The following is a 71,898-nucleotide window of genomic DNA, read 5'->3' as shown; positions in this document are numbered from 1 at the left end:
TGCCTCCCAACTGCCCTCTCCTGCTGGCCATCTGTGGTGGCCATCTTGTGTCCACATGGGGGCAGGATCTTTGACCACATGGGGGCAGCTATATTGTGTGTTGCAGTGATGATCAATCTGCATATTATTCTTTTATTAGGATAGAGGCCTGGTACAGGGGTGGGGGCCAGCTGGTTTGCCCTGAAGGGCGTCCCGGATCAGGTGGGGTTTCCCTTGGGGTGTGGGGCGGCCTGAGCGAGGGGCCTGTGGTGGTTTGCAGGCGGGCCACGCCCCCTGGCAACCCAAGCGGAGGCCCTGGTATCTGGAATTTATTTTCCTTCTACAATTGAAACTTTGTAGCCTGGAGCGGAGCCAAGCCAAGCCTGGGGCTCCCTCCGAGGCTGCAGCCATTGTGTTGGGGTTATAATTGAAACTATGTTGCCTTAAGCGGGTGAGCCCGGCCAGGGTGTGCGGAAAGCTTTGCTTCCCCTGTTGCCGGCGGCAACCCTGGCCTGCTCTCTCAAGCTCCATTCTGCCGCCATTTGTTTGAATTTGTTTACCTTCTATAATTGAAACTTTGTAGCTTGAGTGGAGGCTTAGGCCTGGAAAGGGCAGGCGGAAAGCTTGGCTTCCTCTGTTACCTAGGAAACCTTGCTCTCTGTGGCTGTAGCCATCTTGGTTTTGGTTAATTTGCATACTCGCTCTGATTGGATGGTGGGCGTGGCTTGTGGGTGTGTCGGAGGTATGGTCAATTTGCATATTTGTCTATTATTAGATAGGATATCCTATATAATAAAGAGTTAATATGCTAATTAGACCAGATGGCGAACTGACCTTCCAGAACAACCAGTGGGCGGGGCCATGGGGCCACAAGGCAGCTGGGGCCACAAGGCAGCAGGGGCTGTGAGGGCCAAGCCCCTTGCACGAATTTCATGCATCGGGCCTCCAGTGTGTGTGTGTGTGTATATATATATATATATATATATATATATATATATATATATATGCATACATACACACACACACACACTAGAGGCCCATTTTATATATATATATGGGGAAATGAGGGTTAATGAATATTTGGCAGTCATTTGGGATCTAACCCAATATTAATTGAGTATATGCCAAGCAATTTCACATATATTCTCCCATTTAATCTTTAAAGTAACCCTGTGGCATCGACATTAATTATATCCACATTAAAAGAGAAAACTGAGGCTCTGAAGGAGTTAATCCACTCCAAGGATCCCACTGATAGTGAGTGCCACAGAATTTGAACCGAGGTCCTTTGACTCCTGGTTCAGAATCCTTTTCACTGCACCACTCTGTTGAAAAGATTAGTACATCCCATGGTTGAAAACTTGTCACCCATTATCTATGAATCACTTTTTAAAAATAATTCTTACTAAAATATATTTTATTTTAGTACAGTCCCAAAAGATTACTGTGTCTAGAGAAATGGAACTGAGAGGCTACCCCTATTCTTAGGATAGCCTCACTTGAGCAGGAACTGAAAAAGGTGGAATTTGTAGAGATTTCCTGGGCTCCTTTACAAACAGGAATAAACCCCTATCTAATGCAGACTACTCAATGCCCCCCTCCTTTTGGACTAAATGGGGCCCTTTTACAGAGGAAGCTGCTAATATGGCATCAAGCTATTAATGGGAAAAGCATTTACTTTAGATTAAGAACAGTGTAAAGTAGAGAGGGGGCTCTCTATGACTGGCTATTAGGGATGTTAATTAAATATTTATAATGTCTAAATTAGCATAGTGAAAGCTCAATTCATCAATTTGTTCTGGTCTGTTTGTGAGGGGGAAAAATAACTCCAAATGCCCCTGAAGAAAGATGCTTATGTGAGTCAATAGGAAAATGACTGAACAATTTATTATGATTGTGGTAAACTTTTTATTTTGATTTTATTTAAAGGTACTTGTTGCAGCACCTTACTTTAAAGATCATTTACCACAGTCAATATACTAGAGGTCTATGCATTATTCATTGTTATCCAATGAAAAATTTGCTAAGGTGCTTCAATTCTGAATGTCTGATTGATTCATTGATTTGATAGTTACTTCCAAAAAGTAGGGACTAGGTTTAACGTTGAGAACTGGGGCTGGAAGCCAGAAGCCCTGGGTCCTTCTATTACTCACTAGCCTGCTGAAGGACCTAGTTGTCCATGCCTTGAAACGATATCTTGCTTTCAAGCTTCATGGTTAATAATTGAGAGGAATAGTTGGATCTTCTACTGAAAACTGCTGTGTGACTGCTTCTCCCTCTGTCTAGCATAGGGAAGCCAAAACTACTACCAACTAAATGTCCACAGCCTGTGGATGCTCAATGAATGTATTTTATGAATTCCATTAGTTAAGAAAAATGTGTTACCTCATTTTATTATGGGAAAATCCCAGAAGGGAAAGACCAACTGTCCAACCGATCTTCAACTGCAGATGAGGCTGACTGCAACGGAGACTTTTCATCACCGACACGTTTAATGGAGTTGTCTGTGGCTGGATACTCATCACCTCTCATACACATTTGGGCAAATTTAATTATGGGAGGAAAATCTGGAATTTTTTACAAACCCACTCTTCCCACATTGGCCCATTAGTTCCATAATCATATTTAGTAATGTACTCTTCCCCAAAACTAAAAATGTTTTAAATAAAACTTTTGGTGGGTGGGAAGAGCTCAACCAAAGAACTTGTATGCATATATGCATAACCCACGGAAAGACATTAGGATGGTGAAGACCTAGGGGTGGGGATGGGCTAGAAGAGGTCATGGGGTGGGGGGAAAGAGGAACATGTTATACTTTCAACGATAAAGATTTTTTAAAATATAAAAATAAAACTTTTGCCCTGACCATGTTGCTCAGTGGTTGGAGCACCAGCCATCCACCGAAGGGTCGTGGGTTCAATATCTGGTCAAAGGCTGATACCTGGGTTGCAGGTTTGATCAAGCCTGGTCAGGCACCTATGGGAAGCAATCAATCAATGTGTCTCACATCAATCTCTCTCTCTCTCTCTCTCTCTCTTTCTCTCTCTCTCTCTCTTTCTATCTTTCTCTCTCCCCATCCCTTCCTTCCTTCCATTCTCTGTAAAAATCAATGGGAAAAATATCCTAGGCTGAGGTTTAACAAAAACAACAACAACAACAACAACAACAATAATAATAATAAAAACCTTTTAAAGACCTTTCTGTTTGGTCTGTAATTAACTGTTCTTCTCTTGTAAGTTTTCTCTTACGGAGAAGTGAACAGAAATATAGTTTTATCCCTCATTATATGGATACATCTGATCTCCCTTCTCTATCTTTCCTCCTTCCCTAGAGGGAGGGCTGGTATGAAAGGGTTAAAGGTTCTCTGGTCAAAATGACCCAACAGAAGGAGCCGGGCCCTGAGCTGAAATCTAAGTGCTAATGACCGCTGCCCTTCACCCCGCTGCTGTCCACCGGCCAGACCTGCGGCCGGGCGGGGGCCGGGACTGGGAGAGGGCACAATGTTCTGCATTTAACATTTGAACTTCTCCTATCCGAGGCAGCAGGCCGTTTTGTCCTGGGGTCGCTGACCCTGGCTCCCCCATCAGCTGCCCTGAAACCTTAATTGAATGACAGATGGTCATCTTCGGGGGGCGCCAGAAGCTGCTGGCTGCCCGCCGCGCGGGGGCTGCGGCCCCAGGCCCCAGCGGTCCTGCCCCGGCTCTGCCAGCGAGGGCCGGCGGCGGGGTCTGTGGGCCTCGGCCACGCGCGCAGCCCGCACTGCGAGAGGAAACCAGATCCCAGCGCCTCTGCCAGCCTCCCGGTCCCGCGGCCGACGCAGGCCTGTGGCTCCGTGTCCCCTGGGCATCCACGAGCCCAGACCGGCCTCGGGCCCTGGTAGGCGGCTGAAGACGGACAAAGCTTCTCGCCTTCTACCAGGGTCCAGCATCCTCGGCCCCCGAGCGTCGAGGTCTGAGGCCTGCACGGCCCCCATTTGCCCATCCCCGCCGCACGTCGCCTGCCCGGAGCAGCCCAGAGCGCCTTCGCGGGACCGCCGTTCCCCGTTCCCGGCGGGAAGCCTTGGGAGCCTCGTGGTCCCCAGGCTAATGCACGCGCTCTGTGGTCGCAAAAACACCCCACTGTGGGGAGACTTCTGGAGGGTAAAAGGCGCCCCAAAAGGCGCCCGGAGGCATCGCTGCCTCAGCCGCCCGCCAGCACTCTCGCGTCCTATTCTTTAAAATAAAAGCTGCGAGCCCTACAATTACTGGGATTACAGAGAGCGGGTATTGATCTGCAGCCCGCATTGTAGAATCATCAAGCAGGCGGGCGAAGGCAGACATCGCCGCCCCCGCCCTTCGCAGCAGCCTAGTCCTGCAAAGCGCTAAAAAAAAAAAAAAAAAAAAAAATACCGTTTCTAAATGTTTTATTTCAGACGCACCACCAACACCTGCTGCAAAGAATGACACACACCCCGCCCGAGCGGCCGTACCTCCTCCCCTCCGCCGTGGGCCTCAGGCCCGAGTCAGCTACGCCGCCACCTTCGACCTTTTGTGTGTGTGTGTGTATTGGTGGTGGTGTGTTTCTTTTTTCCGTTGTTTTTTTTTTTTAATTACTGAGGGAAAATATACACATAAGCAAAAGAAAAAAAGAAAAGCCTCCCGGGCAGGCGCGAGCAGGGGTGAGGAGGGAGGCGAAGGCGGTAATGCAACCCTAATGCACAGATAGCTGACATCAACTTCCGTCAGGCAGCTCCTAGAGATCGAACCTTTCGATTGTAACTGGGACAATTTGCATAGTGATTCCCTTTCAGAGCTTTCCCGGGTCCATAACGAGCCCAGGCAGCTATTCAAATGCAAGTTGCAACCCCAAATGCAAGGCTGGCCTGACCAAAAAGAGCCGTCCGGCGCCGGCGCCCGGGCAAGCGAGACCCACGCTCCGGCTCTCGTCTTTCCCTTTCTCCTTTCTTCTCTTTTTCTTCTCTCGTTCCTGATTTATCCGGGAGCTGTTTATTTATGGCTGCAAATGTGTGCGAGCAAGAGAGAGGGAGCATTGATCTTTGTTTGGACTTAAAGATGGAGCCGAAGGCGCTGAAGGGAATTTGGGTTTGCGCGTCTGGCTCAGACCCTGGGCGCCGAAGGGGGCTGCCTGGCACAGAGCCCGAGATCGCTCTTCCCTGCGCCCCTCACCTCGCGACCTTGCAGGAATCCGCGGGCCCCGGAGGGGCCTGGCTGACCCACCTGCCCCGGGCTGCCGAGAAGGGCTTCACGGAGGGGGCCATCCTGTCCCTGTCTTTAGAATGAGCGCAATAAAAGGTATCACCCGCGACGTGTGCGGATTACTTTCTCTTACTGTGCCTTGAGCGTGGGGGGTCGGGGGCTACAGGTTAGGGGGGTGAGGGGGCATTAGGGCTTTTCAAATTAGGGTCCCCGTTTGTGGTTTATTTCTCATTTGAAATTATGCAGATTGACTCTCCTTTTCCCTCCCTCCTAGGGGGCAAATCCTCAAACGGAAACCTGACCGCTTGTCACCGAAGCAACTTGCCATGAAATCCGCTAATGCGCGGCGACTCGCCCACTGGGGTAAGCCAGTCTCACAGGCGCAGGCCGGGAGTGGGGGAGGTGGTCAGCCAGGGCAGGGGCCCACCAGCCCGGCCACGCTGGCCCACGGCTGAGCTCGTTCCACGCAAACGGGGAGGGAGCAGAGGGCGGAGGGCAGCGGCGGCGTCACAGCCCGAGAGCCCAGCGGGGGCGCCACCCTCCCAGCCTGCATCCCAGCCAGGGCCACTAACAGATCCTCCTGTCGAGTTCCAAGTAGCAAATGAGGGCAGGGAGGAGGCCTCCCAAACAGGGTGTAAATATCCGGGTGCGCCCAGCGCAGCGGCCCTAACGAGAACGGGTCCGCGGTTTGCGCGCGGCTCTCCCGCTAAAGCAGCGTGCGGCGCCACACACACACCTGTGCTCGCGCGAGTTGTACAAGTGGAGCCGGCCACACTCCCTCACCCGGGAAATCCCCGCATTGGAACTTGTCTACACTTTCCTAGGCTGGTTCCCGCTCTCTAAATCTCCCAGGTTGCTGGCTGTCTCTCCGGATCCGCCCAAACATGCTAAAGATGACCACAGTCCACTGTCCGTGCAGCACTGACCGTTATCGGTGGCAGAACCAGATCCTCTGGTCAGACTGACAGAAAGCGGCGGGTGGATTAATGCGTGTCTTTTTTTTTTTTTTTTTTTTGAGTGGTGAGAAAATGTAGGCTTCTTAAGCCTACAGAAATACCCAAACATATTTCCCAATGTTCTTTGCTTATTTGATTCGGTGCCAGAAGCTATCTGGCTGTAAGCTATTTCGCTGCTCCTGTTTTATGCAGAGCACTCGGGATATTTTCTCATTTTTTAAAGTCTCAGTATCAAAAAATATATATATATATAAATATATATATGTATAGAATGCTTCTCCAGTGGTTTTACAATAGGTTTTTTAGGGACCAGATCTGTAGGGGAGGGTTTGGGAATTGAATGATGAGGAAAGCAGTACAAATAAACCCAATGCAAATTGGAAAAAAAAATTGAACCGACTAAATGATTTTGAAAGAAGATGAGAGAATTAACTAATCAGGAAAGAGCACGTTTAAGGTCTGAATTTTCTAATGTAATGGCCACACATAACAGATCAAAAGGAATTAAATCTATTTCTTTGCCTGTGTATGCATAACCAAAGAGCACAGGCCCTCCTGAGTGTCTCAGCCAAGTGTACATTTAGAGGCATTCAAAGGACAATTCAGCTTTAGGATGTTTCCCTACTTTTTTTTGTAAACGACAACCGACTAGATGACCTTTAGTTCTGATGAAAAACAATTTAAAATTTATTTATGGCTGTAGGGGAAAAAAAAAGAAAAAATTAAAAACCCTGATAGTTACATTATCACTGGTTTCTAATGGGTTAATGTTGATGTAAATAACCTACTTGCCTTTGAGCTGGGAGGGAGGCAGGTAGAGGCCTGGTGGCAAGAAGCTGCAGTCTGAGAGTGACAGAGCTTTGTGGGTTTGAGGGGGCAGGGGGAGGCTCTGAATCTAGCTTTGGGTTTGTTGCATCCCTCTTGCTCTTAAAACAGTAACTCAAGATGTAAGTAAAAGTGTTTTCATTTTTTATTGATCCTGCTAACATCTTTCATTATCCAGCATGTAGCCACAGCAAATTATTGCTCATTTGATACCGAGAGTTCTATTGACCATCACATTCATTCGAGAGAGAATTCTAACTACTTGGCTGCTCTGTAGTCTGTCAGAGCTGAGGCTGAGGATATTCTCAGCTAAAAACAAAACAAATTGAGCCCTCTGCCTCCAGGAATTGATGGAGATGTGTTCATTACATTGGGCCACGTGAACATGCATAGAAATCTGCTTTTTACTCTGCTGGCCTTGCCCCCATTCACGTGAAAGGTCGACCCCTTTGGAAGAGATCTGCCTACTTGGAGAGCTGGGCTTCGTTTGTCTCTTCTAGATTGCTTCTGGCAACTTCTTTCCAGCTCTGGCCTGGGTTTGGGCAACAGAAATGATAACTACACCAGTTTGATAACCACACCAGGTAATTTCTGTAATGATACTTACAGAAATCATTAGACACCACCCCCACCCCCATCTCAAATAACCACAAATGATTTTATACTCTCAACATAATTTCCTAAATTAACCTGCCCCCCACCCGAGTCCCCGGGTCATCAGAGAGGGCTACATAGAGGAGGAGGGAGCTCTGAGATCTGCTTCTGTTCTCTCTTGGGTGGGCAATGGGCGGTCAGCGGGAAAGGAGAGACTAGGGGCCTCAGGGACTCAGGACCGACCGAGCCAGCAGCAGTGCTGGGAAGAGGCCGGGCCTAGTGAAGCCCTGACCTTTGACCCTCGGACTGAGCTGCTTGGGGCGAAAGGCTAGAGAGGGAGGCCGGTAGGGGGAAGAGGCTGGAGAGAGGGACCGGAGAGGAAGGGAGAGGCCGGTTTGTTCCCCAGAAAGCTGGTGGCTGGATCTCCCTTTATGCAGAAAGGAGCCTGAGCTGCCCCCTCCCAGAAGCGGGGCCACCCAACGCCCCAGCCCACAGGCTGCCTTCCTCCACCCCAAGGCGACCTCCTCCAGCCTGCCTGTCCGGAACCGGGACCGCGCGCCCTCGCCGCCTCCCGTCGGCGTCCGGGCAGGTTGCTCCGACGCGAGGGTGCTCTGGCCCGGCACCAGCACCGGCACCGGCACCGCAAAGACGTGGAGCCGAACGTGGGCGGCTGAGCTGGCGGGGCTGGACCACTGGGCATCCACGTCCGCTTCTCCTGAAAGTCCTCGGCCCCAGAGAAGGCGTCGGAGGAGCCGTGCCCCAGGGACTCCGTGGAGGAGATGGTTTGTTTGGATTCATTTTCGCAACCACCAGGAGATAAGCCCCCTCAGGTCCAGAATAAAAGGAGGACCCATTCGCGTCTATAACAAGCGAGTCTGAGGCGCGTGAACCGAAGAGATGGCCCTGGTTCCAAACGGGAAGGCGCGCGTAGGGGTTCCGAGGGACCCGGCCCGCTAGTTGTTTCCCTAACGATGCGCGCGAAGCTGTTCGCGCTCGCTCGTGGGCCGCGCGCCGCGAACCCTCGGGCGTTTGGGAGCTACCGCGTTCTAGAACGAGGCGGTGAACGGAGGGGAGCGTGTCCTGCGTTCGCTGGGCTCTCACCGAAGAGCAGCAGTGGAGATGGGGGGTAGATTCTAACTCGGCTTTGGGGGGTGAGGGGGTGCGGGAGGGTAGTTTAAGATGAGATTCACACGGTGCCTGTTTTTTTTTGTTTGGTTTGGTTGGTTGGTTTTCCTTTTTGTTTTTAACATAGATAAATAACCCCTGCGTTGGTGTCACCAGCGCGTGCCCCTATACAGCCTTATCCACCGGCCGTCACATTTGGAGAATCCAGCCCACGGAGGTTTCGGAGCCCCTTGATCCCGGTCAAGCACCCCGACACGCGCTCAAACGAGGCAGTGCTTCGTAGGATCGAAGATCCAGGGTGGCTGAATGGGGGCCTCGGGGGCCACACCTGCGTGAGCCAGGAAGGCAACCACTAAAGCAGAGTCATCCTGAGAATTCCTTTTGAGAACAAGACCTGCGAGCTGGGAAAGTTAAAGAAGGGGCTCGGGACAGGCTGCCAGCATTTCTCTGGAACGCAGCAGAACCGAGAACCACCCAGCCGGACCGCGTGGCTGAAGACTGGGGATTAGGAAATGTATTCTGCAACACACAACAGCGCGCACCTCCTCCCACGGTGGGACGAACTGGGCGGGCAGTGGGGGCATGGAGTGGCCACTGCTTTCCAGCCGCCCTTTCGGCCTCCTCCAGGTTTTGCCAGGCAAATGAAACGAGCAGAACTCGATAGTAAATTATTTTGTTCAGCCTCCCGTCTTTTTATGAAAATAAAAGGCAACACTTTGTCATTTTTAATCATATAAACAGACAATAAACCTAATTTCGATATTGACTTTTTCCCCAGAATCAAGTGATTGTGTGCAGTGTCCGTTGTGTTTCCTCTCGGAGGAAGGGCCTCTGCTGGCACATTGTGTAGCTCTATGGCCGTGTCTACATCGGGGCTCCCCTGAAACACGCACTGTGGCTGACTGTAGACTTTAAAGCTGGGTAGCTGACAGGGGGCTCTTGCTGGGTGGCAGGAGATTTTATTTTTGCCTACTTGTCTAGATAATGGTTTCAACTGGGCCACCTCTGGTGCCCTAGAATAGATGTAAGGCTCGGCAGGTGCTTTTAGGAACTGTGGCCTCAGCGATTCACTTTAATTTTTTTTTTTCAGAATAAAGTCAAATAAAAATAAGCCAACTCAAAAATCTTGGTGATGTTGGGCGGGGGGGCTGATGGGGAGCCTCAGCAAGAGGAGGACACTCTCCCGGTTTCCCCCAAACCTGAGCCCCAGGCTCCAGAAAGGGGCCAGACCCTGAGTGGTGGGACGCCCACCGCGGCAAAGGCCCAACAGAGCAGTGTTGGTGACAGTGAAAGGGCCCAGAGGCACCCGTGCTCCCTCCACATTCTGGTGTTCATTTGCCTCTTTCCTTTTTCAAAAGTAAAATCATTTTATATCAGTGCCAAATGGAGTTTGCACTTTTTATATGATACGTCTCAAGGAGCAGAGAGGTCGGCCAGGCCTCCACCTACCTATAGAAGGAAGAGAAGGAGGGAGGGAATGGGGGAGGAGACGGTAGGGGGGAGGGGGAGAGAAGAAGTGGAGAGAAAGAACGGGAGGGAGGAGAAGAGGAAAGAGAAAATAAGAAATGAGAGGGGGGAAGAACAAATGGAAGGAGGAAAAGAAAAGGGAAAGGAGAAGTGAAAAGAATGATGAAAGAGATGAAGGAAAAAGAAGGAGGAAAAGCAGATTTTAATAAAGAAAATATGTAATATTACCCATCCTTTGGAGGAAAACTGTGATTGATTGCCCTGGTAGACTACCTGGGCCTTTTACTGCGGCTGCAGGCGCCTTCTCCTCCCCCTGAAATGCAGAACAAATGGCAGTCCTAAGCATAAATTAAAAGCCCCCCAACTTCCTACTCCAATCCAAAAGACTAGACTCGGTGACCTGACCTGGAAGTCCCGCGGGCACCCACCCGCTAACCTAGCATCACCTGGCCTCAACTCCCCGCCTGCCTCCTGGGGCCAAGGGTCCTGGCTGGGGGAGGGGATCAAGCTACTCAGCGCCTGGCGGTGACCCTGGGGCTCTGACCTTTCCCGCTGTCCTCTAGGGTCAGTATTTAACCTTTTGTTCCTCCACCCTACTCCCCCGCCACTCAGTGGCCCTCGGCAAGTGAGAAAAGGAGAGCGGGTCGATATTTGAGACCATCAGGGGAGGGGCGGCGCCTGGGCGGAATTGCACGTGGGTGCAGCCCAAACCAGCGCGCTCATTTTCTCCGCAGGCGGGGAAACTGAGTCTCAAGGATCCCACACTTGCCAGGCGCTGGCAGGCAAAGCCAAATTAAACCCTGGTAAAGTCCTAACTAAGGCACGAAGGAGAAAAGTGGGCATCTTTCCCAGTTTTTCTGTCCTGCTTAGAGCAGTTTTTCTTCACCCAAAACCCCACCTCCAAAAACCAGCTACCCGTTCACATTTTGGGGCTCCCGAGAGCCTGGGCCAGATGGGTGGGAGGCGACAGTGCAGAGCCAGATCTGTGTCCCGCTCAAGCCCCAAGCATTTGACTCCTCTCGGGAGCGGGTGCCAAGAGCATTAGTGAAGCGATGGAGCCAAAGGCTGCAGGGACCGCTGACGGACTCACTCCTCCGCGCAGCAAGGACTAGCCTCCAGCTGCCCCATTCCACCAACGTCCAAAAGCCCCACCGCGTCGCCCCCAGGGGCTCTCCCGCAGGGGACTGGGGAAGGCGGCAGCAAACCGGAGGCCGCCCGGGCTGGGGGGAGCGCCCCCCGCCCTGCCCCCCAGCTCCCAGCCGCTTGGGGTTTTCGCGGTCTCCCCAGCTGGAGCCAGGGCCGCCAGGAGCCGAGCGTTAGGTTCAAATGCATCAAGGCTCTGAAGTCATTTATCCGGTTTCATAAATAATTTTCTTATTACACTTAAGCCCGCGTCCTGCCCCCTTCCCGTTTTTATTGCGGGGTTTCAGCGGCAAAAAGTTCCTAAGTCGGGTGGGCCCTTGTTTTCCTTTCTCCATCATTAACATCATTAATATAAGCTATCAATAACCCTGTCGTTCGAAGCCGAGTTTCACGGTATTGATCCACGCGGCTATTCATCTCTGCCATGCAAGACACGGAATAATTTTCGCATTACAGTAGCTTGGATTTGCTTTTAATTCATATTTAAAGCTGCAACCGGCTCAGTGGAGCGCTCTGCGAAAGACTAGAGGCGCCTAATTAATAATAAGTTAGAAACGAAGGAAGGCACCAGCGAATAAATAATTAATACAGACATCTATGTCTCTTTGAATATTGCTCCTTTAAAAATTTAGACTTAGCCAGGACCATACTGTAAGTCTGCAATTTATATTGCGGGGGTGATTTAAGAAAGCTATTTTTTTCCTTGAAATACAATACTAAATTATTTACAGTGTTTTGCAAACCTAACTTCCTTCATTAGCCAGCCCCTCTGGTTTGTTTTTTCCAGGTGGAAAACACCAATTTAAAAAAAAAAAATAATAAGAAGAATCATAATAAATTCCCTACAAGAACCGAGGGCTGCAATTAGCTTCAGGCGGCGAAGGTGAGGAGGATTGGCAGGGAGGGTTCCCCAGCTCTGGGAGGGGCTGGGGGCTGCCATATAGGGGGTTTGTTGGAGAGGGAACACAAAATCCAAAGTCACTGAGCAGTGACTTTGGGTACCCACTGGTGCATAAAGGGACAGAATTTAAGGTAAATCCTTGGAGTCCTCAAAGGGCTTTGGGGAGAGAGGAGGCTTGGATTTTAAGGGTTCCAGGTTCCCCCCAATGGCAAAAAAAAAAAAAAAAATCAAGATTTTTAGAGAAGGCTATTGAAAGTCAGGACTGAATTCTAGGCGAGCCAGGAGCTCCAGTGGGCTAGGAGAAATAACAAAATTCAAGTGGGTAGAAGTGACTGAAAATCTGACGAGGTTTTTGTATGAGAGAGACTAGGATTTGTTTGCAATATTGTTAGCAATATTGATTTTTTTGTTACTTTGGATTAATGTATGTTAAACAGGAAAATACAGACGTTAGTCAAGTACATTGTAATCATCTATTGTTGAGAGCCAAGTCTCTCAGGTGAGTGCCTGAGCCCTGGCGCTGGGAGGCAGTTCCAGGGGCCTTTGAGACCCTCCAGGCTCAGGTTGGGGCCCCGGAGCACCCCATGCTGGCAGTGGTGAAGGGGGAGGGCTTCACCTCCAGCTCATTCTCTCTCCCCGCCTTTAGAGTTACAGCTGGTTTGCATCCAACCCACTACCCAGATGTGTCAGGCTCGGCCTCACTGCTGGGTTAAATGATGGAAGAAATTGAGGAGTGGAGGTGTTCTTGGCCAAAATTCTCACTGCGCCCACCCATCGTCCCCACAGCCTCCCAGCCCGGCTTCCAGGTCTCTTGGGTCTGAGGGCCATCCCTACAACCCTCATGGGGCTCCCACATCCCAGCCCTGGTGGCCTGAGACCCCGAGGGTGCACACACGTAGACGTGCACCCCGCAGCCTGAAAAAAGGCACGAGGTGGGGAGGGAGACACAGGAGCATCTACGCACGAGCTCCTGGGGCCCTCCCGACCCCTAGATCTTGGGCGCTGGCCCTGGCCCAGAGAAGTGTGCCTCAGAGGTAACACAATCCTCAAACACCTTCCGCCGTGGCGGCGCGGACTCCTCGCCCAGGCTTCAGGGGTTGGGGGCCAAGGCCACACTCAGCTTTTCATCTCAGCCCCAATCCGCGCCCCACGTCACCACACAAATGGGGCAAGACCCTGTGAGGCACGCAGCCCACCGCGCTGGTCAAGGTCTTTTCCCAGCGGAGCGGCACCGAGGCTAAAGGGCAGCACGGGCCACTTAGGTCTTGGATGGTTCAGGAGGGGGTGAGGGGGTGAGCATCAGACTTAGAGGGCGAGGGTCCCGGGGAAAAGGCTTCTGGGCGCTCGAGGATTCCATCGTCCTGCGACCTGCGCGGGGATGGCGCTGGGACCAAAGGGCAGGCAGGCGCGCTCGCCCAGAGCCCCAAGGGTCCCTCCGGGGCCGGGGGAAGGGGGTCCTGTCAGCCACGCAAGTGAAGGGATGAAGAGGCCGAGACAAGCACCGCGGACAGGGCAGGGTGGGCAAGGAAACAAGGGAAAGTGTACTAAGTGTAAAGAAGGAAAGACGGAAGGAAGGAAGGAGGAGGCGAGGCCCGAAGCAAACAAAAGGCCAGCGGGTCGCGCAGGCCTGGAGGGAGGCGCAGGCAAGGGGTGGGGAGCCCAGAACACCGGCGTTTCATTTTTAAATCATCTAGGTGTCCGCGTGTCAAATAAAGACAAGGGCGGTAACGATTATTCTGTTAAATCTATGGTACTTGACTGCGCAAACACTAATTGATTAGACACCAAAATGATTTGTTTAAAGAGTTTTCCTTCCCAAGTGCAGCTGCTCTCGTCATCCTGCGGGGCCGTGGAGGAGTTTGCCGAGTGGGCCGCGCCGCGGGGCCGCAGAGCCCCAGTGGGCCCCGGGGTGGGGTGGGTGGTGCAACTGGTCCAGTCCTCGGCCACCGGAGGTTCGGGGCTGGGCTGCAACCCGTGACTTGCGTCCTTCCTTCCTGTCCTACAAGGCCCAGGATGGTGCATCTGGAGACCATCACGAGCCCACTTTGGTCTCCCACCGCCCTCTTTGCTCGGAGTTTCCCCACCTCGGAGTAGACCTGCACCAGCAAGAGGGCCCCTTGCCCTGTCCTCCTAGCCCCGAACCCTGGCACTCGACCCTGGCACCTCCTAATCTACATTCTAGGCACCAGAAGAGGATCCTTAACCACCGCCTCAAACCTGGAAAATCCGTCACTTACCCCACCCCCGGGAGTCCCCACAGACCTCCTTTGCAATGTACTTCAACGATATAAAGATCAAAGAAAGAAAAATCCACTGAAAGTTTGACAAGAGAAAGGCCAACTCCCCGGGAATCCAACTGGCTGAGGAAAGCAGCGTGGGGTTCTGCAGCTGGAGCATCACCAGGGAGCCTTGGGCCCCTCCACAATATTAGGACACTCCTTCTCCCTTCAGCGCACTGGGCCTGAGGCCTTGAAAAGTCCGCATTGAAATTGGGACCACAAGATCAGATTTAAACCCAAGAGAGCTACTTCTAGTTTATCCGATGGCCCAAGAGGTAAAGTAGCTGGAGATGCTCACAGGGGGTCGGAGTTCCTGGCGGCGCGGTCCAAATCGCAGCGTCAACTGGAGATGGCACCAGCTGGGGAGAGCCCTTCACCAGAGCACCTTCTCTTTGGATTTGGAGAGGGTGTGTAGGCGATAAAACAAAGGAGAGTGCAAAAACACAGTATAAATTATACATATTGTCATGGGAAAAACCCTTAATTTAGGTTAAAGAAGGGAAAAAACTGAACCGATGAATTAAAAACTATATGCTAAATAGAAGATCAAAGATTGACGAAGAGGGCTAAAAATAATTGGTTACCCTTTCCTTGGCCTCCAGAGAGTACATAGAAGTCATTGATTAGTTTTTTAAATGGTTTTCAATGTGAATCACCAGACCACCCCCTTCTGAATTTCTCGGTGTTCTATTCTAAGCCAACAGCAATTTTCTGAATTAAATTTCTCCAGAGGTGGAAGGAAGACAAGAGAGCCTGGCAGAAAACACCACCAAATCCTTCACTCCGTAGTTATCAAGTTGTGGCCAGTATACTGTTGCCAGACACCAAAGACATAGTTCCTCGCCAGGAGTTTAATTCTAGACTTGCTTCAAGCATCAGAAACACTGGTGAGTTACCTTCTGAAACTCTGGCCGAGGAGTCAGCCTCTTCCTGGAACTTGGCTGGGGGGATCTTCCCTGACACCCAGGCTTGCTGTTTATGTGGTCAACACATGGGAAGTAAACATTTGATGTCTCAGAGGGGCTAGAAAACTGGGCCGGGGCCATCTGTTAGCTCTCTATTACTCACAAAGAAAGCTAAAGCAGGAGCTCGAAACTGAAGGGAGTTTTCAGAAAAGCTTGTGTGGCCAGCATTTGGAGGAATGGACTTATATTCATTCTCTTTTCTAAGTTTAATGGGGTCACCTGGCAAACTCTAGCCTCCACATGGGAAAGATTTTACCTGTCCAATCACCGTCATCACCACCACCCCAATATTTACAAAATAAGCAGTCTGAAATCCTTGTTTCCACACTGAAAATATTACCAGCAACAAGCATCTAGTCAATAGTCTTATTTCCCTTTTTCTTAAATATATTCATGCATGTAATTTTGTGATGATGATTGACACTATTTTTTTTTTTTTTTTAGTTCTCTGTAGCTACTCAAAATCTAACCAGTTGCCAATAAGCCCTCCTCTCAAACTTCTTGGGGCTGTCATAAAGAATCGTGCAGCATACTATACTACACTTGACCAACCAAGTAGTTTCAAGGAACTTCTCCTTGGGTTTTAATTGTTTCATTCCCCCACAGTGCACCTGATGGGTGCCAGGTATTCTGCTGAGCACTGGAAGGGGGAAGGGAGGAGAGAGACAAAATGACAAAAAGCTATCTCAGCAGTTGGCAATCTGTCTAGAGTCTCTCTCTCTCTCTCTCTCTCTCTCTCCCTCCCTCTCTCTCTCTCTCTCTCATCTTAATCTGGCCTAAGGGAATCCACCCCTTTCCTTAATAGAGGAAATTTTTCCAAGAAGTCAAGTAAGAATAAAATGTTTCTGAGAAATCACTGTAATTCAGTCAACTACAGGAAAACCATGGTTAAATATAATGGCATGAAAATAGCCAAGAAAGATTAGGGAGATTTTCAAACCAAAGTAAGTCCTGCACACATATTAGCTCAACATATATAATGCTTGTCTAAATCTTTCCTTTGACTTCTCCTCTAGGGACCAACACTGAACCGTCCCCCTTTTCACAAAGGGAGTAGGGCAGTTTTGCTCGCCTGATCCCAGCCCTCTTCAGGTAGCCTCTAGGGGCTCAGCCAGAAGCTTCCCGTGAAGGAGGGTTTCCAGGATCAAGTCCCTAATTAGATACACAAAGAGAAAACCATGAACAATTTGTGCACTTGGTGGTGTTTACTTCTTTCTTTTAACAAACTGCCTTTTGGGAAAAGACTTGTCATACAGTCAAGTCAATAATTTCCAATGGATTAAAATATGGGGGTATGGGGAGACAATAGTTTACTAGTAGCTCAAAAGCTGCCTGCTACTTTAACCCATTGTCTGCTCTCATATGAGACCCACACACTCTATGCTATGACAAAAAAAGGACAGAAGCAATAAGGAAATAAGAATGCAGCTTCCCACTAACATATTATGAGCCACTAGGCAGAAAATACACTTCATGCTTGTTTCTCTGAACAGATAAATCTAGGAAAAAGTTTAAATAGAGTAATTTTGTTTTCTGCGTTCCTTTATGTCAGTGTATTTTCCCCAAAGGTCTTTTTCTCTCTGGGACCTTAAATTCCTAAATGTTCACTGTGCAAGTGGATGCTAAATCCATTGAAGTAGATTCCCATTTCCAGGGCCTCCATAGGCATTGTTTGGACAAGATAGGAGTGTCTCTGGTGACCAAATCAGCCAGATTAACCAATTCCAGGACATGACCACTTTCAAGGAAGTCAGGTTGACTGACTGTACCCACCAGTCTTGACCTACCTGGATCATGATGTCCTGGTGGTGGCAGGAACTTAGGCAAACAGATGGGCCTGCTCATGCCTTAGCTGGTGGGAAGTTCCCCCAGGGGTGGTCCTGCCCAAGCTTTTGCCTAGGGGAACCAGTCACCTCTGCTACTTCCATCCCAGCCCTGATGTCTCCTGGGGTCTGGGAGCATTTTCAGTAGAAACACCCCTGGTGGGCTCTGACCGGGTATCCCAGTAAAGGGAAGTACAATCTGAGTTTGGACCAGTGCAGGCCACACACACTTTATTCCATATCCGGGCCCAGATACCCAGGCTTTGAGCGGCAGGCCCCCATTGTGACCACCTTTCGCCCCGGGCTGAGGCTTGGCGCTGACCCGGTCGTAACTGCCAAGAGCCTGACAATGGGCACATCTGTCCTTTCTCTGAGGGATGAAAGCACCTAAGCGGACACGGCTCTGCCTTTTGTTACAGATTTTTTTTTCCTTTCCTTTGTAAATGAAAGAAAGCCGCGGCATGTGGCGGCCGGGTGTACATCCCACACTGGGGGCCTCCCCACGCGTCCCCACCAGGCCCAAGGACCAAGTTCGTTTCCAGATCGGAGCGTGATTGTGAGGAGCGGACAATTACGCCTGAAGCTGAATTGATTTTCAAATCTGGAGGCTTCTCACGCGGACGGGAAGAGGGCGTCCCTACGGGCCAAGCAGAGACCGGAGCGCCTGGTGCACCCTGCGGGTGTCAGTCCTTCCCGCAAGCAGTGGCTTCTGGGTGCTTTCCCGGGAGGGCCTAAGCCTCGGCGGCCCACCAGCACCCAGAAGTTAACATGGGAACCCAGCAGGGCACTCCCCTCCCCCAACACACACACACACACACACACACACACACACACACACACACACACACACGTGTCTTCGGAAGCAGACGCGCCGGCTTAATTGTCCGCTGAGCCAGAGAAGGAACCGGCCGGCCGGAGACAGCCAGGTATGGCCCGGGCTGGGACCCTGGGCACCGAGCGCTCCTCTCCCACATCGTGGAAGAGGAGAGAGGGGTGGGCAGAGGATTACCAGGGAGGTCCGAGATTTCGGGGTCCACAGCCACAGAGCTGACCGAGGCCTTTAAGACATTTGTTCCCTGCGGATGGGGAAAACGTGGACTCCCAGAAGCCCTCCGGAAAGTACACCTTAGTGGGCCGGGGTGGAAGGTGACAGCCTCAGCATCCCGGGCGAACTGCGCCGGGAGGCAGCAGCTGGAGAGCGCGCCCGCGGCTCTTCAGCGCACCACCCGGTCGGAAAGCCCAGCAAGTGCAGCCGGGGGCGGGGAGGGGAGCCCACCGGAGCCTGGGAGCCGAGAGGGGCGCGAGTCTCCCAGGGTTATGGTGGCGGCCCAGGTCGCCCTGTATGCTGGGCCTTCCCACGTGCGCGCCGCCAATCCGGCCACTCGGCGCCACCGGTGAGGCGCAGGACCCCCTCCGACATTTGTAAGGGGACGTCACGGGCCGCGCGCGCCGGGGCCCAGGGGGCGGGGCCGAGCCGCGCGCCTGCGCGCTGCGCCCAGCGGGCGTGAGGGCGGGCCGCGGCGGTGGCGGCGGCGGCGGCGGCGGCACCGCGGCCACAGAGTCTGCAACAGTAACCCAGCCATGGCTCGAGCTGGCCAGCGGCGCGGGCAGGCAGCAGCCGCGGAAGGCGCGCGGGCTGCGTCAGGGGAGCCGGGGACCTCACAATTCTAAGAAAGAGAGGGGCGAGAGGGGGCCAGGGGCGAGGGGGCTGGGGACACAGCGCTCACCCAACGGTGAAGATCCTTTTTGAAAATTAATATTAAAAAAAGAGAGAGAGAGAGAGAGAGAACGCAGAGGAAAAGGTGGGGGCAAGAGGGAAGGCGATACATACAGAGAGGTAGACAGAGCCCCACAGCGAGAGGAAAAGGAAGGAAGCAAGGAAGGCAACAGTCGCCGGCAGCCGATGTGAAGACCGGACTCCGTGCGCCCTTCGCCGCCGCTGTCCGGCCTCATCGATGTTGTGTCCGCCGCCCGCTCGCCCGGATCACGATGAATGCGCAGCTGACCATGGAGGCGATCGGCGAGCTGCACGGGGTGAGCCATGAGCCAGTGCCCGCCCCTGCCGACCTGCTGGGTGGCAGTCCCCACGCGCGAAGCTCCGTGGCGCACCGCGGTAGCCACCTGCCCCCCGCGCACCCACGCTCCATGGGCATGGCGTCCCTGCTGGACGGCGGCGGCGGCGGCGGCGGCAGCGATTACCACCACCACCACCGGGCCCCTGAGCACAGCCTGGCCGGCCCCCTTCACCCCACGATGACCATGGCCTGCGAGACTCCCCCAGGTATGAGCATGCCCACCACCTACACCACCCTAACCCCTCTGCAGCCGCTGCCGCCCATCTCCACCGTCTCGGACAAGTTTCCCCACCATCACCACCACCACCACCACCATCACCACCACCACCCGCACCACCACCAGCGCCTGGCGGGCAACGTGAGCGGTAGCTTCACGCTCATGCGGGACGAGCGAGGGCTGGCCTCCATGAATAACCTCTATACCCCCTACCACAAGGACGTGGCTGGCATGGGCCAGAGCCTCTCGCCCCTCTCTGGTTCCGGTCTGGGCAGCATCCACAACTCCCAGCAAGGGCTCCCCCACTATGCTCACCCTGGCGCCGCCATGCCCACCGACAAGATGCTCACCCCCAACGGCTTCGAAGCCCACCACCCGGCCATGCTCGGCCGTCACGGGGAGCAGCACCTCACGCCCACCTCGGCCGGCATGGTCCCCATCAACGGCCTCCCTCCGCACCACCCCCACGCCCACCTGAACGCCCAGGGCCACGGGCAGCTCCTGGGCACCGCTCGGGAGCCCAACCCTTCCGTGACCGGTGCGCAGGTCAGCAATGGAAGTAATTCAGGACAAATGGAAGAGATCAATACCAAAGAGGTGGCACAGCGTATCACCACCGAGCTCAAGCGCTACAGCATCCCACAGGCCATCTTCGCTCAGAGGGTGCTCTGCCGCTCCCAGGGGACCCTCTCGGACCTGCTGCGCAACCCCAAACCTTGGAGCAAACTCAAGTCTGGCCGGGAGACATTCCGGAGGATGTGGAAGTGGCTGCAGGAGCCGGAGTTCCAACGCATGTCTGCGCTCCGCTTAGCAGGTGAGTGGGTCAAGGAGTTGGGCGAGCGGGGATCGAAGGAATGGGGACGCCTAGGGACCGAAGGAGGGTGGGAAGAAGAGAGGACTGGGCCTCTTCACCCCTCCTCCTCTTCCCGAGGTGGGGTCCTTGGGCCTGGAAGAGCCAGTACGGGGCTCCGGGCAGCAGACCGCCCCCTCCAGGACTCAGTGCGTTGGGCTGTGGAAGGCTCTGAGAGCTGAGTGGCGCGGTCTCTGCGACTGCGGGGCGCATTTGTGCTGGGAGACAGCGCGGGAAACCCGCACTGCCCGAGGCGGAGGAAAATCCCCACACCTGGGCAGACCCCGTCTGTGCGTCGCTTCTCGGTTGAACACATGGGCTGGGGCTGCCTGCCAATGTTGATCTGAACTCGCTGCGGTAACCCGCCTTCCCGCACTAACTCTATCGGGGCGGGAGGGGGCCGCAGTCAGAGTTAGGGCAAAAGGTTCCAACGCCGCGAGCCGGTGGGTGCATGGCGCGGAGTCAAGGGTTCGCGCGCGCTGGCCGCGGGCTGTGGAAGGAAGAGGGAGACCCACGGCGCGGGGGTCCTGGTCAGCCCAGAGACAGCTTCGCTGCTTACTCGCTTAGGGACTCCTCGTTTTCATTTGATTCCTTTGCATGATTTCTCGTCTAAATCCCAATGCAGGGAAGGGTGGGGGTGTGGAAATGGCCCCCCGAGTCTGCGAGCAAAGGTCTCCGGGACCCGAAACCCCGAAGCGTTTCGGAGTTGAGCGGGAAGGTCTCGGCGGCGCGGCACAGCCGCGGTGCCTAGCTGCCCTCGCCTCCGGCGGCCCAGGTGAGGACGCGGCTCTGGCGGGCGGACTAGCCGAGGGGACGGCTGAGCCCAGCCTGAATGGCACAGAGGGTTTCGTGCGGCTTCTGAGACCTCCGAGGGCGGAGGACCCGAGGGGAAGTGGAGCCAGGGGTAGCCTTGGGCGGACTCGGTTGGATGAGACCCGGGCTGAGCTGAGTAACTCCTGGGTTCATCTCCCCCAACCCCCCAATTTTAGCCCCGGCGCCATGGCCTGAGCCCTGGCGAAGAGAAAGGTAAAAGCCGATATGCGGGTTTGTTAATTAACTGATCGTTCTCCATTAATTCGTCCCTGGAGAACGAGAGACAGTCAATCCGCTCAAAGCCGAGGGCACTGAGCAGTTTCACGGACTAAAATCAAAGCCGGAGGCCAGAGCCCCCTCCCCCACCCCGTGCGGGCCAATGGGAAGCTCGAGGGAGGCAGGTGCTGGCGCGCCCGCGAGCCCGCGACTCCAGCCGGCAGGCGACCCGAGGCAATCTTCGCGTCTGGGCGCTTCTGGCCTCCCCTCCCGAGCGACGCGCTGGCCGAGCCTCAGCCCCGCGCTCGTATCTCCAAGCAAAGACCCCACGCAGGGAAGGCAGGGGTGGGGAGACAGGAAGGAAGAGGTTGAGTGGGTGCCCGCTAGGCTTCCGCGATTCCGCTCGCTAGCCTCGTGTCCTGCCCCCGTATCGCCCTCTCCCGCCCCTCCACTACCCCTGCGGGCTGACGGAGACCCGAGAGCCGCTGAAGTTCCAGAGAGGGTGGGAAACGGCTACTCCTCCCCCGGACTGCTCCACGAATGCGGGCGCCTAAGGTGATCAGAGCCTGTTCACACGCCTGCGCCAGACTCCAGCCGGGCTTCGAGACCTTTTACCCGGGCAGTACCCGCACAGGCCGGCGGGGGTGGGGGTGGAGGGTTGGTGGAAAAGGAGGGGTGCCCCCAGGGAACCCGTCCCCTGCCCGCCACCCCGTGTAGGCGCTTGCTCGGGGACTTCAATGACCCTTTCTCCCTCATTGCCTCCTGTTGCCGCCTGGAAGGACAGACTCTCGGGTTCTGTTCAGGGACGACCCCCCCAGCCCTGGAAACCCGGTCTTGGGCCCTGTCCTGCGTGAGCGCCCTCTGATCTCCATGCCTGAGCGCCCCAGTGCTGTTTAGGGGAAGCCCGAATACTGCGACCCGCACCTGGGAGGCGCGGGCAGCGCGCTGGCTGAGGCTCATGGAACCGAGGAGGCTATGGAGTGGGCGCCTGCCTGGTATCCAGCAGCCTGTGCCGCGTCATTCTCCGCGCCAGGCATATGGTCTTTTTTTTTGGGGGGGGGGGCGGGGGTGGAGACTCTGGTAGGACACGCGTTTGAACCCCTAATCCCAAACGGACTCGGCATCCTAAGACCCGCATGGAACGTTGACCCTTTCATTCCCCTTTCTTTAGCTTAATTAAAGGGGTGGGGAGGGCTGGGGTAAGGTCCGGTGCAGAGGGAACCGGGAGCAATACCATTTTGCTGCAAAAGCCGCGATCTACGTTTAAGTCACTGAAGAACTATGAGGCGTTCTGTTAGCGTTGTTATTTATAAGAAATAAAAGTGAGGCCGTTTCCCGAACCCTCTCCATGATTTCGACTGGGCTTTGCAGGAGACTTAAAACGGATTTCAAGGCATGTCCGTTGCAGCTGTGCAACATTGTTGCCTCCTCCCCACCACCAGGCACCCAGAAGCTCCTTGCAGCTGTGCTCGCTGTTGCACTCAAAGACCTGTCAACCTAGTCCCTACCCCACGGGAGGCTGGGGCCCACCGTGGTCGGTTCCAACCGTGGCAGGAGCGTGGTTTCTCTGTGCCCCTCCCTGCACCCTAGGCTCCGCTTAGTTGGTGAGAGTCAAGCCCTCCACACGTGGCAACGTGTTTGGGGAGGTGCCTTCTCCTTAGGAAATTACATCTGCTGGTGGAAGACGGGAGGCAGACAGGAGGAAATTCTCACCAAATTAACTACCTTTTAAAAATCAATATATGTTCCCTCAATGCAATACTTGCTGCTGCCCCATTAAAGTACAGCACAACCAGATTCGCGCCGCTCCTCGTCCCAGGTGGGGGTGGGAGGTCTTGGCTGCGCGGGTGGGTGGGTGCCCCGCCTCTGACGTGGGCGCCTATTAAGATGCGAGGAGATTAGTTTCCAATTAAAGATTCCAGAAGGCGTCCACCACACTAGGGAAGCTGCCAGCGCAGGAAGAGGCTGCAAAGCGCACCCGCCAGCTGGCGCAGCACCCGGGACTGGGAGGCGAGGCCTGCGGGCCCAGGATTCTGGCAGGGTTGTGTGCTGGGCCACTCGGACCCTTTGGTACCTGGAGGCAAGGAAACCTCCAAATGCCACGGAGCCGGCTGGGTCTCCGGAACCCGGACTGTGCCCCCTTCCTGTCCAGAATTTGTTCCAGAGTGACTTAGAAAAGGGCCTGGGGGTAGGGGGTGGAGGGGGGGGGCGGCGGTCAGGCCAGGAGGTGGCCATGAGAAAGTCTGGCCCGGGCCAACCTGGACTGTGTTTGCCGTAAGTGGCCTTGCGGCCTGGTTGATTGATAACAGGCCCCTGCGCAAGTTCATTTGCTTTTTGTTAATATTTATCCCGGTGGGTGACATTTCAACTGTCCTCATGCTTCCTGGGGCCACGGGAGCCAAGCAGGAGTGCGGTGCTGGCTCTGGGAACCCCACTTCCCCAATCCTCAAAGACTCCGGCCGGCCGGCCGGAGCCGGGAGAAAAGCCGGGACTGGGTGAACGGGAAGAGCGCCTGAGTCGTAGGGTGGGAAGAGAAGGCGCCAAGTGGATTGGCTCCCTCGCGCCCCAGGTCTCGCGCGCTCAGTGCAGCTGCTCCCAGCAAGCTGCTGCTCGAACAAAGGGCTGGCGGGGTGCGGCCGGTGGCGGCTGGGCTGGAATCCCGTGAGGAGTGCCTCTTCAGAAGACCTGGGAGGGCCTCCTCCCAGAGTGGCTGGGGACTGAGCCAGTAGTCAGACGGAGATTACCCCCACCCCACCCCACCCCCAGGCCCAATGGTGGCCGATCACCCCGGGAGAGTTGGCCTGAGACCCCACACATACCAGCTCAGCAGGAAACCAAAAGGCCTTGCTCTTGGGGACAGTTAGCGGAGGGTTCTAAGCGAGCCTTTCTTGCAGCCCATGTCTGAACCCTCGAGGATATGAGACAAGAGTTTCCTCTTGCTGTCCCCACCAGGGAGCACAAACACCCCAGTGAGGAGAGAAAGGAGCGCGTGGGGTTAGGAAGTGTGCATGTGGTTTGACTGAGGGAGGGGGGACCTGCTTTGGGGGCTTGAGGAGGCCTGACGGTTATTGTGTGGCCACTCAGGTGTCAGCTTATCGAGGATGGCCACCGGAGACAAGTAAACACCTCGGCCTGTTCAAAGGGTAGCCGGCTGTCCTGCCAGCGGTGCAGCCCCGAGCCCCTTGGAAGCACCGGGAGGGTGATTGAGGGGGGAGGGGTTGGCCTGGGCGACCCGCCTGGCTCAGGGCTGCTGTGGTCACTAGAGACCCAGCCCTGCCGTCGCTGCTTTTCAGTCGGCAATTGGGACGGACTGTGCCATCCCATCGCAGGTTGTGTTGTAGCCTCAGAGTGACTAAAAACCCAGGGCGCGACTTTATCTTCAAGCTCCCAGCCGTGGGCGCTCCCTTTGGGCTCACCTTCCCTGGGTAGCGGCCGGGCTGTGCTGCGATAGCGGCGCGCGCCCCCTGCGGGCGGCGGGCCTGGCGCCCAGCAATCCTCCGTGGTTCAACCTGCTACGGAGCTGTCCCAGGAATTTCAAAAACGGTAACTATTTTGAGAGGAAGAGGATGTGGAGGATGAAGAAAAGGATAGCTAGTGGATCTGTCTTGGTCCCCAACAATGCTTTACTATTACCCCAGTGATGACACAGAATTGCCACCCCATCCCCCAAAGTACACACCAACTCTAACCTATCCAAACGAGACGCGAGTTTGGATTTTCTAGCGGAATGATACTTTTGCTGGCATGTTTTTATCAGAGAAACTCAGGGTCAGAGTAGAGAAGGTGACTCTGGCTGTCGGAAGGAGGTTGGGGCTGAGGGCTGTAGGACCTGGAGGGCGGGTTAGCGGTTCCTTTGTTTTGTTGTTTCCCCTTCCAGCTAACTGATAGAAGTTGGGAGGCTGCTCGGAGGCCTTGAGCTTGAAGGTCTTTGTTTGGTCCCTTGTTGAGTGGGTGAAAGGGCGTCCGCAGGCCCACCGGCTTGGAGCCTTGGTGCAGCGTCAGGACCCTGGACAGGGCCCTGCTGGCGTGCTGCCTGGTGGATCCAGTTTCTCATCGCCCTGGAAGGTGGCTGGGATGTCTTTGAAGAGCTACAGTGAGAAAAGGAAAACTAACGGCTATTATTCAGACGTTTGTGAGAGATCGTAAGAGCCCGCCAGAAATATACACCATCACAATCAAGTAATCGAAAAGATCAAACCTATTCTCGTCGATCAGGTGGTTGATCTTTACCTCCCTCTCTGGCAGCTTTCTGTGTGCGTCTGAGTGCACACCTGCTTATAAAATCGGAATTCGAGTCCCTATGGGTGTGACAGGGGTTGGATCATTAGGCTAAAACGTTCAATTCAGTCCCTTTGATCCATGCTGGGGAAAATCTATAGTCATCTCTAATCTACGAGGTCTTTAAGGAGGTTGTTACACGGGCTGTTTTGATGTCATCATTTCCACATTTGTGGTGAGTTCAGCTAATCAAACAGACACTGCTACCCAAAGTTCTCAAAAGAAACAGTTCTTACAGAGTATATCGGTAAAATTTATTGTTGATTTCCTTGAAGGAAAGAAAATCCTGAAATCTGATGAAGGTAGGTAATTAGCAGGGAGGTTCTTGGTGTCTTGCTCCTCGGAATCCATAGTTAGAAGCCTTGCCCTTCAAGTAACAGTGCTCAGTGGTTTTTGTAAACTACACATATCAGAATAAACACCAACTTAATGTTTAAATTAACCAAGAAGCCTTGTTGGATTGGGTGAAAAATGACTAGTTTCATTGCAGACCCTGTTAAAACAGTAGAATTTCCACTCTTTTAGTAAAATTGAAAAATCCCCTAAGGTAGCAACAGAAAGAGGGTCTTAATGGAATCATGGTAGTTAGAAGGTAGATTTCGTGTAATTCTGGCTAAAAACATTCAACAAGTATTCATTAAATACTACTTCATTATGTATCTATTTGAATAAGATGAATAAGCACATGTGGGAGGAGAAAAGCTGTATTATTTCCACATGGAAAGAGTTCAGTAACAAGAAAAAGACTTATTTGTAATATCAATAAATTTAGTGAGCAATCATAAATTCCTGCCTTCTATCAATATATTTGTACAGGTTTTTACTTTCAACATGCACATGTTAATACTAATGAAGCTTTATTTCCTCCTGAAATGATAGGATTGGGTTAGATGAGCAATCACAAGACAATCTGATTATTTTGATATGAACAAAGATTTGTGTTTTATCACAGGGTCTTGCTATAAAGTGATCACATTATACTCCCCCCAGGAGATATTATATTATCATAAAGTTGGAACAAATTAGCTTCTAGACATTTTCTTCTCATTTAGGTGAGACAATTTGATAAGACAACAGCTGAACAGAACCAGACCCTGAAGTAAAACCCATCAGATTTTCATGGCAATTGATAAGGAAGGAGCTTATGTCTGCTGTGCACTTTCTGTTTGCCAGATATATATGCTAGGCACATAGATGTTCTCATTGAATATTCACTGTCTATTCCAGTGGCTCCCAAATTGTGCTAAGTATTGGAATCACTTAGTGATCTTTAAAAAAAATGATTCCTGGCTACAACCTTACATAGTCTGTTATAATTGCTATAGGGCATGATCTGGGCATTGGGATTTTTAAGAGTTTGAGGTGATTTCAATGTGCAGCAAAATCTGGGGACCACTAGTTTATGTGCTAATTACCACAGTCACTCTGTTTCTCTGTACAATGAGATTCAGTAACTTATCTGAGGTAGCACAGCTGGAAATCACTGATACATGGAACTCAGATTTCCCAGCCATGGCCCAGAACCCTCTTATCCTCCTCCTTGTGCCTCTATTACTAGTACAAGTCTTCCAGGTCAATAGGCCCAAATGCAGAAATGTCTGATTCTCTGTCATAAACACCCAATCTAGAAAGTCTCTGCACAATAAAGGTCTTGGAGTTAAAGGGTATGTCTTCTCTCTGGGACTCTCAAAGAGAGTTACTTATGGAAACTTATTTCCTTTTTACTCAAGACTTATCAGAGAGACTTTTTGTTGCTCTCTTTTGAAGAAGCAGCCAGAGGGAATGTAAGGCAGTAACAGAGCTAGATGTGGAACCCAAGTCTCCCTGTCCATTTGTTCACTTAAACAATTATTGATGGGCAAGACCCATCTCATTAGATGTGTTCTGTGGGTAGGACTGGCCCATTGGGACCCATGCCTGGAGGAGGGCCCAAATGCCCAAACCTCCCATACTTTCAGGCATTGGTCTTCGGATCTGCACTTGCACAGCAATTACATTTCTTGGCTTCACATCAACGCCAGCCTTGCTATTCCAAAGCTTGACTATTATTTGTATTTTAGGACTCTGCACTAAAAAATAATAAATTGACTAAAACTCTGTATATATGTTGGCAATCATCCAGAGGGCAACTTACAATTTGCATCAAATACTGTATGTTTCCAGTTATCCATGTGTTTCTCATCTCCTTTTGCATATGCCATAGGGCACTCAGAATCGAGTTGCTGAAATCACTGCTTTCGTTTTCACATCTGGTGATGAGCTCATAGTCCCAAAGAGGGATTATCAAAGAAACACAATAAACTATGTGCTTTTCTCTTTCTTTCCTGTTGTCTTCTAAAACAGATCAGTGGGGGGAAATCAAATAAATAAACCAGCGAAGCGCGCCACCTAGTGGCCCCCGTGCTCACTTCAGGTAAAGTGCGTGAGAGGAGTGGCTAACGCGATTCAAGTATTGATGGAGTCACAAAAATCGTTCATTAAGGCAATTTAATCTTTGCTATTAAATGTCCCTTCAATTCATTTGGGGTAATTAAGATGCAGTTAAAGTGATTACATTCTAATTACTTATGCTAGACAAAGACATATTTGTCACACTAATGCGGTTAACTAAGGACTCAGAAAGAAAGTTAACATTTACTTCAAATGATGCAACTGGAAAAATCAGTTCCTCTTTTCATCATTAATCTAGTGAGCTGGGTGATTATGTAATGGCACTACAAGCTCATTAAATAGGGGAAGTGCTGATTAAAATGACTGCTAGGAGGAAAACCTGAACCAGGAGTACCTCCGTACCGTTTGCTCAGCATTCCTCGCAAAGTTACTTGGTGCTCTTTCCCACCCCACAGCAATAAACAGCTCCTGAGTTTTTTCCTGATGCTAAAAGAGGGATGGGCTCACAGAAATCTTTTATTGCCAGCCTATAGACATTGTTAAACCAAAAGATATTTTAAAATGGTAAATAAATTCTTGGGGTAGAGATGAGTAAGGGAAGTGAGTCTGTCTGTCTGCATTGGTGGGTGTGTGGTTCCTGAGTTAAAATGCCCACTGCAGGCTTCCGAACCACATTCCTTCACGCAAACACCCTTGCTATTAAGCAGTCCTTCTCCCCCTCCCTAGTTCCACTACTGCCTTTGATGCCTGGAGACAGATTCCTTTGCACAGGATCATGCTCTGTTTAATTATTAGGTGCACTCAGCTGCAAACTGGTCCCTTTTCAGTGTTTTTCTACATTCACATGTAAAGCCATGTGAGATGAGACTAGAAGCCATAATGTGTACATAGTTCCCAGCTTCTTGCGATAGCTTAATTATGGGTGCTCATTAGAGTAGGATGAATTGAAACTTATTTAATTTGACGTTTGCCTTCCTTACAAAATGGCTTCTTAAGTCAGTGCCTAGCATTTCCCTGGGGTGGGGGTAGGGATGGGGGGAGATGATCCAGAAACAAAAATTGTCAGTCAGAAAATTGGGGATTCTTTTCCCCAGGAGATAGGTGTCTTTTAACACTGTTAAATTTGCATATTGAAAACCATAATTGTGGATCTTGCCTTTATCTCATTGAAATTCAGTATTACCCTGTTGACTTCATAAGCAAAGAAGCTAATGTTATCAAATGTATCAGTCAATTAAGTCAAACCACCACCTTTTAAAAATAAGTGGGAAGTTATTTGAATATTTAGAGTCATTATTAATTTAATAGAACATGTTATGCCACCTTAGATTGCTAAAACAAACATTTTTAAACCCTGGAGTAAAAATCAAGAGCCCTGAAGACAGGTTCTTGCACTAATTAGCTCTGAGAACTTGTCAAGTCCTTGAACCTTTCTGGGCCTCAGTCCCCTTAAATATAGAATGAAGGATTTGGCCTTAGGGTGCTTCCAGGTCTCACATTCTATGATCGATTGCCTTCTATGGTGACTGCACATCCACAGCAAAGTCTGTTTTCTCAGTTCAGTGCTCTGTCCCAAAGTCAGGATTCAACAGGATGTAAGGCCCAGGGCCCATCTCTTGGGCAGAGTCTCAGGACCAGGCTCTCCTGTCAGATGGCCAGGAGGAAACAGCCCATCCCGTCCGGAGAGCTGCCTTCTAGCACAGAAATGCTGCAGTTTGAGATTGCAGTTCCTGTATCCTAATAGTACAAGCTGTTGGCAAGGATATGGATCACCAGGAAGTCATACACTGCTGGTGGGAATGTAAGTTGGCACTGTTACTTCAAAAGATAGTTGTGACATTATCTTATAAACCTGAATCTACCCCTATCCAGAAATTCCAACTCTTTGGTATAGACTCAAAATAAATTTACAGATGTTCCTGGAACTGTGTGCAACACTGTTAGCAACATTGTTCATTAGAAGAAAAAAGGAAAAAAAAAAAAACAGCCCAAATGTTCACTGACAAGAAATGCATAAATAAATTGTGATGGCCCTGGCTAGGTGGCTCAGTTGGTTAGAGCATCATCCCATGCACCATTGTTAGTTCAATTCCTGATCAGGGCACATACCCAGGTTCAAACCTCCATCCAGGGGAGTACAGGAAGGCAACCGATTGATGTTTCTCTTGCACATCAATGTTTCTCTCCTCCTCTCTCTCTAAAATCAATAAACATATCCTCGGGTGAGGAAAATAAATAAACAAACAGACAAAAATGTCACAAGATATTTAAACAAATAAATAGATAGATAAAATCCTATCTAATAAAGAGGGAATATGCTAATTGACTGCCATGCCCTCACAAGATGGCAGCGCCCACAGCCACAAGATGGCGGCACCCAGTCCCCTCAGCCCCGCCTCATCCAGCCTCAGTCCCCAGTCCCCTCAGCCCCGCCTCATCCAGCCTCAATCCCCCAGTCCCCTCAGCCCCACCTCATCCAGCCGGACTCCCCCAGTCCCCTCGGCCCTGCCTCATCCAGCCTGAGTCCCCCAGTCCCCTCAACCCAGCAGGGGAGGGCAGATGGGGACAATCATGCCAGCAGGGGAGCAGTTAGGCATCAATCAGGCCAGCAGGGGAGTGGTTAGGGGGCTATCAGGCTGGCAGGCAAAGTGGTTAGGGGCAATCAGGCAGGCAGGCAGGTGAGCGGTTAGGAGCCAGCAGTCCCGGATTGTGAGAGGGATGTCTGACTGCCAGTTTAGGCCCGATCCGGCCTAAACAACTGTAAACCTACTTTTGCCCATCCCTGTATTTAAGCTATGGAACAATAGGTTATTTTAGAAAAAAGGGTAAAATAAATGATAAAGGGGAAAAAATAAAAGTAATTTTCTCTTAAATTCCCACAGGGATCAGGCCTAAACTGGCAGTCGGACATCCCCCAAGGGGTCCCAGATTGGAGAGGGTGCACCGGGCCTCTAGTAAAAAATAAATTGTGATGTATTTATATAATGTAGTAGTATCCTGTGATGAAAATGAATGAGCCACAGTTACACACAACAGCACAGTTGAGTCTTAAGAACAATGTTGCTTTAAAAAAAAAAAAAAGACAAGATGAAGAAGATCATACCAGAATAATACCATTTTTACAAACATCAAAAGCAAGCAATGCCAAATAAGTTATTGTTGGGAGATACATAAGTATTGTTTTTTAAAAAAAACACAAATGAATAATGAATACAAATTCAGGAGCGTGGTTACATCTGGTAGGAGAAAGCCAGGTGATCAGAGGAGAGAACACCCTTATAGGTTCACATGGCAGCTGATGTTCTAGTTCTTTTGTTGAGTGCCGCTGTCACAGATATTTATTTTGTTATTATGCTTCCTATCTTAAGTATATGATGCATATTGTTTTGTAGGCAATACAATAGGTTACTTAATTTTAACACTGGGGAGGAGAAAGATTATTTTTGTCTGGTTCCCCAACCCAAACAAACCCCACAATTATATTCGGCCTATTTTGTACAAATTGAAAGAGGAAATGTCATTAGATATGGAAAGAGGGGACATTCTTTATTCGTCTGAGCAGCTGTTATAGCAGCATTGTGCTTAGTCCTGGAGATGGTGTGTACAGTGGACTAGTCCCTTGCAACTCACAGTCTAGTAGGGAAGAGAGAGAAATCACAATTCATATCCTTCTTCTTGGTCGTTTCTCTGTGCTGAGAAGAGGTTCAGGGGATGACGAAGTGACATTTTTTGGAGATCTGGAAGATGAGTAGGACTTGGGTCAGAAACAAAGCAAGAGGCTTCCAGGCAGAGGGAACAATAGCATGTGTGGAAGCCCTGCCTGAAATCCCTTTGCAGAGTTCTTGGATCTGAATTATCACAGATCTGGAGGCCTGTTCCTTCCCTGGCACAGCTGAATGGCACAATCCCCTTCCGTCAATAGCAGAAGGCTTCTCCGAGTCTGTGGTTTTCAGTAGTGGTCAAGGGTGGGCAGAGGTATTCATATCCTTCTAGGGGAGCAAATCCGATTGGTGGAGGAGAGGTCAGGGAGAATACATGTTGGTTAAAAAGCCTCCCATATGATTCTAATATAACTCCAAGTTGAGAATTAGAATATTGACATTGGGAATTTAAGAGAAAATGACTTTTATTTTTGCCCCTTTATCATTTATTTTACCCTTTTTCTAAAATAACCTATTGTTCCATAGCTTAAATACAGGGATGGGCAAAAGTAGGTTTACAGTTGATCATAGGGAAAATAATACCATAATTAAATAATAAAACAAGAATAAACTCTTATTCTTTTTTTATTATTTATTAAACCTACTTTTGCCCCGCCCTGTATACCATATTACATAATATATAATGTTATATATCATTATATATAATGTTATATATCATTATATAATATATAATGTTATATATCTTCTCTAATAAAATGGTAATATGCAAATTAACCATCACTCCGCTACATAAACCACGCCCACCAACCAAGCCACGCCCACCAGCCAATCAGTGTGAGTATGCAAATTAACCCCAATCCAAGATGGCTACAGCCACAGACAGCAAGGTTTCCCAGGTAACAGAGCAAGCCAAGCTTTCCATAGCCGTTGCAGGCCTAAGCCTCCACTCAAGCTACAAAGTTTCAATTATAGAAGGTAAACAAATTCAAACAAGGCAGAATGGAGCTTGAGAGAGCAGGCCAGGGTTGCCGCCGGCAACAGGGGAAGCAAAGCTTTCCATACACCCTGGCCGGGCCCACCCGCTTAAGGCTACAAAGTTTCAATTGTAGAAGGTGAATTAACTGCCACAGAGATGGCTGCCGCCCCGGAGGGAACAGCAGGCTTGGCTCCGCTCCAGGCTACAAAGTTTCAATTGTAGAAGGAAAATAAATCCCAGATACCAGGGCCTCTGCTTGGGTTGCCAGGGGGCGTGGCCAGCCTGCAAACCACCACAGGCCCCTTGCTCAGGCCGCCCCACGCCCCAAGGGAACCCCACCCTGATCCAGGACACCCTTCAGGGCAAACCAGCTGGCCCCCACCCGTGCACCAGGCCTCTATCTTATCTAATAAAAGAGTAATATACAGATTGATCATCACTGCAACACACAATATAGCTGCCCCCATGTGGTCAAAGATCCTGCCCCCATGTGGACACAAGATGGCCACTACAAGATAGCCAGCAGGGGAGGGCAGTTAGGAGGCACCCGGCCTGCAAGGGAGGGCAGTTGAGAGGGACCAGGCTTGCAAGGGAGGGCAATTGGAGGTGATCAACCCTGCAGGAGAGGGCAGTTAGGGGTGACCAGGCCGGCAGAGGAGGGCAGTTGTAGGTGATCAACCCTGCAGGAGAGGGCAGTTAGGGGTGACCAGGCTGGCAGAGGAGGGAAGTTGGGGGCAAACAGGCTGGCAGGGGAGCAGTTAAGCATCAACCAGGCTGGCAGCGGAGTGGTTAGGGGGTGATCAGGCTGGCAGGCAGAAGCGGTTAGGGGCAATCAGGAAGGCAGGCAGGCAAGCAGTTGGGAGCCAGCAGTCCTGGATTGTGAGAGGGATGTCCGACTGCCTGTTTAGGCCCGATCCTAGTGGGATCGGGCCTAAACGGGCAGTCGGACATCCCTCCAGGAGTCCCAGATTGGAGAGGGTACAGGCTGGGTTGAGGGACAACCCCCCGCCATGCACGAATTTCGTGCACTGGGCTTCTAGTCATTATATAATATTTCACTTCTTTTTATCTCTTTTGAGATAAAAATTTACTCAAAAATTCAAGATTCCTGTAGGAATAATTGTTTCCATACTCTCCTCAATCTAAAAAATTATCACTGTTCTTTCGGTCCTCCCCACTGAAAGTGTGGTTCCCACACAGCAGCACTGGCCTTCTCAGGGAGCTTGCAGAGAAATGCAGACTCTCGGGTTCCATCCCAGACCTACTGAATCTGAATCTGCATCTTGACAAGATCCCCAGGAGATTCATGTGCAAATTCAAGTCTGAGATGCTCCATGGAGGGTCTTATCACATCATCCAAAAGTTCTATTTTCCTTCACTCACCAAAACATTGACTGGGTGCCTCCTATGGGCCTGGCCTTGGGTGTCTTCTATGTGCCGGATTTTGGTGCCTTCTATGTGCCGGGATTTGGGCTAAGTGCTGGAGCTGAAAAGAGGAACGATGTGTCAAATCCTGGAGGAGATGGCAGGGAGGATGTCGGTTAATAAATACTTACAATGTCTCTGATGAGTGCTATGATTCTGGTAGGAATCAGGTTCTGTGGGAGAAGGAAAGGAAAGTGGAAAGAAGACTTAAAAAGAGACTACAAAGAACCTAGTATGTCAGTGTGGCTAAAGGATTTGGGCCTATAAGAGTAGGAGCTAAAAGAAGTTGTTTTTCTCGTGGAATGAAGTTTTGAGACTTGTCCTCTTGAAAGCAAGCTTCTGTAGGAGATAATAGGAGAAGAAGCAGTAGCAGGGGACTAGCTGTGAGGGTCTGATTATATGCCATTGCCAACACAAGTGGAGAAAGTGGGTGGGCAGAATTTGAGGGACATTTCTAAAGTAAAATCCAGAAGACATTGTGGAGAGTGAAAAAGAAAGGAATTGACCCCTGTGGTTCTTTCTTGGGAAGCTGGGTGCTTGGGTGAATCTTTAGCCATAGAATGGCTGTGGTAATGTAAATATAAAGTTATAACATTCCAGAATAGTCCACACTCTCAATCTGTCACCTCTGCACAGATTCGATATGTAAATTCAATTGTCTATGCCTCAAAGAATATGTTACTTAATGATGTTAGTATGATGCTAATGAGGTAAAGATTGTAGACTCAGCCCTTGAGGTCTGGTTTTCACTGCCCAGTGCTGGTGGGCAGTGATGGACCCTCTGATTCTAGCCAACTGCCTGCTGTTGGGCATACAATAACCATGAAGAACCAGGGTAAAGGTTAGTCCCAATCCATTGCCACTGGTAGAGAAACAGAAGTAGTCTCCAGTAACTGTGGGTCAGGGGTCTTCTGTCTATAAATGAAGACAACAGGAGAGAAGATATAAGCACAGGTATGTTGGAGGGACAGACAAGTGTTGGCAAGTCTTGGATTTAATCACTTTCAGGTCCCTTTGGGATGGCCCAAAGTCAAGCATCTTCTCATACAAAAGAAAATTTTGCTTTATTCTAGTTGTTTTCATGGTTGTTCACAAACCTCAATTTTTAAAAATTGTTTTTAATTGAAAGATATTTATTTTGGGGCACTCCATTTTTTTAAAGTTAAACAGCATAAAAAGGTATACAGAGAAAAAAATGTATTCCTCCAAACCAATTCCCTAGTTATGCAGTCCCCCTTCCCTAGAAACAATTCCTGTTAGCATTTTATTTTGTATTCTTCAGAGATAGGGCTTTTCAAGTGTGTGCGTGTGTGTGTGTGTGTGTGTGTGTGTGTGTGTGTGTGTCCATATTAAAAAAAAAAATAAGGGCCTCTTCCATCTCCCAGACAATAACACTCTGGGGGAAATAGTGAATGCCTCTTGCTTCCTCTTGCAAAATTTTGCTCTTTTGACTGACAGTTGCCTTCCTGGAAATATGTATACATGCCTGACAAGGTGCTACTCACTGCTTAACTGAGCATTGAAATTAAAGGATTAGCACAGGGTGAACACCCTTCTGGGTATGTTGAAAATTGTCTCATAAAAGAGCTTAATCCAGCTCTTTTATGAAAGTCAACTCAATATACCAAAGTGGTCCAAAATTTAAGCTTATAAAAATATTAGAGGTCTGGTGCACGAATTCATGCACCAGTGGGGTCCCTCGGCCTGGCCTGTGGGATTGCTGAAACTGGCTCTCCGACATCCTCTGAGGGGTCCTGGATTGCAAGAGAGTGCAGGCCAGGCTGAGGGACCCCACTGGTGCACGATTGGGGCCAGGGAGGGATGTGAGAGGTTGGCCAGCCAGGGAGGGACCACGGAGGGCTCCAGGGTATGTCCGGCCCATCTTGCTCAGTCCCGATCCGCATCGGCCAGACCCCAGCAGCAAGCTAACCTACTGGTCAGAGTCTGCCCCCTGGTGGTCAGTGCATGTCATAGCAAGCGGTTGAGCAGCCTTAGCATAACATTAGCATATTACACTTTGATTGGTTGAACAGACGACCGGACACTTAGCATATTAGGCTTTTATTATATAGGATATTCTATCTACAACCCAGCTTCCCTATTTTAAAGTAATTCAATACCCAGACACAACTTTAGGGCCTTCAACACAAGGGTGAAGGTTTTTTCCAATGAGTGAATTATTGTACTGTGTATATATAATGTTGGATGCTGCTTTTGTCATGATATAGCACTTCTAAATTTTTTTACCATTTTTGCACACTTACCATGTCCAATATCTTGTATCTTAATTTTAAATTTTACTTCAATGCTTTTTAAAAAGTAACTTATTCATGTAACAGTATAATATACTAATCAAGAAAAAAGAAGACAAGCCCTAGCTGGCTTGGCTCAGTGGTTAGAGTGTCGGCCTGTGGACTGAAGGGTCCCAGGTTTGATTTCAGTCATGGCACATGCCCAGGTTGTGGGCTTGATCCCCCAATGATCTCTCATCATTGATGTTTCTCTCTCTCTCTCTTCCTCTCTAAAATCAATAAAAAAATATATTTTTTAAAAAGAGAAAAAGAAAACAAGAATCACTCATAACACCCCCACACCCCCCTTTTGTTGTGAATATCCTTCTAATCTTTCTTCAATGAGATGATGCATACATATTATTTTGTAACGTTTAAATTAAAAAATTCCATGTTATTAAATTTATGGTGGAATATTTGAAAATACATAAAAGAATAATGGAGCCCCTGGCTGGTTTTGCTCAGTGGTTGGAGCATTGGCCTGCAGACTGAAGGGTCACGGGTTAGAGTCATGGTCAAGGGCACGTGCCTCGGTTGCAGGCTCAATCCGTGGCCCTGGCTGGGCCAGTGCAGTAGGCAACCAATTGATGTGTCTCTCACATCGATGTTTCTCTCTCCTCTTCCCCTCCCTCCCACTTTCTCCAAAAAAAGGAAGACGAAGAAGAAGAATGGAGATAATAAAAATCCCTGGTAATTCCACCATCCCTGCCCACTCCCAAATACCTAATAAGTAGCATCCATTAATTCAACATATATGTAGAGATAGAGTTTCACAATTTGGAAGACAGCAGAGTGCTCCATGTCAGAAAATCTATCCATTTTCTTTTTTATAGCTATGCTATAATTTAATCAATCCCTTATTTTGGGCTCTTAGGTTGGCCCATAAATTGATTGGGTAAACATAAATTTGTATGACTTTATAGTATTTTAGTATCATGATTTACACAATCTCTCCAACAACTTTCCCCATCATTGGAGATTTCAGTGATTTCAGGATTTTGGTTTTGTTTTGTTTTTGCTCTTACTAATGTCAGCAATATTATACATAAAACTTTACTGAAATATTACTTTCCTCTTTGAAAGCTAATTTTTCTCTAATTATTGAAGTAATACGTGCTCAGTGTAGAACTTTGGAAGATATGAAACATTATAAACACTACAACAGAATCAAATCACTTATAATTTCATAACCCAAAGATCATGCCTGCTTATATGTTGGTTTGTTTCCTTTCAGCTTTTTAAAAGTATGTAAATAAATTACATTTTTTAATTTTCACAAAATTGAGCTCATAGAGAATTTACAACTGAACATATCTTGATGTCATTAAAATTTTAAAAATTTTTAATTGATTTAGAGAGAGAGAGAGGAAGGGAGAGAGAAATATCGATGTGTTTTTCCACTTATTTATGCAGTCATTGGTTGACTCTTGTATGTGCCCTGATGGGAATCAAACACACAACCTTTGGTGTATCAGGATGATGCTCTAACCAACTGAGCTACCCAGCCAGGTCAATGTCATTAAATATTATTAAAAAACATGATTTTAAATAATTTTATTTGAAAATTATTCCAAAGTTTTCAATGGTATAAAAATAAAATAGTAAAAGAACATCCATATATTCTTTGACCAATTGTTAACATTTTGCCCTATTTGCTTTATCATTGGCTTGTTCACATTCATTCTCTCTCTCTCTCTCTCTCTCTCTCTCTCTCTCTCTCTCTCTCTCTTTCCCTGAATTTCTATATGCACCAGTGGAGGGTAAATTACAAACATCATGCCCCTTATTCCTAAGTACTTGAGTGTATTTCCAAGGATAGGGGCATTCCCTTCGGTAACCACTGTTTACTTTTGTCAGTGGACCCTGTAAAGTCTTCCATGGCATTGTTATCCTCCATTCAGTCAAATATTAGTTTGTCATAGATCTTCCTTTTTCTTTAATCTGAAACATTTCCACAGCCTTTCTTTACCTTTTATAGCATTGACATGTTTGAAGAATACAATCTCTACTTTTTAAAAAAAGATACTTCTCATTTTGTGTTTATCTGATGTTTCCTCAGTTAGATTGAGGTGTTTCTTACCCAGAAAGCTGCATGGTGAGGTGTGTCCTTCCCCAGGGATCTCATTTGGAGGCCCATGAAGTCTGTCTGTTCCTTATTTACTGGAGAATTCATTTTGATCATCCAGTCATGGTGTTGTCTACTTTCTCCGCTGTATAATCACTGGGGCTTCCCCCCCGCCCCACCCTCCCGTCCCTTACAACTAATAAGCAATCTTTGGGGATACTCTTTAAAACCATGCAAATCTCCTCCTCATCATCAAAATTCCCCATTGGTTTAGCATCTATTGATTCTTGCCTGATCTAGTCTTTATCACAATGGTTTCAAAATGATTTTCCATCTCCAATACTCCTGCCCATTTAACAGTCAGCTCTCATCTTTCTACTGTGAGCAAGAGTCCCCTTCCTTCTCATTTACATATCCATTTATCATTGGTGTAGACTCATGCATTCCTTTTCCCCCAGTGGTTTATAATCCATTACTATACTTCACTATTTCAGTGCTCTAGTTGTCCCAGATTTAATCCAGCTTCTGTGTTTTTCCAACTTTTTTTTTTTTTTTACTTTCTGGCATTATAACAAGATATTTCAAGCTCATCTGTTGCACCAGCCCTAGAATTTGCCCCTTCTTTGATGAGCCCTGGTTTATTTTGGTGGGATATGGTATTAGAGACAAGAAGATCAGGACCACTAGGTGTGATCAGGGCAACTAGGTGTGCTCAGGGCTTCTAGTGTGACTTTGTTTTTTGGCCCTCTCAGACAAATCAGGAAAAATAAGCATGTATATGTACACACACACACACACACACACATGTTCATACACACTGATACATACATAATGCACATGTGCACATAAATATGCTTATGCACATATTTTATTTTTTTAATTTTTTATATTTTTATTGATTTTAGAGAGGAAGGGAGAGGGAGAGAGAGATAGAAACATCAATGATAAGAGAGAATAATTGATTGGCTGCCTCCTGCATGCCCCCTACTGGGGATTGAGCCCAAAACCTTGTCATATGCCCTTGACCGGAATCGAACCTGGGACCTTTCAGTCCGCAGGCTGACGCTCTATCCACTGAGCCAAACTGGCTAGGGCTTATGCATGTATTTTAAAAATCATGAGTTCACACCAGTACCTCCACATTCCATTGCTATATATCCCCATAGGATTTTTTCTTGCCTTCCCCCATTCCATATTTATATGCTGCTTCCTCCATAATGAGAATCTGGCACCCAATAACATCTCTCTCTCTCTCTCTCTCTCTCTCTCTCTCTCTCTCTCTCTCTCTCTCTCTTTCTGTGTGTGTTATAACATGCATTTACTCATTTACTCAATTAAATAATACATCTAAAATACTTTCAAAATTGCTTAGCCCATAGCCATAAAATAAACAAACCTGCTAAAATATTTTTAGATAGAACTCATCTGCAGTTCTTCCCACACATATACATCCAGGCCTCACTTGGGGCTTTGTTAGAAATCCTACTGACTCAGAGACTCTGGCATAGAACCCAGGAATCTGTTTTCACAAGCCCTTGAAGTGATTCTAATGCAGGCTAAAGTTTGAGAAGCACTGCCTGAAATATGCAGCATGGCTTTATGATATAGATATATGCGTGTACCCATGTGCCCACATATTATTATGTAACATAATACTTTCAACATATTCAAAATTTAACACACAAAACAGGGCCAGTGCAGATTAATAGGGGTTCTGTAGTCACAGCATGGGTGCAAGGGTGTAGATGTGAAAGTAAACAGACCCTCCAGTCTTTGTTTCTCCTCCAGGTGCCAGCCAAGAGGAAGGGGGAGGGGGTGGGGGTGGAAGTGCTCTTACTGGGATCGGGGTGCTCTCCTGTTCCACAGCCCCCACACCTCCCTGTAGACATGTGCAGCAAACTGTAGATGGAGGAAGCTCTGTTAGTGTTGAAAAACTCACAGCCATTAATCTGACCCTTTCCCCCTGTTCTCACCCAACTTCCTCTCTCCTCAGAATCAGAACAAAACCCTCTGCCTCCAGCATTGAACCCCATGGACTCTTCCGCCTGGGGGCCCACCCCAGCCCCCACACATCCACTTTTCCTCTGCAGGCTGTCTATGACAGTCACTGGAGCTGCGTTTGACAGTGACCGTTTCATTGTGGAGAGAGGGCGGGGAGTTACCTGGACCTTCCCCAACTCCACCAAGCAGCCTTTCCTAGGCCTGAAATCAGAGCCATTACCTGGTAGATTCCCTGGCCATTCCTAAAATTCTGATTCAATCCATCTGCATTTTTGACAAGTGTGGGGCATGATTCTTTGGATCTTGGCAAGTTTTGAAATATTAGCCTAGGAGCAAATGGCTCTCCAACTTCATCGGCCCTCTAAATGGCCTGGGTGGGAAGCTTGTTAAAGTGTGTGTTTGGGAATCCCACTATCTGGGAGTCTAATTCAGTAGCGATGCGAGGGCGTTCTGTGCATTTTGAGCTCTGGACCCTGGTTGCTCAGAGCGGGGTGCTGGACCAGCAGCTGGGCAACACTTGGGAGCCCTACCCAGACCTGCTGAATCAGAATCTTCATCTTAACAAGATCCCCAAGGGGTTCCAGTTTTTGAAAGTTCAAGTTTGAGAAGCACTGATTTAGAGTTGAGGTTCTCAGCTTTGAATATGTGTTTGGAGAGCTTTCAATTGGGGACCTTTCAAAAATCTCAGGGGATTCCAATTCATAGACACGGATGAGAACTGTGAGGCTCCCTCCAGCCTCTCCCACTGCAGATTTCAGGCCAGCCGTAAAGTCCAGGGGAAGGAATGACACCCTCACCCATGGATCCAGGGCACCAATTCAAAAATTCCAATGACATGACAGTCACTAGAAGAAGAAGAAACAAATGGTATGTCATTTCATCTTATCTCTACTAGTAAAGCATTCTTTACCTATGTCCTTCATCCCTTAAACTTAAATTTCCCCAAAACTATTTCCCTGAGGGTCATCTTGTTAATTTATTGTATGGTTTCCACCACACAGCCTCTGTGTGGTTATTTGCTGACATTATCCATAAATTGGATCCTTATCAATTCTATATTTGACTAAGGTATATATGGACCAATCACCACCCAGAGTTAGCAAGGACAGACACAGATAGCATCCCCCTGCCTCCTGGGACCCAGTGACCCCCGACCTGGGCACCTCATCTGGGAGAGGCTGGTTGCCCTATTCCAAGCTCATTTAAATGCCCCAGCCCAAATTCAGCCCCTCTGAACCTTCAGCTTTCTTTATACGGTCTCAGCCCCTTTCACTGCCTTGTCAATAACAATTCAGAAATATCCCCCAGAGTGCCATAAAATAACTTCAAAATAATTATCCAAAATAATAAGGATTAAGGAAAATGTGTACTGCATTCTATGTATACATTTTCAAAAGATACTATAAAGACTTGTGTCTTGGGTGTCTCCATTTTCTATGGGGCCACATCCAGCTTCTTTATGCAGCAAGGATGCTGAATATGCCAAAGAAATAATCCATGCAATACTCTTATGAATCTTATGATCTAGTGAGAGAGATGGGTAGGTAAGTAACTAATTATCCAGGGGGCTCTATGAGCACAGGAGAGAGCAGCTCTGGATGGGAGAGGAGATAGAGAAGGCTTAGCAGAAAATGAGATGCTTAAGCTGGGTCTTGATTACATAGGGAACTTTTTACGTGGAAAAGAAAGAGAAGGACATCTCGGTGGGGGTGAACAACTTGAGCAAAGGAAGGGGGTCGTGAAAGTTCACATATATTAAGGCCTGACTTCTGAGTGGTGTGGATCACTGCGGTAGTGGCTGGGCAGCAGTGGGAAATGAGATGGGGAAGGTTGTTGGAGTCAGTGTCAAGATCCTTGAAGATCATGGTTTTCCTCTCAAGGGCTGTCCTCTCAAGCTCCTGGGGGACCCTTGTAAGGCTAGTTGTGTAATACATGTCATTGGGAGAATAGCATTTACAATTGGACTCTACAGACAACTTTCCAGAAATGCAAACCACTAATCTGAAATTACTTGTGGAAAATGTCTGCTGACAGTGCAAAATCAAAATGGTAGGTTATTTTGGAAGGAATTCCATTTTATAACTTTTAATTGCCTATTATAAGGTATTCTACACAGCTATTAATTAAACAAGTTGGATCATGAAACTAAGACTTACAATTCATAGTAGGCTTATATGAGAAAATAGTGCACAATAAGCATGTAATTCATCGGGTGTGTCATTTGTTTTGTCTTCTAGAATCAACATCATAACTAGGGCATCAATATCATATATTTCTAATTATTGGGGTCCAAACTGTTGAGGGTCTCTTCAAGATGAAGGATACTGATGTAATAAAATTCCAATGGATCAGTCATTAACTGGAGTTTAGGAATTTAAAAATCAGAATTTTTTGCCCTAGCTGGTTTGGATCAGTGGATAGAGCTTCAGCCCATGGATTGAAGGGTCCCAGTTCTGATTTGAGCAAGCGCATATACCTCAGTTGCAGGTTCGATTCCTGGCACTGGTCGGGGTGCATGTGGAAGGCAACCAATCGATGTGTCTCTCTCACATCGATGTTTCTCTCTGTCTCTCCCCCTCCCTTCTACTCTTTCTAAAAATCAATGAAAAAATATCCTTGGGTGAGGACAACAACAACAAAAAATCAGAATTTCTGAGCTAATCTTTCAGAAAAGTCACATGACCTTTTGTTACTGACTAGACAAGCAGGTGCAAGACAGCAGCTTCTCTTCACACTGGTTCCTTTGAAGCTGCAGTGCAGGGAAAGAGCTTTGTGGAGGGAAGGGTCAGGGGGTGGGTGTCTCTTCCTGTCAGCATCAAAAAACGTGAACCTGTGCTGCGGAGAATGTATGCATGCAAGCATGAATGGCCAGCAAGACAACAATACAAGTATCATAGGAGTATGAAAATGCATTCATTCATTGAGGAGTTCCAACTCACCTATCTGTCTCAGGTGTAGTCTGTACACTGAATAAAAGAGAGAAGACAGCCCTGGTCAGTGTGGCTCGGTGGTTGGAGCTTAGGCCTGGAGCACTGAAGGGCCGCAGATTCCATTCCAGATCAAGGGCATGTACCTACCTGGGTTGCAGGTTCTATTCTTGGTCCTGGTCTGAGTGCTTGCAGCAGGCAACCAGTCAGTGTGTCTCTCACACCTCTCTCTCCCTTTCTCTCTCTCTCTCTCTCTCTCTCTCTCTCTCTCTCTCTCTCTCTCTCTCTCCCCCCCCCGCATCTCCTCTTTCCCTCCCTCTTGCTTTCCCTCCCTTGTACTCTATCTAAAAATCAATGGAAAAAATATCCTCAGGTGAGGATTAACAAAACAAAAGAGAAAGAAGACAAGGTTTGTGAGAACTAAAATAGTCTGGAATCACATAAAAAGGATTGAGGGGCCACGAAAAGTGAAAGCTGATACTGCAAGTCCTCCAATAAAGTAGTTTCATTATGATGTTGATGAGATGCTAGGAACCTAACTCCTATTTATAGCAATTAGATTATGGTAAGATTGGCTCCATTATAAGTCGTTTCACTTAAAGTCAAAGAACCTATGGATGAAGTTCAGTGAGGACTTATGTATGATTCTCTGATTTCCCCCCCAACCTGTGCTGAGGAACACCTGGGCCACACCTCGTCTCCTCCAATACCATCCCTAGGCCCCACCCACACTGGCTGTAATCCCAGCTCCACCACTTACTGGAAGGGTAACCTTGGACCAGTCTCTTCATCTCTGAGCCTCATTTGTGAACTAGAGATAATGGGTTCGGACCTCCCATAGTTGCTGTGAGGCTCGGGAAGGTACTAACAACACACATGGCCTTAGCACAGGGAAAGCAGCCTTAAGTTTTGGTTGATCGTGTTCCACCGTCCCAGGCCCAGCAGCCTCTGCCCTCCTGTGATCACAGGTGCCAATGGATTCCCCTCTCCTGGGCTCCAGCTATGGAGCTTTACCTGGAGAAGAGAGGCTGATGGAACTATTTTATTTGCTGACTCTAGAAGGACTCCAGGCAGCAGACGCTTGGGGAAGCAGGACTCTGTTCTGGACAGCTAGCTCTGTTAAAAAAGCAAATAGGTGGCCCGGCTGGTGTGGCTCCGCGATTGAGCATCAACCTGTGAACCAGGAGGTCACTGATTCGATTCCTGGTCAGGGTACATGTCCGGGTTGCAGGCTGTCATCATTGATGTTTTTGTCCCTCTCTCCTTCTCCCTCTCTCTCTCTGAAATCAATAAAAACACATTGGGGGGGGGGGAGGATCAAATAGCTGGAGTGGTGACAGGTTTGGGTGACTTTTCCCGCCTGAATTTGATGGAGCAGACATGTCCTGGCTTTAGCCTGCTCCCCACCACCTTTCCTTCTCCTTTGAGGCAGCAGTTCCTTCAGCTTCCTCCCAAAGCCGATATCCATATGGGGACAGCTGTCCATGCTCCTCTGCTGTCCTACTGAAACTGGACTCACTCCCGCCCCTTTCCCGGGCCAGCGTGAGTGAGCCGTCCCCTACACTGTCCAACCGACTTCCCTCTCAGCTTCGTGCAGCCCGCCTTCCTGGATGGGCGACTGCAGAGACGCAGGTCTGACTGACAAGCAGCCTGTGCCTGCAGGCCACCTGCTCCTGCTCTGCACACCGTGGCTGTGGGTTCCCTGGACTCCCTTCGCCTGCAGCTCCTGCCCTTTTCCCCGTCCTGCGCAAAGGTTGCACGATGCATCCACCATGCCGACATTTCCTCCAGGGCACAGTGGATTTGGAGGTCCCCCACTAACCAGCTGTGTTCCCATAGGCAAGGGACCTGCCCTCTCTTATATGGTTTCTTCATCTATAGAAAAAGAAATAACACCCATTTCTACCTCACTTGAGGGGTAGGTTTAACAGAAGAGTTTTAAGTAAAGCAAGATTCAGGGATGGGTTACTGTGCTCATTCCTGACTGTGAATGTCTGCTCTTTTCGGGTTTTGTTAGGCCTTTCGTGTGCATGCCCAGAAGAATTTCCGTCGGTGCTTTGGCTGCCCACACACTCACAGACACGAGCAAAGCAAGCATGCGGCCAGCAGGCGGTGTTGGCTTTGTCTCCTCTGCTGGCATCTCAGCCTCCAGACAATCCTCACAGAGTCTGCCTCCCGTGCAGGGGCCGCCCTCGCCATATCCATTAGTCTTGCTGGAGTTGCTTTTCAAATTGTACGTTGTGCTGTGCCCTCTGAATTGGCCACTTAATAGCTCCCTCATTCCCAAAACTATTAGGAGCCCAATCTTATAAAATTATGCCGAGTACAGCAAAATAAGTCAAGGTAGATCAGATAACATTATGACCCTGGACTCCTGGAGTCCGAGCTCTAATCCTGCAGCTGTCCTGGCCCACCCTCTGGCTCTGTGTTCCCCACAGGGTGTGGACTGGCCTGGGAGATGGGCTCAGGGGCAGACCGGCCACGCTCACTCCCACTGTTCCCCCTTTACGTCTCTTTCCACCCCTACCTGACTTACTGAAATCTGTCTTATTTGCATGCTTGCTCCTCCAGATATATTGTCCTCTAGAGTTTACTTTGAAAAGCAGCTTCAAGAGAGGGTGTTTGGGGACTCAACAGACATGCCATTCATTTGGCTCCATTTCCATCTTATTCTATCAGATACCACAGCTCCTAGATGCGTGCTGACCACTGATTGTCCCTTGTCTGGATGTGCATCCACATCCCTCCCAAAAGCCACACGTCTCCTATCCCTCCCTCGTGTAACTAACATAAGCTAGAGTTCTCTAAAGGACCTTTACAAATTATGTCTAAGAATAACTCAATTTACGAAGTCCAATTTCCTGATTATACTGCTTACTAAGCACAGAAGTCTTGTCCCCCACTCGACCTCATCTGCAGGTGCTCTGCCCCATAGGCCTCTGCGCCCTGTCCCACCCCATCTCTGCCCGCCAGGAGGGAGAGAGCGTCCGTGGTACCTGGATCATCTGACAAAAGAGGGGCGTGGACTGGAAGGGTGGCCCAGCCATCCCTAGAGTGGATAGTGCACCCCTCACACTTCAGGGGCCCGTTTAGGACACAAAACCAATAGTCCCGGGGAGTCTGTACCACCTGCTACTTCCCTTGGAGTTGGAAGTGTTTACACACATCTGGTCATATTTAGTCCAATCCCTTCATTAACAAGGAAGGAAGCTGGACTCCGTTTGGTTAAGGGGTTTAATCTAGTCATTCAGCTAATTAATGACAGAGCCCAACCCAGAGTTTCTGACAACCAGTGCAGAAGCTTCCTCCCTCAGAGACCAGGAGTGTGGGGAGTGCTCCGACCACGCCCGGACCCTCCGTGCACTTGTGGTGAGTGCACGCGGAAGCATCACCGCTCCGCTACCCCAAGGAGACAGCCGCCCTCTGAGCCACAGCTCCATCCTCTGTGAGGCAGCCAGGGCAGAGACAAACAAGTTAAAGAAATTGTCCGACAATTTTAATAAGGAAGTAGAAACTCGCCAAACATACAAATTAACTATTGTTTAATGGCTCAGAGTCCTACGTAATGGCTCAGAGTCCTGTGGGGCAGAGCACTGCTTCACTGTTTGCAGGGTCTGTTTGCGTGGACTTGTAAATTGTTTTCATCTATAAAGCTCAAAAGCTCAGAAAGCGAAAGCAACTGTGAGGAATGTGAGTTTATGTTTTATCACCGTCATGCAGATGGAGGTGGATCTGGATTCTTTGCAGGACTGGCTGATGTCCCTACAGAGCCTGTACCTGCTCTTTTTGAGAAGCCGTAAGGATGGAGAAGATGCAGTGGAAACGTAAACGTTGTGGGTATATATTTTAAAGACAGACTACAGTTACCTTGGAAATTTTTTTAAAATCCTCACCCGAGGATATGTTTATTGATTTTAGAGAGGGGACGGGAGAGAGAAACATGGATCGGTTGCCTGCTTACTGTATGTGCCTGACCAGGGGTCGAACCCGCAACCTAGGTATGTGCCCTGCTCAGGAATGGAATCCACAACCAACTGAGCCACCTGGTCAGGGCTACCTTGGAAACTTTTTAATAGACTTTGGAAACCAGGAGACACTGCAACCATGCATTCATCGACTCACAGGGCTTTCATGCCTGCAGGGGACTTAGAGCACAGCCTGTTCGTTTAAAGGGTGCCAAGAAAGAGACCAAGTGATGCATCCAAGTTCATTCCACAGGCCGGAGACAAAGCAAAGGTGCCAGCCTGCTGTGTCAATTCATTAGGTATACTTGTGCCTTGACTAAAGAAGGAAGAAAGCACCTTGCCGGTGTGGCTTGAGCATCCACCCATGCACCAAGAGGTCCCTGGTTCCATTCTCAGTCAGGGCACATTCCTGGGTTGTGTGCTTGATTCCCCACTAGGTGAAGGAGGCAGCTGATCATTGATGTTTCTATCTCTCCCTCTTCCTTCCATTCTAAAAATCAATAAAAATATATATTTTTTTTAAAAAAAAGAAGGAAAAAAGCATCAGAAAATTAATTTGCAAACAACTAGATTACTCCTCAAGGGTTCAGAGTTTTAAAAATTACTTCAACATATGTTATCTTGCTTAATGCATATTATAATCCTGTGAGGAAAGAAGGCCATTCCCTCTGTTTGCAGCTGAGTGAACTAACGCTCACAGAAGATGAAGGGCTTGCCCAATACCACTCATCTCTCAGTGCCTGGAGAGCTGGGACTTGAGCTTGTGTCTTCTGAGTCCAGGCTCATCTGAGAAGTTGTATTATAAATCTATCTGGCTTTATATAAATGTCTTCCAGGCCGATATGTCTGTGCCCACATATTCCTGGACACGTTCTTGGCAGACTTTTGTATAGCGCGATCAGCACTTTAGATGTTGTAAAGTCTTTTATGTCATTAAATTGGGGAAATGGATATAAGTTGGTTACACAAACGCTTGGCTGAGAGCTGAGTCTAGGATGTTATTGTATACCATGTTTCATAAAATGTGTTCTAAGGCCAGGCTTCTTATGCTCTATCTAGTGAAGGACTAGTTTGTTTCTAATTTCCATCTGCCCTGGACCAATAATTTTGATAATACAATAAAAAATGTATTACTAGAACAACAATCACATACTTGAATGTTGTAGTAATGTCAAACTGCCACAAAATTTTCTAATTGCTAATTCTCAGTTTTCTGTACTGATCTTGCTTCAGGTTAGTAACAGTTCCCAGACCAGCAGGGGGTCTGCCAACCTGTTCTCAGCAACGCCATTCCTGAGAGGAATTCTCTGAATAAAGAGTTCCTTAGTCAAATAAGTTTGAGAAACTTCATAAACTAGAAAGTATCCGTGCACATTAGCATATTGAAGATTCTGAGAAGTCCTACATTAAAGAAGCTTGTTTAATCATCAATTACTTAAGCCTTTCCAAAACTCACTGACCTCAAAAACTCATTGTTCATGAAATAAAATATCTTTCAACATCCTGCAGAATTCATATTTCATGAAATACCCTTGGCTCTGTCTTGCCAACTATGGATAAAGCCCAGACCCCAGGTATGCCTGAAATGAAAGCCTCTGTCATTTGCCCTCACCCTCATGTGTTTCCTTTTAAACATTTAAAATATATATATTTTTATTGATTTCAGAGAGGAAAGGAGAAGGAGACACAGACATCAATGATGAGAGAATCATTGATAGGCTGCCTGTGGCATGCCCCCCATCGGTGATAGAACCTGCAACTCGGGCATGTGCTCTGACCGAGAATCAAACAGGAATATCCTGGTTCATAGGTCAATGCTCAACCACTGAGCAACACTGGCTGGGCTCATGTGTTACCTTCTTTTTTAAATTTAAATTTTTTATTCTTTAAAGTATTACATATGTCTCCTTTTCCCCCCATTGACCTCTCCTTGTCCGCAACCACCCCCTAGCACATGCCCTCAGCCCCCTACTGTCTTTGTCCATGGGTTATGCTTGTATGCATGCATACAAGTCCTTTGGTTGATCTCTTACCCCACCACCACCACCTTCCCTCTGAGGTTTGATAGTCTGCCCGATGCTTCTGTGTCTCTGGATCTATTTTTGTTCATCAGTTTATGTTGTTCATTATATTCCACAAATGAGTGAGATCATGTGGTATTTATCTTTCTCCAACTGGCTTATTTTGCTTAGCATAAAGCTCTCCAGTTCCATCCATGCTGTTGCAAATGGTAAGAGTTCTTTCTTCTTTCTTTTTTACAGCAGCATAGTATTCCATTGTGTAGATGCACCACAGTTTTCTAATCCACTCGTCTGCTGATGGGCAATTAGGTTGTTTCCAAATCTTAGCTATTATAAATTGTGCTGCTATGAACATAGGGGTGCATATATCCTTTCTGATTGATGTTTCTAGTTTCTTGGGATATATTTCTAGAAGTGGGATTACTGGGTCAAATGGGAGTTTCATTTTTAATTTTTTTGAGGAAACTCCATACTGTTTTCCACAGTGGCTGCACCAGTCTGCATTCCCACCAGCAGTTCATGAGGGTTCCTTTTTCTCCACATCCTCTCCAGCACTTGTCATTTGTTGATTTGTTGATGATAGCCATTCTGACAGGTGTGAGATAGTACCTCATTGTTGTTTTGATTTGCATCTCTCAAATGATTAGTGACTTTGAGCATGTTTTCATATGTCCCTTAAGCTTCTGTATGTCCTCTTTTGAAAAATGTCTATTTAAGTCCTTTGCCCATTTTTGATTGGATTGTTTATCTTCCTTTTGTTAAGTTGTATGAGTTCCCTATAAATTTTGGAGATTAAATCCTTATCAGATATAACATTGGCAAATATGTTCTCCCATGCAGTGGGCTTTCTTGTTGTTTTGTTGATAGTTTCATGTGTTACCTTTATAAAAAATTCTTTATACTCTTTTGTTTATAGTGCACATAGTCATACTCTGCCATCTACCAACTTCCATGCCTACTTCTGCTTCCCACAGAGGACTTGCTACGGGTGATGTCACCCACAGAGAAGGTCACAGTAATCTGTCTGAGACAGCTCCCACCACACTTTGCCACTGCATCTTGAAAATATATTTGCTTGCCCACCTTGACGGAGGTGACTCATGATAGGTCATCTTCCTCTTCAGTATTACCTTTCACAAACAAGAGGAATCCTCTTCCTGTAAATCCAGCTCTATGGGAAATGCTTGTCTATTTTTCATCCAAACTTTATACCCACACAAAAAGTGTAACTTTTCCCTAAAACACATATTGTTGTTCCCTAAGCAGCAGTACCTCTTGTCATGTTCCACTCAAACTTCTCTCTCCCTCTCTTTCTCTCAGACTCTTCTGACGCCCAGTTGGTGCTTTCCTACCTTATAACATGTAATTTTCTATGGAAATTCCAAATCATTGCTCTCATTCATATTCTCTTAACAGTCCTAACAGCTATAGCTCTGTAAAGCTTCTAGAAGTATGATTTTATTTCTGAGGGTAATTCCTCCTAGCCTCCTTGTTGATATCATTCAGGGACTCTCAACAAGCTTTAGTCCACTCTCTATTCTACCGATATCTCTGCTTTCTTGTTCAGTGACTCCAACTTCCACACAGAGTTCTTTCCAGGTATACCACATGCATTTAGTCACAGGCACCCCCTCCGGTCCCCACATGGTGCTGAGCTCCCCTTAGATCCAGGCACTATGCCAGGAGGCCCTGGAATATAGAACAAGTCAGCCAGGCTCTCTGCGCTGGGGGAATTTTACTCCCAGGTTCTTTATATATATATATATATATATATATATATATATATATATATATATATATATTATTGATTTCAGAGAGGAAGGGAGAGGGAGAGAGAGATAGAAACATCAATGATGAGAGAGGATCATCGATGGGCTGCCTCCTGCACGCCTGCCACTGGGGATGGAGCCCACAAGCCCGGCATGTGCCCTTGACCAGAATCGAACCCAGGACCTTTCAGTCCGCAGGCTGACACTCTATCCACTGAGCCAAACCAGCTAGGGCTACTCCCAACTTCTGATATTGTAATGTCTGTAATGCTTGAGAGCTCAAGGCAGGAACTTCCAAACTGTTTGCCCAACATTAGTGTTGTGTGAGACATTAATAAACAGTCCCCACCAAAAAGAATTCTGGTTAAGAAAATTTGGGAAACAGAATTACATGTGCTAACATCTATTAGGAATTTTGAGGAGGTTTTTGTAAGTGAACTTGACCTGCAAACCGTCTTTTCAAGGAAGCCCTGTTTGAGATATTCCTCTGATGCCCTTGGAGAAATGCTGGCTCAGGAGTAGCTTCAGCCTGCTCAGTCCTTCCAAGTGCAAGGACCACATAGAAGTCATTCAAGCATACATCCTGGTTAGGTGGGAAATGGATATCTACGTGATTTCCCTTCACTCTGCCTTTTGAATGACAAGTAAACTGAGTCTGCATCCAACACTCAGTTATTTACTTTTCCCCAGGTATGTGTTGTGTATAATTTACCATCTCAGTCTATATTCCTAGCCCAGACCTCTCCCCTTAGCTACACAGCACATATAGCCTCCTGTCCTGTGCCAGCGGTCGCCAATCTTTCGGACCTCACGGACCACCAGTTGGCGACCACTGCCAGGACAACCACCTGGTGGAGATCTTTAACAAAACGTCCAGTAAGCACTTCAAATTTGTCCCACACAGAAGTGATTGCTGTCTTTGTAAAAAGTATTTCCCCATCTGCATCGCCTAATGGCCTCCTTACTACCATCCAACCAGAAACCTGGAAGGTATTCTGAATACCATCCTCTCAGCCAAGTTGTCATTAAGTCCCCTTGGATTTTCTCCCTATTATCTATTTGCTCCCTCAACTGCATTATCTAATTTGGGGTCCTCAATACAGTGGTTCTCTAATGGCTTCCATCTTAGGCTAGGTTTTCTGGGGGAAAGAGCTAGTTTTCTGCAACGTGCATGCAGGAAGGCTATTGGAGAGAGCTATAGGGAGCCACCCTGTGGGGGGTGGGGGTGGCAGATGTAAGACCAAACAGAGGGAGAAGTTGAATGTCAATGTAGTTACAAGAGTAGCCTCAATCAGTCCTACAGGGTGCTCTGGAACTGGCTACCCTTCACAGTTGTCCCAACTTGATTCAAGGGGCTGAGGTTGTATGACCTTAAACCAACACATTTCTACTCTTTTCAACCTCTACCATCCACACCAACCCTTCTTCCTCCACACCCTCACTGGATGTGGGCAGCCCCCTACCCCACCCCAGGGTGACATAACCTTTGGCCAGAATGGACCTCAACTAAGAGCAGCCAGCCACCAACTCTCCCGGAAGGTGGAAGATTGAGTGCCTTAGCTCTGAGGGGATCGGGGTGGCATACCACAGCATCCCTATCCCTAATCTTGCTGCTTTTCTACCCCCCATGACACCACTAGAGGAGTTTTACTAAACCCAAGTTTAATCACACTACACCCTTACTCGTAACCTTTCAATAGCTCCTCCTTACCTACAAGATAATTCAATTCTGATCTCTGTCTACCTGTGAAGCCTTGTCTCCCACAGCTTTCCTCCTGTGTGCACTCTTGACCCCCGAATACCAGTCTCCTAATACTTATCAATCCTTCACGGGTGCTGCTGCCCCTGCTGAGTATGAGTTTGTCCCACTTCTCTCACTAGCAAACTCCTATTCATCCTTTAGGGCCCAGTACATGCACCCACTCCTCTGTGATGCCTTCCTTAATACCCTCAAGCAGAGGTAATCTCCTGTGTACTCTTTTTCTACTCTTGCAGTTATTTGCTTATGTGACTGACCTCCTTAAGAGCAAAGCCTGTGTTACATTCACTTTTGAATGAATCAGCATGTGCATCAGTATTGTATACAGCTGTGTCTACATGGGCTGACTCAAACTAACTAGAATTTTTGGTCTAGGCAGCTGTTTTTGCAGGGACTTAATCCACTTGTCCAATGAGGGCTATAGGCCTGTGGGGGGAGGGACTCTGTTTGCGGAAATGCAGCTGGCTTGGTATATATAGCTCTATGCAGTTAATAAATACTTCCCATTGTGTTGATGCTGTTCTCTCATGTTGGGAAAGGGATGTAGCCAGTGACCTACGGGGTATGTCATGAAAGGTACCATGTGGCCTGACTTGCCCCAAAATCTATCTCTTATGACCGAAGTCTCCCCCTCATGTTCATTCTGAAATTCTGAACCAGGTCAGTGGTTCCTTCAGGGGGGTGAATGCACTCTAAGGCATGGGCGGGCTGATGCATCTGTAGAAGAGAATTCCTATGTCTCCTTATGCTTATTTTACCTCTTTAAAATTTATATTTCATATATGCTTTATAATGCACATAACATAGTATACACATGTATATATACATGCATATAACTTATAAATAAATAGTATTAGGGAGTCTACGCTCAAATCATTTTTTTACTAAGTAGCATATGGTTAAAAAAAATAATTGGATACCCCTAGATTGGACTCCAAAGACTGGAAGCTTCTTCAGCCTTCTCCCAGTAGCTTCCCAGCTGATCTAATTGCTGAGCTAATGTGTGCTAATGAGCACTTAAGGTCTTAGGGCAGTGGTCCTCAACCTTTCTAATGCCGCGATCCTTTAATACAGTTCCTCATGTTGTGGTGACCCCCAACCATAAAATTATTTTCATTGCTACTTCATAACTGTAATTTTGCTACTGTTATGAATCGTAATGTAAATACCTGTGTTTTCCAATGGTCTTATGTTCTACAGCAGCGGTTCTCAACCTGTGGGTCGCGACCCACAGGTTGAGAACCACTAGCAGGGTCGCCTAAGACCATCGGGAAACACAGATATTTACATTACGATTCATAACAGTAGCAAAATTACAGTTATGAAGTAACAACGAAAATAACTTTATGGTTGGGGGTCACCACAACATGAGGAACTGTATTAAAGGGTCGCGGCACTAGAAAGGTTGAGAACCACTGTCTTAGGGGAACTCTGCAATCCGGGATCTGGAGCAGTTAGGAACGAAAGGTAGGGGCAGGCAGAGGAGCAGGGCTACCTGGGGAGAGCACAGAGGTTGCATCTAGTCAGAGATGGTGAGCCATCTCGTAAGGAATTGAGAACCTAGACTACAAAGAGCCAGGAGGTGGAGCGGGAGACAGCACTCGGCCGGGCAGCCAACTGCAGGGTTGAGGGGATATGAAAGGACAACAGTCCCTACCTCCACGAGGAAGATGCCCACCTGGCTGTCACTGCGGCTGGAGCTCATATCATTGTATAGCGAGCCACATTGCCTTTAAAATTATTCACAGTGTGGGTATACATTTTTTGGGAACACCCTATATACTATTTCCTACAACCTTACCACAGCCCAAACAGGTAGGTATTCTTATATCCATTTTGCAGATGGTGATAAAAAAATTCAAACAATAAGTTTGTTTAGTCCAAACCCTATATTCTCCAGATGAGGACTGTGAGGCCCAGGTAGGGTTAACTGATTTACCACAGAAAAAATGCAGATACTGTCAAAGCCTCAAAGCCAGGACTCTGCGCAGGACTGCCAGAACTCCACCTCCTCCTAATTCTCCATCATTTTGTTACACTTCCCTGCCAGCACACCATGGTGCTAAAATCAGAGGTCAGCAGGCAGAAAGCAGGCGTGTGGAGTGGCTAACACATCTTCTTGGCTGTGCCTTTCCACTCCGGATCTTCCCAGGCAGTGTGTTCTAACGGCCTCTGTGTTTCTTTGCAGCGTGCAAAAGAAAAGAGCAAGAGCACGGGAAGGATAGAGGCAACACCCCCAAAAAGCCCAGGCTGGTCTTCACAGACGTCCAGCGTCGAACTCTACATGCAATATTCAAGGAAAACAAGCGTCCATCCAAAGAATTGCAGATCACCATTTCCCAGCAGCTGGGGTTGGAGCTGAGCACCGTCAGCAACTTCTTCATGAACGCCCGGAGGAGGAGCCTGGACAAATGGCAGGACGAGGGCAGCTCCAATTCAGGCAACTCATCTTCATCAAGCACTTGTACCAAAGCATGAAGGAATAACCACAAACTAAAACCTCGGTGGAAAAGCTTTAAATAAAAGAAATTTTTAAAAGACCAGGACCTCAACATAGCAGGTTTATACTTAGAAATATTTGAAGAAGGAAAAAAAAAAAGTGTTATTTATAGTCCAAAGAAACCAAAGACTTAGTTCACCTGCATTCTGACTTTGTTCGGAGACACACACTTCAGCGGGGCGACGACTTGGCAAGAAAAGTTATGAGCAGGAAAACACCACTGGATCTCACACCTTCGATCCATGATCCTTCTCGCTGTGCTTGGCTGTTTCGTGGTTTGGAGCAGTGATTTTGAGCCATTGAGTGGACATCTTTTAAGATCAGACTTTCTCATCTGTTCCAACTGCGCCACGAAGGTGTATGGTGTCTCAGTACTGCGTGTGGGTGCGTGTACACACACACACACACACACACCACCACCACCACCACCACCACCACCACCACCAGTGGTCAGGGACGTAGGCAGGGCGGGCCTTCAGGAAGGGTTGTACTGTAGGAGAGCAACCATCAGTGTGGGGTTGTCTGAGTTCATTGGATTAGGATGTGATGTCGCTCATCTAGCCTATTGTTTGAACCTGCCAGGCCTGCAACCTAAATGCAGATTCAAACCCAGCAAAGAAAATTTGAATGACACCTAAACTCGTGCATTCTCTTTGTTTGTTAAGGAATGTTCAGATATTTTTTAAGAAATGAAATAAGAGTTCATCCATTAAAAAAAAAAATCACCTAGGTACCAAAGAACACACTGAATATTATAGTGCAGGTATTTTATTGCAATGATTTTAATAACCAAAGCTATTTTTACACAAGATACTATGTAAAGTTATACATAAGAACTGATCTAGCTGTAATACACATGCCACGTAAAATCATGACTATTATTTATGACTCTTGAAGCATTTGAAATATTTGTTTTCAGAACTGGCAAGAAAGAATGTCGCTTCAGGGAAGCAATTGCTACCATAACAGAGAGGTCGATGCAGTATGCATGTACGCCCAGGTGGCACACTCCCTTCCGGACCCATAAATGTCACTTAGGTAGACATATGACATGAGTCCAGAATCTGTTTAGAGCTGGGAAAACCTGGGGATGCTGCCAAAATAGGATCCCATTTGTAAACTAGAAAACTAAGTTTACACAGGGCAGGTAACTAAATTTGAAACTTTGTTTAAAGTAATGCTTTTCAGTAAAAAGACCATGGAACTAAAGGACTCCATACTTAGATTGATTTGACAAATTTGCTTCATGCCTTTGACACCAAATACCTTTTAAAAACACAAACACTCAAAGGGAGCTGACCAACTTTATTATTAAAATGAACTATCTAATATTTGAATAATCCTAAAAATATAATCAAACTTATTTTATTGCTAATCCCATGACATTTTATGACTTGGACATGAATAAAAATAGCAGGTCCAACCAAGAAATGGTGGGACATAGAAAAAGCCAGAGTTCTACAGGTCTTCAGCTGTTTACTTCATTCAGCATAGCCTCTGGAGCGCACCACATTCTTTCCTGCTGCTGCATTAAGCTGGAAATTTTATAACATAGATTCCACTCTCTAACAGGGACATATAAAACTAGACCTGAACCTCCAAATGTAAACATTTAAATTCCTGTTTTCCCAAATCACTTAACCAGGCCTATAGAAATCAAGGCAAAAAGGAAAAAATAAAACAAAAACGAAAGGTAATACAGTTGTACTAGTAGTACCCAAGTGAATCATTTGATTCCTCCCGCCCCCCAAAATTCTCTCTGAAGTCCATTGAATTATCACTCATATAAGTGGATGTCTTTTGTACTATTGGGTAAAGAACTGCATAGTCTTGGTTAATTAGCACATCTAACTAGAAATATAAAATTAAACGTTATCTCAACAATAAGTTGTTTATTGAGAGTCATTAAAATGCTTTAAAAAATTAAACCATCTTGTCTAGGTCTAGAAGAGGCAGGCACCTGGAGAGAGGAGGCCACACCAGCCTGTCTCCTCCATGTCTGCTGGAGGAGGAAAGGAAGCCGGCACACATACTCCCCCTTTCATGAAAGAACGCATTTGCCTTGACACATGTTGTCTATTTTCTTTCTCTCACCCCAAATTCCAGCTTAAAAATGTCCCTTCTAAACATGGCACAATTACAATTCAGCTATTAAAAGATACCATTTAAATGGCCACCCTCCAAGATTTGCTAAAAATTTAATCTTGTCAATGACATAAACTAAAAGGAAAAAACTGATTAACGTTTTCTCTTTCCATGAATAGAGGGGACCATGGGTACAGCTACATAATCTAATTTAGGAGGGAGGAAAGCCTTATTTATTTAAAACATGAGAATGTTAAAAAGCAGGGCAGTTCAAGCTGTGTCTACACCCAATCTTACCAAAGTCAATGCCCCAGGAAAAACAAAAGTAGAATTCAGATGACCACTTTTTTTTTTTTTTTTTTGCTTTGATTTTACTACATGACCTTGCCCAGTTAATCTAACTGCATTTTAAGGTTTCAACCAATTCTTTTGGTACTGTGTAGACACAGTCTCAAAGAATATTACTACATTTTTAATATTCTCACCATGCTTTTTTGAAAAATAACCAGTGATTCTATTTGCTAACACCAAAGATAATTTTCATACCAGCATTGAATGTGCACCCATTATGCAATTTCAGGGCCTAGAGATATATTTTCTCACAAACAGATGCACAAATCCAAGCCTGAAAAGAAATGTTTTTACTTGACTGTTTAAGCATCTTCACAACCTCTGCTTCTGAGAAATCACAATGGACAAACTCAGCTTCTCACAGCAATACACTTATCCCATCAAGTATGGCTGGTTCTGTTCTGCTTCTGACTTGTCACAGAGAGAGGGAATGCTTCCGTTCCTGTCTCACTAATTTACGGCTCAGGTTCTAAACCCAACATAACCAAGCAGGTCACGTGCTTTTGTTCACCCATCATTTCCCAGTCCATGAACAAAATTCACCTAAAACCTCACTCTTTTGTTTGTATATATATTTATTCCAAAACTGCACTTCAAATAACACATTTTGGGGGGTTTTCACAGAATGGAAATTAGACTGGTTTTGGCCAAAAATCATTTATGTCCTCTCATGACCAAACGCTTCCCTGAAAGGGAGCCAAGAGAAAGAGTGGGAGGTCTGGACACCCCAAAAGCCCAGACTTCGGTAAATGTTCAGGTAAAAGAATTCTGGGTGCCAAGAACTGAGTGTTCCGGTCCCTGGATGCAGCTGGAATAGGACCCCAAAACCAAAGAAAATGTGTGGGGAAGTTCTAACTGAACATGTCACTCACTCTGCCTCCTTCCCTCAAAAAACCATAATTAATTTTCCAGGAACAAAAGTAAAAGCACTATGCTATGTTTGGACTCATGCCCCGCCGCTTCCCACCCCCCACCCCCCCCACACACACGCATCTTTGCAGGTTAAATGCAAACTTTACTATACCAAAGAGTCCTAGGACATTTTCACATGAGCTATAAAGGCATTTTCCCTCAAAAAGATCCTCCCTTCTTTGTACATAAAGGATGAAAACTATGCATTTAGCAAACAAAGAGAAAGCACTTCTCCCTTTCCTATCTAGCTGTTTAGGGTGCATTCAAACACCAGAGGCCGTTTTGAGATGCGATTGGCCTTCTGGATTATTCTTGTGGTGTGGTTAGCTTTACAGTGCATTGGGTAACTATTTCCTAAATAGGAAGGACAAAGAAGCAGAAGGTAAGAAATAGCTACTTCCACGTGTAAAAAAAGAAAAAAAAAAAAAAAGAAAAGAAAAAAGAAAAAAAGAAAAAAAAAGTGTAAAGATCTACTATTTATAGTGTGAACCAAAGACGCTACCTCACTCGATTTCCATTGGTGATTTTAATCACATTGATATGATACCAAAGAATACCAAAGATATTTTCATGCACGGCCTCCGTCTGCAGAGGGAACTCCACCCCGACCCTTCTCCCACCTCCTCGCCCCTCCTCACTCTTCACTCAGTGTGTAAACTTGTCTTCATTCTTAATAATAATGATACCACAACAACGACAACATTAGGAAATACTACTCTTACGACTGCTAGTTCTACTTGTAAATCTCTAGGCAAACATGTTGCAAACTTTGTAAACTCCTAGGACGAGTGCCTTGCTTGAACCAAAGTGTTAAACCGCTGTTGACCTCTCTCACCTTATACTCTTTGAATACCTCAGCCTCTTAGAAAGGCCACTAATGGAAAGAAAAGGAAAAAAAAAAGGAATAATTATTCACCGTGGTGCTTTTTCCGTGCAACCATGCAATGAAACTTTCTTTGATACCAAAGGATGACTTTTCCCCCCAATTTCTTGCTGAGAAACCAAAGCTCCTCCTCCTCATTCCCTCTTGAGGTCCCCCCACCTCACCGAGTCCCTTCACCAGGCAGGCCGTGCATCACTTTTACCAATTGCTCCAAATACCTCATAGTAATAAAGTTTTAGGGTTACGTTGTATAGAGAGTCTATGTGATAAGGCAGAACTTACTAGTTTGATAATTGTTAAGGTTACTTTGAAAAAAAAAACAAACACCTTTATAATTCTTATTTATTTTGTAGTTTGTATGTTTGGGATGTCCGCCCCCTCCTTGCTTCGGTTTGGGGTTGATTTTCTTGGCAGAACTGCTCTGTTGCTCAAGGAAGACTTAATTTCTGGATATGTTCCCCCACGTGGGTTAAGGGTTGTGTAAAAAAATGCAAGAATGGAATAAGAAATGCTTTTCATTTTGATGGTTACTTAGAAAGTTTTGTGTTTCGGAGTAAAATTTGTTTCCACAGGGTAAAAAATATATATATATAGATATATATATAATCTCTTTTTTTGTGAAACTGGTTTCTATTTTCTCTATAATGTGCTGTGATTTTTTTAATTTAAGTACATTTTATATGAGCTTATTTAATCACTGCTTTAATTTATGACTGTGTAGTTTTAAAATGTATATAGTAGAATCCAACCGGCCAAAGCTTTGTGTTACAATCTTTTTGTTCTTGATGCTAAGATGAGCTGAAGGCAAGAGCTTCTCTTCACTGCAGGGTGTAGCTTTAGCTTTTCTTAGCAGGCACTTCAATGTGTGTTGTGAACACTGCCAGGTCCCCCCTCAGAAAACCTGTACATGCCAAAGTGAGTGTTTCAAGGTAGTCCTGTTTGTCACTTAGAAAGAAGAAAGGCATTATTCGTGATCCTCCTTTAACTTATTAAATTTTTTTAAAAGAAAAGATTACCTTGCAGGTTAGACCTGAAATTCCAAAGAATTTAAGACTTGTTTAATGTTCCAAAGCACTGGCATTTGTGAGATACTTTGCTACTTTTTTTTTTTTTTTTTTTTTTTTTTTTTGCCATTCGCACGGGTCTGAGAAGTATAGTATACAAACTCAAAGAGACAAGCTAACTTGAATTTGGAAATCCTCTTCAGTTTCACCAAGTTTCTGAATGGCTTCAAGGCAGGGGCCGGGCATGAACACCTGTTCCTTTGGCAGAGCTGAGAGGAGTATACAATGGCTTCACGCCCTTACAGAGAAAGTCCAGGCTGAGGCCCTGACTCATGAAAGAAGCAAAACATGATTGCTCGGCCCCAATTACTAGTCCAGTTTAAGGGAAATGTGTCACAGTTACATATTCCAAGCCCTCATCTGTTTCTTGGAATCTGCTACTCCCAATTCCTAACCAATTCTCCTCAAGTGTCAGAGTCCCCCGGCGAATGTACCCAGGCCTACTTGAGTTTGTCTCTTCTCACTCTTCATCTTGCCACTAGTTTTGGTTTCCACACACTAGAGGCGGCCCCTGCCTCGGGCCCCTTCGCCCAGGCTGTTCAGATACTTGGCCCCGATTTAATTTAGATCAGCACACGCAGACTTCTCAGCCAATTCGTGGCATCCTCAGCAGACCCAGTGCCCACCCGCTATTTTGCTGAAGTAAGTTGCTTCAGCTACATGGCACACATCCATAGATGTAAATACTTTTCCTCTCAATACAAGAAATGTACATCCTTTTCTTTTGCAGGGGTGTTTGGGGTGGGGAAGGAAAGGGAGGGCTTAGATTTTGGGTCAAATGTTACACTTTCTTACAAGCATTTTTGTACTCGTTATGTATTTTAATAGGGCAATACGTCTGCTCTGAGTCGCAGGATCATTCAGTGCTCTGTTGGTCAGCATTGACTAATCATGTGTTTTTCATGCAAACACGGTGCAGTGAGTTACAGAAAGCCAGGAGAGTGGTGGCGGGAGAAGACTTGGACCCTCAGCGGTGAAACGCTGAACAGAGTGGTATGCACAAGGCCATGTTTCCTGTTTCTGTGTTAGTCTCGATTTTTTTGGTGGATGTTCTGCATTTATTACATAATCATTGTGGGCTCATTTTAGATATGCCTTTGGAACCACGTGATGAGTATTTTTTAACAAAATAAACTTTAAAACATTGTCTTCCACTTGCTTCGGTGATCGTCTTCATATCTCCCTGTGTTTCCTCATCCCTTCTGAAGTCAGGACACCTGCTACTCCCTTAGGTCCTCCCTTCCCGCTCTTCTCTTTTCAATACACCTTTGACTTCAGCTATTGTTTGAGTGTGACTCATTTTCCCTGTTCAAGTTAGCTTGATGGTTTATTATGTAAGGAGGGTGCCTAAGACAATCATCAGGTAAAAAAATATATATAAATAAATGGGGGCGGGGGGGAAAAAAAAGGTCAATAGAGTAGAAAATCTTCCAAGAGCAGAGGGAGTTCTTCCTTAGCAATGGGGAGGGAGGGAGGGAGAAAAAGTAAATAAATCATTAAATTAATTTAACAACCTAACCATGAGGGGCTTAGATTTTTGATAAAAAAACAAATGTTGCTGTCATTTTCTTTGTCAGTTAGAAAGCAGTGGTAGTTTCTACGTTGCATCTACATTTCAGATGAAATGATTATTGTACCCAGATATGGTTGTTTGCTAATATTTTGTCTCTCTCTTTCTCTCTGTCCAATGCTTCTTCTGTATTTTTGTGTGTAGCAACAAAAGGTGTAATGCATTAGGCGTTATTCTGGTTTGTTTATGAGTATTTCCTGTACTGCATTAAGGTTCCTTTTTTTTTTTTTTTAAGCTTCGCTACTGTTCTCCCTTTATGCCGTGCAATATCATCTGCTGTGTTTGCTAAGCAAAAAAAAGAGAAAAAAAAAAAAGAAAAAAAAAGCAAGTGATGATGCCATCATGCTTTTCAGTGTTAAAATGTTTCAGCATTTATGTAGTCACCAAAATGTAGTAAATAAAATGTTGGATTTTCCAGCACTTTAAATTTAGACAATTCTTGTCTTCTTTTGTTTCATTCTCTTTGTAAACCTCAGGAGTGACTAATGGACTTTCTTTGGAGGAAGGGTGAAGCTGAGAGGGCAACATGCTTGCAAACTAAAGCCAGGGCCATGTTTTAAAGAGATAATACTAGTAACTGCCTGGCCAGCATGGCTCAGTAGTTGAGCATCTACCTATGAACCAGGAGGTCACAGTTTGATTCCCGGTTGGGGCACATGCCTGGGTTGCAGGCTCGATCCCCAGTGTGGGGCGTGCAGGAGGTGGCTGATCAATGATTCTCTCTCATCATTGATGTTTCTCTCTCTCCCTCTCTTTTCCTCTCTGAAATCAATAAAAATATTTTTAAAGAAATAAAATAATGATTAACTAAGTCGGGGGGGGGGGGAGGAGAAGGAGGTGTTCTCTAGTGGAACTGGAGGAAGTTTTTAAATGGAAATGTGGTGTTCTATTTGTAGATGTTAGCCATTTATATTAACCTGATTGACTCTCAGAAGAAAGAAAATTATTAGAGAAGATAACCTTAAGAAGTCCCCTCCAGTAAAATAATGGTTTGTGTGTTGGGGGCGGGTGTCTGTCTGTCAGTCTGCCTTAGGCAATGGGGTGTTGGGGGTGTTACAGGCAACCAGCACACCGGGAAAGGTGTTATCAGACAGCCCCCTGCCTGAGTCAGAGGGAGAGAGCTGTCCCTTCCTCGGTTCTTGTCTTCTCCTATGAATGAATTCAAATGAGTGACTCCAGAGGATTGCGTTGTGATAAAGTGAATTTATTAAAAAGTAAAGCATGTTATAGAGCATTGGCCTGTGCATCAAAGGGTGGTGGGTTCAATTCCGGGTCAAGGGCACGTACCTGGGTTGCAGGTTCCATCCCCATCCTGGTTGGGGCTCATGCGCATTGATCTATGAACCAAGAGGTCAGGGTTTGATTCCTGGTCGGGGCACATGCTCAGGTTGTGGACTCGATCCCCAGTGTGGGACATTCAGGAGGCAGCTGATCAATGATTCTCTCTCATCATTGATGTTTCTATCTCTCACTCCCTCTCCCTTTCTCTCTGAAATCAATAAAAAAATATTTTTAAGAAATAAAAATATATTTTAATAAAGGAAGTAAAGCATACAAATTTATTAAAGAAGCAAGGCAAACAAATCTATCATCTGGCATAAAGCATGGATCTGCTCACTAACTAATCGGAGGAGCAAGTGGGGTGGGGAGTTTCTATCTTATATACTTTTCTGTCTATAGATTTTTAAATTCCTCTGCTGAATATCTTGGTACAGATTAATTTTCAAGGTCCCCCTTTTACTTTGTTGCGGCCTTCCCAGAATTTGTGAGAAGCACCTGGCAATTTTATCTTGCCACACCCCGAGACTGCTGGCTTTTCTGTTTAGGGAGTGAAATAAAACTGCCCTTTTTTCCTTTCCTCTCCCCCGCCTGTTTTCCTGCATTCTCTCCTTAACAAGGCTTTTCTAACCATTTGTTTTCAAGTGTCCTTGGTTTGGGGAAGATAATGGCTTGGTATTACAAACCAGCTGCAAGCTGTCCAAACTGCTTGGCTTTGTTTAATTTTCTTGTCTCCCTTTCCCTATTCCTCCTGCCCTGGAATTTTTCTAGCTTCTTGCTATCCTGTAATAGGGGGGGCTGGGAAATTAGATCTTCTTCTATTTAGTAGAGGGCAGTGATTGATCAAGAGACCTGGTTTAAGGAAGAGAGAAACAAGGTTTGGAATTCCTGATGTGCTGATTGCTAGCTGTGTAACCTACCAGAGGGTTATTCAGTTCTGCCCCAAGGAGGATTAATACCAACGTTATTTTAATAGTGCATAGACACCTCGCTCCTCTATAGTTCTGTTCTCTCCGGATATGGTCAGTTTATGTGTCAACCTGGCTAGTTTCTAGTTCCCAGTTATTCAACCGAACACTAATCTAGGTGTTGTGATGGTATTCTGTGCATGTTATTATTGTTCATAATTAGTTGACTTTAAGTAAAGGAGATTATCCCACACAGGTGCATAAAGATGTTCCGATTCCCAGAAATATGTTAGAGCTCATCAAAGTTCTTTATGGGCATCTCATTCCCAGCTTTGCCTTTTAAGATTTATAGTGAGTTTCTTGTTTCCCCCAACCTTGGCCAGGGTCTCAGGCAGCTGCAGATTAGGCAATTGTTACTGATTGTTCTTGTCCAGAGACAAGGTTTTGGGAATCCAGCAAGCTCCGAGTTAGGTTAAATTTAAAAAAAAAAAAAAAAAGGCACTGTAAATGGAGGTTTTGAGGGAACCTCCAGATGGATCAAATAATAATTCTGAGCCCTAGCCAGTAGCCCAGTGGTTAGTGTGTCAGCCCATGGACTGAAGGGTCTCGGGTTCAATTCCTGTCAACGGCACATACCTCGGTTGCAGGCTCAGTACCGGGCCATGGTCAGGGTGTGTGTGGGAGGCAACCAATCAGATGTGTCTCTCTCACACTGATGTTTCTCTCTGTCTCTCCCCCTCCCTTTCACTCTCTCTAAAAAAATAAATAAATAATTCTGAGAACAGTGTTTAGGGAGAACTCCAATCCCATCTATTGGTTTTCACTCTGATTCTAGGGCTGTTCCTTTTCAAGGCTACCGCAGAACCAAGAGGGGGACACAGCTGGGACGAGCACCGATGAAAATAACACAAAGCTAACGCTACTCACTAAGATTCAGCTATTTTTTCTTAACTAAACATTCCTCAGAATGTTGCAAGCCTGTGGTTAATTCCAGAGTTCTGCAAAAGTTGGTTTTGATGATTTTGCCCATGTTGCCATTGCTTTTATGTAGGAGTGGCTTTTTGGAGGTCCTTTCTCTGCCATTCCCCCACTGCCCCCCCTCGCCCCCCGCCCTAAAGGTGAAGCTGCAGAGCTGAGGGCCAGGAGCCCTCTCAGGAAGGCAGCCACAACCACACGGCAGTGCTAACAACCTTTAGAAAGCCTAGGTTTTTTCCAGCCTTTGTAACATCTCCGCGGTTATTTTTATCATGCCAAGTCTGTTTCTCCACAGGGTAAAATAGGTCCTGAGGGCCTGGACTGGGTACAGTGAACTGTGATCAGGGAAGAGGGTTCACGTGCCCTCTTCTGAGTTCACACATTGAGAACATCCTGGGATGTTATCTGAGATTCCTGAGAAAGCCAACCAACATTTCCACTCTGCAATTGTCTTTAGGTCAGTTCACTGGAGATGTAAAATAGATAGTTGCAAACATAAAACAGGAAGACGCAGTGATGGGCAGATATTTTGTAAGGAATAATCTCAGAGGGTATGTGCTGTGGAATATAATGAACAAAATAAACTGATGAACAAAAGAGATCCAGAGACATAGAAGCATAGAACAGACTTCGGAATCTCAGAGGGAAGGCAGGGGAGGTGGGTGGGTGGGAAGAGATCAACCAAAGAACTTGTATGAATATATGCATAACCCATGGACACAGACAATAGGGTGGTGAAGGCCTGGGGTGGGGGGTGAGGGCAGAGTAGAAGGGGTCAATGGGGGAAATAGAGGGACATATGTAATACTTTCAACAATAAAGATTTAATTAAAAAGAAAAAAGAAACAACAGACACAAAATGGAATCCCTTTTGTTAAATCCTACCAAGACTTAATCCCTAACCTCTTTGCAGTTTCAGCCTCTCCCAGGAGTGGAATTTTAAGCCAATCAGTCTAGAGTTTCCTGGTCAGTACTAGCAAGGTAATCTGCCTGATAATACCCCCTGCACTCCCCTTAGGAAAGCTGTCCTTGCCTGAAATAATCCACTCATCCTAAAATGCAAGGTTGGTTTAACATCTGAATGTCATTTAATGTAAAATACCATGTTAATACAACAAGGAACAAAATCCACATTATCATCATAAAAGATGTAGAAAAAGCATTTGACAAAGTTCAGTGTTTTTCACGATAAAAACTCAACAAACCAGAAATAAAAGGGAACTTCCTCAACTTGATAAAAACACATCTATGAAAAGTCCACAGTTAAAAAGGGGACATACGTAATACTTCCAACATTAAAGATTTAAAGAATAAAGTTCAGAGCTAACATCATACTTAATGGCCAAAGGCTGCTTTCCCCCTAAAACTGGGGACAAGTCCAGTATCACCACTTCTATTCAAAATTGCACTGCAAGTTCTATCCAGGACTATTAGGTAAGAAAAAGAAATAAAAAGTCATCCAGACTGGAAAGGAAGAAGTAAAACCATCTCTATTCACAGATGGCATGATCTTGTATATAGAAAATTCTGAGGGATCTACGAAAAACTAAGAAATTCAGCAATGTTGGAGGACACAAGATCATTATTCAAAAATCAAGTATATTTCTATATACTAGCAATGAACAATCTGAAAAAAAGAGAGAAAGAAAAAAAATTCTGCCCTGGGTTGGAGCATCATCCGGTACACCAGAAAATGGCAAGTTTGATTCCCAGTCAGGGCATGTACCCAGGTTGCAGGTCCCATCCTCAGTCAGGGTGCATGCGGGAGGCAACTGATCAATGTTTCCTCTTTCTCTTTTTTTTTTTTAAAAAAAAAAGAGAAAGAGGAAAACTTTCATTCACATTAGCATCAAAGAGAATAAAATAGGAATAAATTTAACAAGAGAAGTGGAAGATTTGTACAGTGAAAACTCTAACACATTATTGTGTTGTAGGCGGTGAGAATGATACCAGGTGTTAGACCCATGGGGTCAGACCAGACCTGGGTTCAGCAACCTCAGGACTTGAGTTCCGGCCTGGAAAGAATTCCCCAAGACTCAAACTGGAAGAGAACATCCTAATATATAAAAACCCAGGGTCTGTAACATCCAAAACCACCAAAGGCTCAACCAACTGGAAGTCAGTGCTGGGTTGCCGTGGTGACCCAGCACTGACTGCCACCACTGCGGGCGCCCCAACCCAGCACTGACTGCTGATCAGGCCTGAAGAGAGGCCTGGAGAGAGAAGTAGGGTCTGATCTGTAGCCTTGTGGCAGCTGTTGATCAGCACTTGCCTCTCTCTTTTGCTCAGGGCCTGGCCAGCAGCGGCGCCTCTCTTTCTCTTGGGCCTCCCTGGGGCTGCTGATCAGCTCCGCCTCTCTGATCAGGCCCATTGATAGGCCCAGAGACGCTGACTGGCATAGAAACCGACCAATCAGAACCAAATATGGGTGAACTGCGAAGGCAGAACCTAAGGTAGGGGCTGAGGAGGGGTTTTAAGGGCAACAGCTATTTGGTGTGAGGTGTAAGAAAGCAGTTCATTTTTTTAATGACCAGTTTGGCAGTATAGTGTATATGGCTGGCTATCAGTCCAGATATAGGGATTATGTATTTTTGTCTGCCAAGAGCATCTCCTCCTGCTGAACAAGGCTTTTCCCCCTCATTTAAGCAATCCTATCCTATATAATCTTATCTATACTAATAAAAGGGTAATATGCTAATTAGACCGGGTCGACTGGCCATCTTCTGGACGTCCGACTTCCTTCCGGACAAAGCCATGGTGGTGGGGGCCGAGGCAGAGGCTGTTAGGGGCAATCAGGCTGGCAGAGGATGGCAGTTTGGGGCAAGATCAGGCCAGCAGGGGAGGGCAGTTAGGGGCTATCAGGCAGGTAGAGGCAGTTAAGGGCAATCAGGCCGGAGGGGAGAGCAGTTGGGGGCAAGATCAGGCCGGCAGGGGAGGGCAGTTAGGGGTGACCAGGCCTGCAGGGGAGGGCAGTTGGAAGCGACCAGGCCTGCAGGGGAGGGCAGTTGCAGGGGACCAGGCCGGCAGGGGAGGGCAGTTAGTGGTGACCGGGCTGGCAGGGGAGAGCAGTTGGGGGGGGGGGGGACTAGGCCTGGAGGGGAGGGCAGTTAGGGGCAATTGGGCTGGCAGGGGAGCAGTTAGGGGCAATCGGGATGGCAGGGGAGTGGTTAGGGGGTGATCAGGCTGGCAGGCAGAAGCAGTTAGGGGCAATCAGGCAGGCTGGCAGGTGAGCAGTTGGGAGCCAGCAGTCCTGGATTGTGAGAGGGATGTCTGACTGCCCATTTAAGCCTGATCCCTCGAGGGGTCCCAGATTGGAGAGGGTGCAGGCTGGGCTGAGGGGCACTCCCCCATGCACGAATTTCGTGCACTGGGCCTCTAGTCCTAATATATAAAAAGCCATGGGCCGTCACGACCAATACAACTGGACGGACGACCAAACAGTAGGCTGCATGGGGCGACCAGTCTGGCAGGGGGGTTAGTGAGGGACAACCAAATGACTGAACAGCAGGCTGTGTGGGGTGACCAGGCTGGCAGGGGGGGCATTAGGGGCAATCAGGCCAGCAGGCAGAGGGGTGATCAGGCTGGCAGTGGGGCAGTTAGGGGTGATCAAGCTGGAAGGGGGGCAGTTAGGGGCAATCAGGCAGGCAGGCAGGTGAGCAATTAGGAGTCAGTGGTCCCGGATCGTGAGAGGGATGTCCAACTGCCGGTTTAGGCCTGATCCCAGGGATTGGGCCTAAACTGGCAATCGGACATCCCCCAAGGGGTCACAAATTGGAGAGGGTGCTCCCCCCATGCATGAATTTCATGCACCGGGCCTCTAGTCCTATATAATAAAAGCCCAGTGACTGAAAATGCAGAACAACCAGAACGACCAGAGACCAGAATGACCACGGCCCCTTGCCCCAGCCAGCCCTGCCCCCCAGTGGGTCACCCACCCCAATCTGGGGCCCCCATCAGGGCAGTCCAGCCGGCCCCCACCCGTACACCAGGACTCTATCCTATATAATAAAAGGGTAATATGCAAATTGACCCTAATGGCAGAAAGATCAGAACAACCGCTGGACCAGTCACGGTGAGGTGCACTAACCACCTCTTGGTCACTTTCCCCAGCTGGCAGGCTCCGATCACCTGATGGCAAATGGGTAACTGGGGGTGGGTGGTGGGGGATGCGGGTGGTGCCAGGCCAAGGACCACACCCCACCGGTCACCCCACACACAGATGGTGACCCACGATGGGGCGGGACTGGCAAGCAGGCGGGAACAACCAACCTCTCAATCCCTTCCCCAGGCCATCAGGCACCAATCACCCGATGGTGAACAGTGAACTGGAGGTGGGTGGTGGCAGGGGGCGGGACTGGCTGCAGGCAGCTGGGGAAGATGACCCTGGTAACAGGGCAGGCCTAGGGACCGTACCCATGCACAAATTTTGTGCACCAGGTCTCTAGTTTAAAAATAAATGTTGACTCAGGCATGCTCTACATATAAAGCTCTCTCTGGTGCCAATCGCATGCGTGTGTTTCGATCTGTCATTGTCAATCATGAATTTGGTTGTCTTTGTTGACATTCTGAGTATACTTGATGGAGATTTTCACACCTATTTGAGTGATGATTCCATCAATTCAACAGATGATGCTGCAAAGGAAAATTTTCCCATCGAATTTCTTAACAGTATTACTCCTTTGCGAAGGCTTTGTCATAAATTAAAATTGAAAGTAGGTTCAATCATCATGCTACTGAGAAATCTTAAAAGTAAATGGAGTGTTTGTAAACTAGATTTATTATCAAAATATTGTGACCTAACATAATTAAAGCTGAAATATTAACAGGATCTGCGGAAGGAGAGGTTGTTCTGATTCCAAGAATTGATTTGTCCCTGTCTGACACTGGCCTCCCATTTAAATTAATTCGAAGACAGTTTCCCGTGATGCCAGCATATGCGATGACTATTAGTAAATCACAAGGACAAACTCTAGACAGAGTAGGAATATTCCTACCTGAACTCGTTTTCAGACAATGTCAGTTATATGTTGCTTTCTCTCGAGTTTGAAGAGCTTGTGACATTAAAGTTAAAGTTGTAAATACTTCATCACAAGGGAATTTAGGCAAGCACTCTGAAAGTGTTTTTACTCTTAATGTGGTATACAGGGAGATATTAGAATAAGTTTTATCAATTTATCAGTCATTGTTTTTATCAATGTTGTTTTTATATCATATTTTTGTTGTTTTTATATCATATTTTTGTTTTTACATCATGCCTTTGTTGTTGTTATATCATGTTGTTATTGTTTATTTATTAATCAATTTCTATATTATTTTCATATACATTTTATTAATTTTCTTTCATCTCTGATACTTTTATTATAGAAAAAGGGTGAATAGCGATATTAAAGTATTTCTTCTAATTAATTTCCTTTCTTTTTTTCTTTTTTTTTTTAAATATATTTTATTGATTTTTTACAGAGAGGAAGGGAGAGGGACAGAGAGTTAGAAACATTGATGAGAGAGAAACATCGACCAGCTGCCTCCTGCACAACCCCCACTGGGGACATGCCCGCAACCAAGGTACATGCCCTTGACCGGAATCGAACCTGGGACCCCTCAGTCCGCAGGCCGACACTCTATCCACTGAGCCAAACCGGTTTCGGCATAATTAATTTCCTTTCAATGTGCACAAATCCATGCACCAGGCCACTAGTTTATTTATAAAATTACAGAGGTGGAAGGAGTCATTCGCAGAAGAAATGAGCTTAGGAAACAAATTATAGGGGGAAAGGAAGAGCTCCAGGAGACTGGGAGTGAGGAAGGTAATGGTAAGGAGCTGGATGTAGGGGTAGAGCGGGGAGGAGGGGGGGAGGGAAGGCATAGACATGCTCTCCGGAGGGAGAGTTGTGGGTCCTCAGTCCTAAGGGTTTTAAGGGTGGAGATTTTGGGAAGGCCTCAGGGAAAGATTGCAGTAGAATATTCAGTAGTTTCCAGGTGTGTCCTTTCAGGGCCTAGGTTTCCACTGATTGATTGGTCAGCGCCAGGGCAAAGGGTCATTATCCAATGCAGCTGGACCTGAGGTCAGTCGTGGGGTCACTTGTCTGGTTTTGCTACTTTTCTGGGCCGGGAGCTGAAATGCAACTGAGACCTACTAGTAGATGTTATCTCTAGGGAAGAAAAGGTCACCCTGGGGGCAAGGTCCCACCCTACAATTGTCCTTTGCTAGGCACCCAGGACTTCACCCTAGTGACCTTCTGTACCTGGTCCATGCCCTTGCTCTGCTCATGTCTGTCTAACTACCTACCACAATTGCAAGAAATTCAAGATAAAGTATACAAATGGCAGATAAGCACGTGAAAAGATGCTCAGCATCATTAGCATTTGGAAAATGCAAACCTAAACCACAAGGAAATATTACTTCATACCCACTAGGATAG

The 71,898-nt window shown here is 47.1% G+C and overlaps 1 protein-coding gene across 1 annotated transcript; it reads left to right on the top strand.

Moving 5' to 3' along the window:
- The first annotated feature begins 19,000 nt into the window (after window positions 1-19,000).
- ONECUT1 (one cut homeobox 1) lies at window positions 19,001-56,396 on the top strand. The gene is made up of 2 exons (XM_079769334.1): window positions 19,001-20,358; window positions 55,142-56,396. The coding sequence occupies exons 1-2, from the start codon at window positions 19,242-19,244 to the stop codon at window positions 55,429-55,431; spliced, it is 1,407 nt and encodes a 468-aa protein (XP_079625460.1). The 5' UTR covers window positions 19,001-19,241; the 3' UTR covers window positions 55,432-56,396.
- The last annotated feature ends 15,502 nt before the right edge of the window (window positions 56,397-71,898 follow it).

This window comes from Cnephaeus nilssonii (genome assembly GCF_951640355.1).
Source record: "Cnephaeus nilssonii genome assembly, chromosome: 4".
Lineage (NCBI taxonomy): Eukaryota > Metazoa > Chordata > Mammalia > Chiroptera > Vespertilionidae > Cnephaeus > Cnephaeus nilssonii.
Note: the sequence above shows the minus strand (reverse complement) of the source record. Positions and strands in the feature narration are given on the sequence as shown.

Bases quoted from the DNA above. Each gene is read 5' to 3' on its own strand.
- ONECUT1 (XM_079769334.1), top strand. From the start codon at position 19,242: ATGAATGCGCAGCTGACCATGGAGGCGATCGGCGAGCTGCACGGGGTG. The intron at 20,359-55,141 runs GTGAGTGGGTCA...GTTTCTTTGCAG, and splicing joins GTCTGCGCTCCGCTTAGCAG to CGTGCAAAAGAAAAGAGCAA.